The sequence below is a fragment of the Aristolochia californica genome, unplaced genomic scaffold (assembly GCF_029961685.1).
Source record: "Aristolochia californica isolate CCGP_79_NKW_82.1479 unplaced genomic scaffold, dmAriCali1.0.hap1 SCAF_6, whole genome shotgun sequence".
Taxonomy (NCBI): Eukaryota; Viridiplantae; Streptophyta; class Magnoliopsida; order Piperales; family Aristolochiaceae; genus Aristolochia; species Aristolochia californica.
The window spans coordinates 6,165,650-6,218,797 of NW_027182257.1; the positions used below are offsets into that span (position 1 = coordinate 6,165,650).

Sequence of the window (53,148 nt, forward strand, 5' to 3'; positions counted from 1 at the left end):
GATGATTTAGACTCATATGAACAGTCGAGAATAACGGCTTACCACCAATAGTCTCTAAGTTTTCAACGCAAAAAGAATAAACCAAAACAAAACAAGGCTTTTATGCCGAGAGACGGAAAGATCTTTGAACCAATTATTACATCACAGGAATGGTGCATACACCAAACAAGATAAAACGTTCAAACGGAATGAAATGACGACGAATAGACACCGGCCATGAAAATGTTCCTTCCCAGTGGGATCTAGTTTGCCGCAACGATCTTTGAAATGGTTTTCTTGTCGGTCTTAAACGCTTTTGCCAACACCTCAGCGTCTATTCCACTTCCAAAGAGATTAGTAGGCAAAGATATTGTCCCAGCACTCGCACCTCCGAACATGCCAATTGCTAACGCAGGGTTCTCACCGTCGGTGTTCAGCTGGTAATGAACAAGGCCCTTGGGGAAGATGAAGAGATCGGGAGCTCGAAGGGTTTGCACGAAGAGCTTGTTTGAGGAGTCGATGAGCCCGACTTCCAGAGTACCTTGCAACACCATTAAAAGCTCAGACGCTCTGGGATGACTGTGGGGAGGATTGATGCCAGCAGGAGGGTAGAGTAGAGTAGCCACTGAGACACCCTGCCCATCAAGAGCTGGGAACTCCTTTTTGGTTGCTTTGGTTATAAGGACTGTAGCTTTTCCCGTCAAATTAGCTTTCCTGAGATTTCTGAACCCGGTGAAAGTAAAGAAGCTCCTGGTTATATCGGCCGGGTTGAGCGAAGGAGGGACGAGGAAATCCGAGAGAATGTCAGGGTCACCGGCATGCACAACAACTGAGGTTGCCATGAACGTGGCTGCCAAAAGAAGCGGGCAGAGATTGCAGGTCCTCCTTTCCATTGTGTCTGTCAGTGAAGCTGGGGATGGAAGCAAAGAGAGTTGAGTAATAAACTCTTAATCCTGCTCAAACACCTGTGTATGCAGAATATATAGAAGAAACATTCCGGCTCATCATTTGGCCGGCCGGCTTTGACAAAACAAAATAAAAAATCGATAGAAATGCGATTTCATTGTCGCCTAATCGATTGCTACTAAGGAAGATCGTCTTTTTTTGTTATGGCGTATGCGATGAAATGCGATTTGTCTATCAATTTACAACTGTAAAGGAAGGTATACCTTGAGATTGTCATCGCCTCTGCTACGAACTGCGATTTTTCTTTTTCCTCGCGTCTCAACATAAGACTAAATCAAGGTCGTTTATTCATGAATTGTCATAATTTAGTCTCATACTCAGACACGGCTGAGAAACCCATGCATTAAAAATGAAAGTGCTTTACGTTGTCTAAGAAGGAATGCATATACGTTAGGGAAAACACACTTGGATTAGTTTTGTACAGTTTGATGTGGCTAAATAGTAGGGAATGTGAAAATCTAAGGCCATCCATAATTACAATTCACAAGAAGGAACTAAAGATATATCCTTTGCATTCATGACACATCCATGTAATAAATCTGAGATCGAATTGATCGGTAGAACCGAGTACAACATCCACTACAAGAAAATGGACTTTTGCCTACAAAATTTTCGCTTGAGGAAATCCAAAAATCACTTGGATAAATTCTCCCTGTGAAAAATTCACTAGCGTATTTCCACTGGTAGAATTTCTACCAACGAATTTGAAATTTGTTAGCATAGAGTTTAAACCTCTACCAGCAAATTTTAAAATTCCTTGTCGATTCTTTGCTAGCGAATTTGGAAATTTAGTGACATAGATGATTGGGTCAATTAAAACCTAAGATATAACAATAAATTGATTATTAAATAAAGATAATAATTAATTTTCTTTACTATGGTATTAACCATAGAAGATTTATACATATAATATTTACTATTGTTGTCTATAACATACTTTATGAGTAATGTATTTATAAATGATATTAAATTAAAAAAAATCATTATTATCAATTAAATTTTAATTTCATTTCAACTAAATTTATTCAAAAAACTAGTAGTTAATATTGTTTACCATAGATATTAGTTAATTGAACTTAATGGCAGTTAACAAAGTTTATTCTAAAACAAGTGTTAACTAAATAAAGTTTAGTAAATTCATATTAATAGAATAAATTATTCAATTCAATAATGTAAATGATAATTATTTTTTAAATTATATTTTAATTTTAAAATTTTAATTTATACATATTATTTCATTTCAATTTCAATAAATTTATACATTTTCCAAGTTACATAATTTTTAACTTGGTAATAAATTTTATAATTCTACCACCAATTAATTATGTTTACTTTAGAGATCAAATTTGGTAATTTTTCTTGTAATTATGTTGATATAAAATCAATGTATGTGTATCTTATTTATTAATTTACTTTTCTCATTTTTATTTTTATTTTATATACAACAAATTAAAATTTTATCAAAATTCTTACAATATAAATATAAGTGAATTAATTTACTATATCAAATATATATTTAATCTATTTATATAAAAAAATTTGATGTAAGAAAGCAAAGATAAAAATGTTATAAATTTATTTTAAACTAGCAGTGCCTTTCCCAATTAATTTAATTTTTTTTTGAAAAATAGAACTTTCCCAATAAAATTTTAAATGTACCAAAAAATTGTTTTAGTAAGCATAAACCTTTTCACTTTTCCTAGCAAATTTAAATTCACCAGAAAAAGTGTTTTCAACAAATGGAAAATTATTTGAGGAATTTTAAAATTCATTGGCAGAAATTCATCTTTGCTACGCAATTTATAATTCGATGGAAAAGGTTTGATTTTCCCAGGGAATTATGAAATTTTCTAAGAGAAGCATTTTCACCAACAAATTGAAATCCACAGGTAGAAATATTTGTTTACAAAAAATCATTTTTCTTATAATGTGGACCTAGTCCCTCTCCAAATTGGTTAAAGCCCAATTGATTAGGTCGAATTAGTGTATTCAATTAGTGATTTGGCTAACTTGACTCGGTTAGTAGGGACATAGAAAGAAGTGAGGGGTGACCTAGCTCTTTCAGAACTTATGAGAAAGGAGCAGGAGGGACAAGCCTAGCTCTTGGGTATAAGGTTATGTCAATTGACTTTTGCATAGGAGAGTCTCACCCTTAACCCTGATTGGGAATGTTGTGTAAAAATTATGAAGAAGTACTTGGGCTTTGAAAATACTTGGTTTTTAAATAAAATCTTGTGTGTGTCTGTGTGTGTATCTTTGTGTGCTCAGAATGTTACTTCACTCTCAAGGAGCCCTTGCTCTAGTTCAATTACAACACCTGCCCAAACACCTTGAAAATCATGGCTAGCAACTTTAAGTATAGGCACTTAAACCACGAAAGGGATTTAAAAAAATACAACTAGTCAAACTAATATGATTGACCTAAGAACAAGGATTACTTGATTTACAATCAAGCTTATAGATGCCTCTTAATAAGTAGATATCAAATTGAAGAGCAATAATATAGTTATACCAAGTTTCTAGGTGAAACGATCAAATAATTAGCATCACTAGAATAGATATCAAAGTAAATTCACATAATGCTAAATATATAGAAGTTTTGAATTTGGACAAGAATAGTTCAAATAGTAAGGATAATCAAAACTTTTGTCATTTTGAAAAGTATTTAGTAGATGTAAAAATAAATACAGGAATATTTAGCTCTTTGAGACTAAATCTTAACTTGGAGACTCCATTGTAAGATTTCAAAATCCAAGCACTTAGAAACAATGACAAGGGAGCTTTGAAAAATCTGTTTATGGAGTTGTTGTTTAGGCTAGAATAGACTTGCTATTTATGGGACAAAATCTTAGTTAAAAATAAACTAATTGTCACGAAATATTAAGCATATTTTTGGCTCTTGTAAAAAATTAGTGAAAATAATCCAAAAACTAAAAAAAATATTTATTAAATCTTAATTGTGTTTTTTATTATTTTGGTAGGTCACTTTCACAAATTGAAGAACTACAACCAAAGTCGTGGCCTCTAAAAAGTCTTTGATTTCCAAATATGTAGTTTGGAGTCTAATCCTTTGTCGGGGTTTGAATCCTTTCTGCTCCAACGACTCTTTTAGGGTTGAATATTTTGTCTGACTCGAATCCTTTATTTTTTGCTTCCTATAGGAGACTCTTTTTTTGTAGGGTTCGAATCCTCCATGTTCTTTATCTTCAACTTGGGTAGAATCCTCTTGATATAACTGATTCCTATATTTTTCTCTTTCTTATAAGGGTTGACTCAAATAATTCTAAACTTGTTGTTTCTCGTGTTCGACACCTTATTCCTTGTTGCTTGTTGTATGGGGTCGACTCCTTCCCTATTCAACATGGATCCAATTTGAATTTTTTCTTCTTTGGACATGATTCTTTGCTTCTATGTTTGAATGGATGCACATATACTCAAACTCCATGTGCATGTGCTCGACTATTTTTCTTTTGTAGAAATATCTGTAATGATTTTTTCAAATTATTTTTTCATCCCTTGCATTAGTGGTCGACTCTTATAGTGTGTGGTCGACTCCTTTTGCTTCTTGAAGTGGCAATTATTGAAATTTTGAATTTGATTGGTTTCTTCATGCATATGTGCTTGACTCATATAATATTGAGTCGACTCATTTTGTTAAGTTGTGGACCCTAATCAACGCTTTATGCTGAGTCTGTACGTAGATCGACCTTTGTGGTAAAATCGTCGTGGGGGCTTGGAAGGTTGGAGGGTAGCCCCCAAAAGGTCCACAGTATATTGATTGTTGTTTCATTAAGGGCACTTAGGGGATTTCATACTTGTAATCCGATTGCACTAGTTTTTTCTTTATATTTGGGGGCGCCGTTGTTAGGGTTTTATCACCCGAAGTAAGATCATCATTTGTAGTTGAGAGAGGTTAGAGAAAAAAACTACATGTAAGTGTGTGCGATTTTCTCTTGTAAACTATTTCATCTTCATAGTGGATTACTGCAGCAGAGGAAGACAGGACATAGTCTCACCTTGATGTGAACATGTATAAATCTTGTTATTTTTTCGTGTTTGTTTTTCCTTCTTATGCGATTATTATTATTGCTCTCGTTAGTTTAGAATTAGGGCATCTAATTCCTAACACCTTTTTCAAATTTAGCTGAGAAATTGTTAAAAGACGTCCACAAGTGTGAGGGTGGCATGGCTAGTAAATAAGGAGAACTTCCATAGAGATGGTATAAAAGTGTAATTGTGCAAGTTGGTGTATGTCCTCTTATGGTTTTTTCTTTTTGAAGTGTTGAAGAGAAGATATGGAAGGCTCTTACAAGACTCTATGGATTTATCTCATGGAGAAAAAAAGTGACAACATATTGGGAGAAAACAAGAGGAAGAAAGTGGTTATGGACTTATTGTCCTAACCTTTCCACTGAAGCTCAATTTATAGATTAATGAAACTATAATATTATAATTATGCCCCTGGAACTTAACCTAATTACTTCAATGTCATCACTTATAGGAACTCTTTATTTACCATCCTACCATCATTGTATGGGCCTGTGGGCCTTATCCTTGGTATGTGGACCTTCCTTGCTCTTTCATATCTTCTCTTCAACATGAAACATGTAGCCCTAAGGGCATTGTAGTCATTATAAACACCTTCCCACAAGTATAAATACAACCTTAAGGCATGTGGTAAAGCATTCAACCCTCTTCTTCTTTGCTCAAATTTGTTTTTATAGCTCTCTTTTTCTCCTCTTTCACTCCCTTGGTTTCTTCTCTTTTCTCTCCCAAGAGCTTGAGTTCCTCTCTTCTCTCCTTCACTTGAGGTCTTTTGTATTTGTGTTAGCCCTAGAAATCAACACAATATCAGAGCTAGCAAGTTTAGTCAAGCTATGCACCGATTCGGGTTCACAATGTCCTATGTGGACCATTCCATATTTGTCTAATGTTGGAAGATGGGCCTAAACCTACAAATATTCCATATTTGTCCAAGAGCTTGAGTTCCTCTCTTTCTCTCCTTCCCTTTTTCTCCATGTGCTAAATTCATGGAATCCTGAAAATCAACATTGTATCAGAACATTGATTTTTAGGACTCAGCTATGATTTCTTTTTAGAATTCTAATATTTTTTTATATTTTAATTTTTACCAGCTTCTCTATTATTCATCCCAAATTAGCTATTGTACTTCCTTTAAAGTTAGTACTTTGACTAAAGAAACGTCTTTGCTACTCCATGTTCTTTCTCTCTTCTACATTTTCTATTTCACCTTCCGTCTGCCCCCTTAATAGAGTTGTCGAGATGAAGCACTCGATCTCTTTTTGTTTCTTAACCGCAAAGACCTTGGCGCCAAAGGCCTTGACAAATTTGACAGCAACGTGGCCAACGCCACCAAGACCTACATGAAGGCCAAACTCGGAGGGGCCAAAGTATTTGAGCGGGTTGTACACAATTATACTGGTGGAGAGAAGCAGTGTGGTAGCTTCTAGGGGCACATCTTTGGGAACTTGAACGACGAAGTGCTCGTTGACTGTACACGCATTACAATCCAAGCTACCTATATCAAATATTGTATCACCAATTCAAGCAAGGATAGCCAAATAATATCCCTTAACCTAGAATGTACAAATATTATAGTCCAAGTTACGTATATCAAGGGGGGGGTTAGTCCACAATGAACTTGAAAATAAGTGAACAATTCAATTCATCTTAAATGAATTGATTCAACTTCAACTCATTCTTGGGTGTTAGTGTAGACAAGTTCAAATGCACCGGAAAACAAATTCCAGTGTTAGTGTCCCCAAAGGAAAAATATGATATAAACAAGAGAATGAGTAACCTTTTATAATATACTTAAATAGAACATATACCTGAACATATACCTAAACAGATAATTAACCAAAATAAACATGGTTACTATACTTATAAGTGATTTAACGTGTTGTATTAAAATATATTAATATCCTAATTAATAAAAAACTATATTATATTTACTCATGATTATAGTTTATTATAAATTAAAACAATAATTACATGTGACTAAAAAAATATTAAAAATTAATAAAAAAGTAAAAAATAACATAAGAAAATATAATAAATAAATAAATTATTTTTTAATAACATAAGATATATTTTAACATTAAAACTCTCTATTTTAATAAAAATAAAAAATACATAATAAATAAATAAATAAATATATTAATTTATCAATAACATAATATATATTTTTACGTATTATTAATTAATAATATATTGACACAAAATGTAAAACCAGTGGTTTAATTAATTATATAAATTGGATAATTAAACCAATTAATGATTACAATTTATTATAAATTAATATATTAATTAAGTGTGACTAGAATAAATTATTTAAAATAAATAAAAAAGTTAAAAATAACATAAGCGAATATAATAAATAAATAAATTATTTGGTAATAACATAAGATATATTTTAACATTAAAAATCACTATTTTAATACAATATAAAAAAATACATAATAAATAAATAAATATATTAATTTATCAATAACATAATATATATATTTTTACGTATTATTAATTAATAATTTATTAACACAAAATCTAAATCTAGTGATTTAATTAAGTATACTAATTGATAATTAAACTAATTAATGATTAAAGTTTATTATAAATTAATATACTAATTACGTGTGCCTAGAATAAATTTTTAAAAAGTGAAAAAAAGTAAAAAATAACAAGTCGTCGTCGTCGTCGAGTCTTGCCACATTCCTCTTTCGGATTTCCCAGGCGGCTTCGAGACCTTCAAAATTGCGACGAAATTATGTTATGACTGAAGATTGACCTCACAACAACCAATGTCGCTTCGTTGCTCTTCGTCGATGAGGTTCCTGTCCCAATCCATTATCCGAAGCATCATAGACTCGGTAAGAACCCTAAAATCCTGCGAAGCGCTGATGTCGATGGCAGAAACCTTACGCATTGCACAACGGGAGAGACATGGAGAGGAGATGCGTAGAACAGAAGAAGAAGATGGGCCGAAAAAACTCGAGCAATGACGAGAAAAAGCAGAGAGCGAAAATGAGAGAAAGAATAGAGAGCGAAGACGAGAGGAAGAAGATGGGGTGAAAAAATCATTGGGAGACGAAGGCCGAGTGAGAGGGAGAGGAGAAAGGGAAATGATGAGAATTTTTTCCTTTCGGGGGGGGAGGGAAAAGCAACGCATCTTGTGCTTCAAGTGGTTGATTCGGAAAATTAGACTGAATCCAAATTCCTCGATTTTTGCCTGAGAGAATGAATTGACGTGATTCACTTGAAGTGTAATTTATTCTATATTAACCCCTTAATCTAATGAACTAAATAATGCGAAAATAACTCATCTCACCTCATTTTGGACTAACCCCCTCCCCCCCCAAAATATTGTATCACCAATCAAATAAAGGATAACCAATCACTATCCCATAACCTAGAATGTACAAACATTACAATCCAAGTTACCTATATCAAATATCGTATCACCAATCAGAGAAAGGATGGCCAATTACTATCCCATAACCTAGAATGTACAAGCATTACAATCCAAGTTACCTATATCAAATATCGTATCATCAATAAGAGAGGATAGCCAATCACTATCCCATAACCTAATTACACAAAAACCAAAGTTCATCTTGTTAAGCTTCACTAAGGGGGGGGTTAGTCCACAATGAATTTGAAAAACTTGAAGGTGGGGTTGCCCTGAAGTTCAATTCCTCCATCAATGACAACCACGCCAAATATCAATCAACCCAATATGGAATATAGTTTAATTGTTCCATCTTGTGTTGAAAATATTAATTAAGATATTTAATAACTTATTTCTCCACCACTTTCTTATATTATCTCGTGATAATTTAAAAGGATATATTTATGCTTTATCTTACACTTTGTCACAAGTGTCAAAACTCTCTCTCTCTCTCTCTCTCTCTCTCTCTCTCTCTATTTTCCATGAGATAGCATGGCTGGTTATCTCTATATTCAACATATTCAACCTCCAAATAAATGATCAACACCACACTAAGTAGGTAGCTGTGCCGTTGAGGCGACATTCATGTCCTAGAAATTGTGGCAATGGTGCGAGGAATTAACAACGAGAGAGCTCCCCAGTATGGTGTTACAAGAGGTTATAGTCCCGGTTGCAATGTACAAGACCACTTCTAGTATACAAACCCACTAGTTGCTATGTACACAGGGCCCTCTCGTGTGTCAAATTCTTGTAGATAATTAAAGTAATAAGTTAAAATTTATCTATAAATACTTTAAAATAAATAATAAAATAATTTATTTAAAAATAATAAAAACTAATGATAAAACAAAAAGAAAAGGAATGAGACAGAAGAAAGGAGGAAGGAGGGAGATAGAATAAAGGAAAAGATGGAATAAAAAGTGAATTTCGCTCTAATTTTGTGCGTGCATTGACACAAATATTATTTTATTATTTAAACCAGTAAAATTTGATTATGCTGAGATAACATTAGCCGAATTATCCAGCAGCTTCTAACAAATTGAAGTGCTTTTACTCTGCCAGCGTTGCAATCGACTGCTCACTAGCCGTAAGCGCCTAAACGGGAATTTCCTCTCGCTTCGAGAGTAGAAGAAAGGAAGGTTTGGTCTTACGAGGTCTTTCTCGTTTCTTCCTGCTCCTTCAAAACAGGTAGGGTTTTTCTTCGCGTTTTTACGGCCTTCTTAGGTCTTGTCTTCTTCATTTGAATCTCTGGCATACTAAGTTGCAGCATGATCTTGATTCCCAAGTCTATTTTACAGAGCTGTTGTACAACGGCATTCCGTGATAGTTGCTTCTTGTGCTAGTCACTTTTTTCGTTAGACTGTTTTGACGGTTCAGCCAAAATTTTGAGGCAACATGTACGGAGGTGGTGAGTACAGTGTACATTTTCTTAAATCTCGTTTAACTTTTTCTTTCTACCCCTGGAAATTGAAGCACAGACTGCAGCAATACGAATATCCATGTCATTTTCTCACTTAAGATCTCGTTATCTGTTGTTTCCTTTTTACCATGACATGAGCTGTATTTTGTTTCCATACAGATGAAGTATCCGCTATAGTACTTGACTTGGGCTCTCACACATGCAAAGCTGGCTATGCTGGTGAAGATGCTCCGAAGGCTGTGTTTCCGTCTGTAAGTGTGCTTAAAGTTAAAATTTCATATGAACTTGCGTAACCACCCTAGTGTGTTTGTGAAGTTTTTATTGCAAAGTTAGGGCTGTCCAAGTGGGGCGTGTGCTTAGTTATAATGGGCTTGATAAATTTTTTTTCTCTCTATTTAATCCAAAGTTCTCTGCCTTTGAAGGTCGTTGGATCAATTGAGCAAGCTGGAGCTGTGGATAATGAACGAGATTCAGAAGCTGCAATAGATGGTAAAAGCGGCAATAGACCATTTGAAGCCGAGAAAACAAAGACAAAGCGCAAACTTTATGTGGGATCTCAAGCTCTAGGCTACCGTCGAGACCATATGGAGGTGAGCGGGTGGAGCTACTTGCCTAAATATGTGCAAGCTCTTTGCCCATTCTTTTTTCATCTCTAATGTCAGGTTTTCTCCTTGATAATTCATTTAGGTGTTGTCGCCCATAAGGGATGGAGTTGTTTTGGACTGGGACATAGTTGATAATATATGGGATCATGCTTTCAGGTTTACATTGTTCTTAGTTGACATTGATTTCTTTATTTTGAGCTTGCTATTTGTTTTTCTTCTTGTAGCTGTTCCAAACTTGATTGATTTGTGAGTGACATGATGTAATATCTTCTGTCAGGGAACGATTGTTAATTGACCCTAAAGAGCATCCAATGCTACTTGCTGAGCCATCATCTAATATACCACAGCAAAGAGAAAAGTGATCCGCATTTCCTCTTCCTTTAGTCAGATTATGATTTCTTCAGTTTTGAGATATCTGTGTCTGAGTTTTGTATTTAATCGTTCTCTATCTGACTCTCCCTCTCTCTCTCTCTTTCTCTTGCTCTCTATCTATCATAGCAGTTTGTTTCTTGAAGGTTGGTATAGTTGTTTTTTTTTAAATATGGCGAAATGTAACTTGGACATGTAAAATTTGGCAGGGCAGCTGAGTTAATGTTTGAAAAATACCAAGTTCCTGCTTTATTCCTAGCCAAAAATGCTGTATGTTTTCTATTGACTTTTAGTTTCATATTGACTTTTGCAGCTTTCGGCATGTCTGATATTCCTATACCTGTTTTTCTTTTTTTGTTTGGCATAATCGCTGTTTACTCATTCTCAGGTTCTCACATCTTTTGCTTCTGGCCGTGCTACTTCTTTGGTTGTCGACAGGTCTGACTACATTCTCTTCTAAGTGTCTGATTGGACATGTTATTTTTTCTTTTACTTTGGGTTGATGCCCTTTAGTAATCAACACACCCTGTTTAAAATGTAAGCTGAGTTGAAAGTAGAAGTTTTGTAGTTTGGAAATACTTTCTCAGGAAACTGTGCCCCTCTTGTGAAGGTTTTTGACTTTTGTCCCCCTCTTTATAAGAGTTTCTTTTCCACCTAATAAGAGAGAAAGTCTTTTCACCATTAAATAAAGATGGTTCACACTTTCTGCCTTCTGTTAGAAATATTTTGGTGCTCATTTAGTAACTGATGCACCCTGGATAAAATGTAAACTGATTTGATAGCTGAACTTCCAGATTACCACTCCCAAATTTTTGTTAAGGCACCTATAGCTTATTTAACTTGTCATCTTTTATTTTGATCCGGGTTACCTTTTACCCAAACTTTCTTCTTTATATGAAAACTCTAACAGCATATAGTCTGTTACAAGTATTAATAAATAATATTTCCATTGCACAGTGGTGGTGGGTCTACTACAGTTGCCGCTGTACATGACGGATATGTCCTTCAAAAGGTATTGTCTGGCTTAATGTGGATAGCTTAGCATATCTATTTGATGCAAGAAAATACTGATCGATGAGTCATTGGAAAGTTATAGTAGAAGCATCTGTTTGGTACACAAGTAATTGAGCTAGAGGACTGAAAATTGTGATTAAATCATTAGAAACTAAGAGAAAATAAAAGTATTTAAGAATCTTATTTGTTTATAAGAAGTTAGTGATTAGAAAAATATTATCAAATATGTTGTACATCTGAAATGTGGAGTTAAAAGGAACACCTGCCTGGTATACTGTGGTGGTCCTGGATGGGAACAATAGCACTTGTTGTGAAGTGACTGCAGTAATCCCCTTTTTCCTGCTTTTGTGGGAAACAACATGCCTACTAAGTGTCTAGGGTTCTCTCTATTTCTTCAGGCTGTGGCAACATCTCCGATAGGAGGTGAATTTCTCACGGATTGCTTGATGAAAAGCTTGGAAAGCAAGGGCATCACCGTAAGCAGTTTTTATTTTAGAGCAATGTTGGTTAACAATAAAATGATTGAGTTTAGTGGATATTGCAAACTCTACTTATACTCGCCTTGTTGTTGCTTTATCGCATTTTTACATGTGACTGGATATTGTACTCTTCTCATCTTTCTCTCTGTCTCTCTTTCTCTTTAATTTAAGAGTTTCTCTTCTTCCCATATTGCTATCCCTGTTTCTACCTCTTCTTCCCCTGCTCTGAGCTCCTTTATTGAGATGTTTTAATGAAAACAATAAGAGCTCTATAAAATGGAGTTCAATACTAGAATAATATTTTCTATTTTCAACTTTTAGGAAACTTGAGTCCAATTAAGTTCAGCAAACAAATGAATGTACTTTCTTTTAAGTTATTCTAGTTCTACAGATAAAACCAAGATATTCTTTCAAAAGAAAGGAGACACGCCCGGGAGAATTTCAGGTGCCCCCCTGCTCTCATAAATTAGTGACATATAAATTTTGTTCTTGTAACTTTTTCAGTTTCTTTTACTCTATTATTGTATTCTGAAATTGATATTTCAATGTATAAAGTTAATGCTTTAATCATTTTGTGTTCATTCATGGATTTTTTCATGTTAGAAGACTCTTTTTTTATTTGTAATTTTCTTTTTATGGAATGAAGATGGTGGTGAATGATTTCTAATAAAAATAGGGCAGCTGGAGACCTTCTTGGGAGCTCTCTTTATTTCATTTTTCGGCTTGTTTATTCGTGCAGTTCACACTGCACATATCTCTCATGTTGTAACTTCACTGATGTTGCCCCCCATTGACATGACTCTATGCACATGAGTACACATCCTTATAACAATTGACTCAATGGTCTACTTGGTCCTCTGGAACCCCTAAATACTGTTTTCTCTCAATGGGGTTGTTTCATTTACTTGAGTACAATAGAAGTTCATGTTATATTCATCCTAAGAATGATTTTGCTTATATCACCCTGAACTGAACTCGACATATATGCTGTGATTAAGTTGAACACTGTGGAGCTTTAAGTTATATCGAAGCACGGTATTTCTGGGAGCAGCGGGAGCTTTTCTGTTTTTTTATTTTGTTCCTTTTTGGCACCCAGCGAACTTGTTATTTTGCTTCTTTGTTTCTTGAGGTAGATCCTTGATAACCTAGTATTAACCTCTTTGGAGAAATTATGATTGGATTAAAAAAATATACAATATTTTATCAGAGGAAGTGACTTGGTGATACCTGACTTTAGGACCATGCCACACACAGTAAGAATGTCATTTTCACACTTTAGAATGAAGTGAATGTTAAATCCTGCTTGGAACATTGTAATTTAGTAGTCTTAGATGAGGTCTAACAAAGATGTCTACGAGCTGGCTTTCAAAATTGTCTTTTCTTTGGATGTGTTCACTTGGGCATTCATGAAAAAAGCTGTCAAAAATGACAATTAAGTTGCCACAATGGATTAGTGTTCAGACGATTTTTAACCAAATAAGCTCTGTGTTTATCTCCCAATTCCTAATTTTCAATTTGGCAAGGTGTATGTCCACCTTGAACCCTTGCAAGCTGTTCCATTCTGAAGTTGAGTTGACTGATCACATTTCTCCTCCTTTACACTATTGCTCATAAGATCTGGGGCTATGTTCTCTTCAAATGTTTGTTGGATCTTTATTTTCCAGCTACCTTGCATGTATCCTATGCTAAAACCATTTATACTCTTTTCCCTAATCTGGTTAGCACTATGTGCTGAGTATGTCTCACTATGGTTAGTTGGCAATTAAAGTCTGAAAGAAATCAACTCATATCTAAAAGGTCCTCAATTATGGTGTTTTTGGAAAGATGCTACATTCTTCCATTGCTTGGGTGGGTTTGATGAATAACATTAATGAATTCTTGGTTGCTTTTATTCACAAAGATCAGAGGTCTATAGCTGGTCTTTCTTCTCTCAGACATGCTGTGTGTGTCCTTGGAGCCTACTTCCACCTGCTTCAATTAAATTAAACTTCTGAGGGTGTTGTCTTACTTGCTTTCTCTGGTCCACTTGGAATTAGGGACTCTAATGAGGCTGAACACTGCTCTCTTTCTTGGTTTTCAAGGACAGTTTCTTGGGCTAGCTTATTGTTGAAGGTGATTCTACTGTAGTGGTGCAAGAGTCACCGACCCGCTTGGAGAGCTGGCCATATTTGTATATGAGATTCTCAATATCTTGGTTGTGTATTAAGATCCAAAATATCTTTCTTGGTCTTTTGGCTAGGATCAAGTGTTCATAAAGGATCTACAATTGTTCTACAAATTGTTGGCTGGAATTTACTCCCTCTCAGCTTTTTTTTTTTTTTTGGTGAAGATGTATTTCTATTAACAAGAGAAAATTACAAGGGGGGAGGGAGCAAATCCCTTACAACAAGAGATTGCAGGGAAACTCCCTCCTTGGCAAGCACATCTGCTACCGAATTTGCAGATCTTGGAATGTGAGACCAAATACATGAAAAGGATGATACAATTTCCAAAATCTCTTGGAATATGTCCCAGTGCCTCCATGGGGGGGGGGGGGGGGGGGGGGTGGTATTGCGCTGGCACCAACCAATCACAACCTTGGAGTCCCCTTCAATGTGAATAGGCCCACTGCATTTGTCTCTGAACACCCGTAGCCCATTAAGAAGGCCATGTAACTCTACCGACGTAGAGTCAGATATGCCTAAAGGCCCAGCAAAGGAAAAACATTGATTTCCAGATGAATCCGAAATCACGCCCCCAAAACCAGCGATCCCTGGATTGCCGAGAGAAAAGCCATCAAAATTCAATTTTAGGTAACCATTCTCCGGGGGAGTCCATTCCTTCATAATTGAAACCTTGGTCCAATGTGCATCCTCGCCAAATTGCTCCAGTTGTCTCGAATGGCGGTACCCTTGAAAGAAGAAAAAGGCTTTTTAGTCAATAGCCAGGTGGATATTTGCCCTGTCACTCTACCAACTACTCTAGCCTCAGACTCGCTTTTAGAATCAAACCGCCTTCTATTCTGTTCGTTCCAAAGCCCCCATGGAACGAAACTAGCACAGGCTGAGCACAGGCTTAGAATCAATTTGCCGAGACTAGTAAGGGGATATCCAACGATCGACTTGCAGAAACTTATCAGATCGGCAACAATACAGAATTGAATCTCCAACTTGCATAAAACAGAGGTCCACACATTCCATGAGAAATGACACTGGAGAAGAGTATGACTGGCGGATTCACCTTCATTGTGGCAGAAAGGACATAGTGGATCTATAGATGGGCCATCCCTTCATTGTTAAAATATTTACATGGGGTATTTTCATCATTTCCTATAGTCATATGTTTCTCATAAAGATGCAGTAAACTATGCTTCTTATTAGAAATCTATGTTTCAATTTTTATTCAATTCTGGTTTGTATTTATGTAGTTATGAGAGATCTTGTAATGAGGGACAGAACTATCTTTTTGTATTATATTTGAAAAGTAACAAACTTAGGAGGATTAAAGAGGAAGAAAGAGAGAAAATTGAGAGGAAGAGAGTAGGTGAAGAGGCTGCAGTGTGCTGCATTGGAATTAGGCTCAAAATTCGAGCCTGACCCCCTTTAACATTTCTGTTAGGAAACAATGTGAAGGGTACTTTGGTTATTTCACATAGTGTACACCTCCTGGATATAGTCCTATCTTGTTCAGCATGCTTGAGTGTTTATATAGTTGTAATTTTGTGGCGTAGGAGTTTTTAGGGATTAAGTGTATGAGCAACTTAATTGAGGTAATTTGGGTGGAACTAGAATCCTTACTATTTGAGCTCTCAAACGATTTAAGAGCAGTAACATGTTTGCTGGTATCTGCCATTTAATCCATCAATACACCCCGAATGAACTCAAGAGGATGCTCCAAGTTCAAGGTATCAATAACCTAAATCCACCCAAAAAGGTTATGTGGGTTCTGTGCTACGAAATTAGGGTACTATCATCACACCCAAATCACACTTCAGTGAACAATGGCACACACACTCTTCAATCTAGCGATTAAGCTTGAGAAAATGCAATTCAAACAACACCAGGCTTGATGATGCAGGCAAAAGAGGGATGATGCAGGCACTGGGTAGGTACACAGGTACGAATGAAGCTAGGGTATTTAGTTAGGAACCCTTTAAGGGCAGCAAATCGTAATAACTGCTCAATTAGCTGTAGAAGCCATCAACCAAATGATTATGGCAGGAAGAAAAGAAGGAAAAATCTGACCTTTACCCTACTAGTTCAGAAATTGTTTGAAGAGCCTTCAAAAGGGTTGATCAACATGGAAACAGAAGTCAAGATTTGTGGAAAACTGCCCATGAATGTCTTTTCCTGCTCTGATACCATGAAAAGTATTGATCAACATGGAAACGAAAGTTAAGATTTGTGGAGAAATTGCCCAAGAATGTTTTCTCTTTCTCTGATACCATGAAAAGTAACAAACTTGGGATGATTAAAAAGGAAGAAGAAAATTGAGAGGAAGAGAGTTGGAGAAGTGGCAGCCATGTGCTGCATTAGTATTAGGCTCATAATTCGAGCCTGACCCCCTTTAACATTTCATTGAAGTGGATTTACAGTAAAAATAATGCCCCTAAACCCTAAACCCTAATACACATCAGAATTCAATGAGACTTGAAACATAAATGCATGATAAGTAGTCTAACTTTTTGAAGTTGATATGTAGTAACTTGCTGGAAACATATGACATTCATATGAGAGGATGAAATGACCAAAATACCCCTGTGCCACTATTCTAACAATATTTTAGTTAAGTGATTTTATAAGAAGGAAAGGGCTCGATTTCTGAGCCCTGAATGTGCACAACTTTCCTAGCTGTTTTCCTTCTCTCTTGTCTCTTTCTTTTCTCTCTTACATCTTCTCCTATTTAAATCTTACAATTATACATGGCATTAGAGCGGTAAGACGTCGAATTTGGGAGGTTCTTCTACAAGTTTCTTGGTTCTCTCCACGAGTTTTTGATTCCTACAGAAGGTTTTCCAAATAGTTCTTCTACTGGTTGGATAAAGGTCATATCTTACCCTATCTTTTTCTGCCATAACCATTTGGTTGATGACTCTTGTTACTAATTAAGTAGTTTACTATGTTTTTATTGATCCTAGAGTGTTACCTAATGGTTTTATGCTAAATGCATACTTGCACCTATACTGTGCCTACGCCACCTATTCTTTGCCTGCATTAGCCTACTTGCTGGTGTTTGTGATTGAATTTGTGTTGATTTCTAGTGGCATTGGAGATTGTGGTTGTTTTTGCTTGGTGTTATTATTGTGTTTGTGCCCTAATTGAGAAGTGTGGCCACTTGATATGTGCAGGTTGGAGTTTGTATTTATTGCTATTTTGGATTTAGTATATTATTTTATTAATAGTTGTGGTATACTTACAAGCTGTTAGAGGATTAAATGTTGGACTTGACCAAAAATGTTACGCCAATAAGCCTTCTGAGAGTTTATAGATAGTAGGGATTCTCATTCTATTCAGGTTACTTCTTTGAAGTTGAATGAGTCGAATTATGTGAACTAGTAGTCCTGGATGGTCTTAGGTCTGAGTATGACACAATTCGGGCACAATTATTGGCTAATGATGATGTGACAGCTTGAACATGCATTGGCTAATGATGATGCAACAACTTGAAAAAGCATTTAATTGTGTCGTTCGGGCATAGTGTTGTTCGGGCATAAGGTGTAGTGGCTGGTAAAATGAGAAAGATATAGAAGTCGTTGATGCTATCTCTCCCAACCTCAATTCTTCTTTTAATAAATCTAAGGCTAGAGGTTGTGGGGGCAGTGGTAGAGAATCTTCTACTAAAGGACATGGACATAGTGATAGAGGGATAGAAAGTGTGTTCACTGTGGCAGAAAAAAAGAAGCTATTTTTCAGATACACATTGTGAGAAGTTTGGAAAGCCATCCAACAACTACGACATGAAGAGATAGTATTCCATGTGCTGGCTCACTAGAAGAAATTCAACAACTACTTCAGAGGTTGGTTCAATTGACTTCCACACCACTCATCACTACTTCCAAAGAATCGAATTCCTTCTCCTTTGTAAGTGCCAAAATGGCAAGACAAATATGCAAGAACTGAATGTATCTTGTTGTCCCTCTGGATAATTGATTCAAGATTATCCACACACATATTAGGTTTATCTGTTTATTTCAGTTTATCACTCCTTAGTCCTATCGTAATGTTACTTTAGTTGAGGGATCTACCTCCCTAGTTTAGGGGGAGGGTACCGTTCACACTACTCCTAGATGTCCTTGAACTCAGTTCTATTTGTTCCAAACGTTTTTGTAAAGCCTTTGTCTGTTCGTAATATTACTAAATCTCTTAATTGTTCTACTACTTTTTCTCCTGCTTGTTTTTTCAGGATCTATAGACGGAGAAGATGATTGGTTTAGGACATGAGAAAGGTGGGCTTTGGGTGATGTATCTATTCCGAAGTCAGTAGTTCTTACAACTAAAGATACTCCAATACTTATGGTACCTATGTTTGGGACATCCATCACCAGCAAAGCTTCGCCAATATTTTCCTTCTTTGCTAGTTGATCTTACCTTTGATTGTGAGTCGTGTCAACTTGGGATACATCGTTGAGCTAGTTTTCCAGCTAGTTCTAGTCATAGTTTTCGAGTCTTTGAATCAGTCCGCTCTGATGTATAGGGCCTGTTTGTTAGGAATTAGATGCCCTAATTCCAAACTAACGAGAGCAATAATAATAAACGCAGAAGTAGGGAAAAACAAGTACGGAAAAGGACAACAAGATTTATACAGGTTCACCTCAAGGTGAGACTACGTCTTGTCTTCCGTCGCTGTAGTAATCCACTATGAAGATGAAATACTTTACGAGAGAAAGCGCACACTTACATGTGTTTCTCTCTAATCTCTCGGGCTGCAAATCAAGATGCTCCTCGGATTAAGATGATTAAACCCTAATAGCGGCGCCTTTCAATTATAAAGAGAAAATTAGGGCAACCGCGATACAAGAGTAAAATTCCCAAACTGCCCTTAATGAAACAACAATCAATATATCGCGCTCAACTCAGCGTAGGGCGTTAATTAGGCTCCACAACTTAACATTGTTAAGGAATAGTCCCACATGGATTAGTGAGTACAATGATCTTGAGTTTATTAGTTGGGAAAGAGGTTTCCTAAGTTGGCTAGTCATTTTGGGATGGGCCTTGGACCCAACTTTATATGGTATCAGAGCAGGTACTCATATGTGGGCCTACACCTAAATTATCCACTTGTAGAGTCACAAAAGTGGGCCTACACTTAAATTATCCACTTGTAGAGTCACAAAAGAGGGCCTACACTTAAATTATCCACTTGTAGAGCCACAAAAGAAGGTTTACACCTAAATTATCTACTTGTTGAGCCACAAAAGAGGGCCTACACGTGAGGGGGAGTGTTAAGGAATAGTCCCACATGGATTAATTAGTACAAAGATCTTAAGTTTATTAGTTGGGAAAAAGGTTTCCTAAGTTGGCTTGTCATTTTGGGATGGGCCTTGGACCCAACTTTACAGGGCCTATGTCGAGTCTCTAGTTCTTTTGGTTTTAAGTATTTTTTTCTTTTATAAATGATTTTAGCTGAGTTACATGGGTATATCTCTTGAGGGAGAAGTCAGAGGTCTTTGATGTATTTCTAAAAAAATTCAATGCAATAAAAAAATCAATTTGGTGTCGATGTTCATCTTTTTCGTATAAAAGTGGACTTGAATTTCTAAATCACAGGTTTACTTTATTCTGTAATCTTCATGGTATAGCCATCAGATTTTGTGCATTTATACTCCCTAACAAATTGGGGTTGCTGAAAGAAAACACCAGACAGTTGCTTGAAGTAGGTCATACCTTGCTATCCAAATGAATGTTGCCAAACCCTTTTGGGGAGATGCAGTTTCAACTTCATGTTTAATAAATTGTATTCCATCATCTGCTTGCAAGGACAAGTTTCTATTCAGGTTCTAAAGCCACAATGTAAAATCTTTGATGTTCTTCCTTGTGTCTTAGGGTCTACTTGTTTTGTTCATTTGTTTAGTAACTTTACTGATAAATTATCTCCTTGTTTTGTTAAATGTGTTTTTTCGGATTTTTCATGTCATAAAAAAGGATAAAAATGTTATGATCCTATTAAGTGCAAGACATACATTTTTTGAGAATACTCTATATATTTTGTGTCATCTACTCAATATTAGCAAGTGTTTGATCCATTTATGAATAAACCTTTGCTTGTAGCTATTATGGGTGCTCCAAGAGCAAGTTCCTCTAAGCCGCTATATATGTATAGCTGGCAATGTCACAACTAAATACCGGCATCAAAAGCTTCACTCACTTATGAGATTCCGGTTCGTGAGCCCCCTCCTCCTTTGGACCAACCATCTTCCTCTTTACTTGCAGATCCAGTTCCCTCTTATTTAGATATGCCAATTAGTCTCCGGAGAAGTAAAAGGCCTTGTACTTCACGTCCCATATCTAAATATATGTCCTTAGATTCTTTGTCACTTTCCTACAAATCTTTTGTCTTGTTTATCTCTGTCTCCTCTACCTAGTTCAGTGCAGGATTCTATGGCTTCACGGTTTGGAAGCGAGCTATGGACGAGGAGATGGATGCTTCGTTTTCTAGGGGGACGTAGGGTCTTTGTGATCCTCCTTTAGGAGCAGCTGTTGTGGGCTGTCGTTGGGTGTACACCATTAAGTATAAGGCTGATGGGATTATTGAAAAAGAAGAGAGATTTAGGCTGACCACTCAAATTCTTGGTTCAAAAGTTCTTGATCAACAGAGAATCAAGCCTTCTTCATTGACACGTAATAGAAAGAGGCAAGACTTGCAGCTGGTACACATGAAGTTGATTTCTCAAGATCCCTTAACGGTTCCCCAACCCTAAATTGAAGTTCTGATACCATGCTGGCTAGTGGAAACCATGATTATGGTTGATTAGATTGGTGAAAAGGAAAAAGGGTGGTTGACCATGCTGCTATTCTTTTTAGCTAGTGGTGTTCGGGGGGGGGGGGGGGGGGGGGGGGGGGGCGGCTCTGTGGTCTGGTTCTGAATTTTCTGTTTTTTTTTTTACTTATTATTGTTTTCTTTTTCTCTTAATAAAATTTCTCGTTACAAAAAAGATCAGTCAGAAATTTCTCTTGATGTATTCGAGTTTCTTGTCTTTTGTTGTTTTATGAACTTCATAGACGGTAGATCTGGATTTCCCAAATACAACAGAAAGTTACAAAGTCTACTCTCGGGTACGTGGTTATTTCTAAATTTCTTTTATGCCTTGCTTTATGTTTCCTCACCCCTTATCACTGTGACTTTTAAATTCTCACATTTTAAAGAAAAAAATTATTTTCTTTTGTTAGAGGGTAATTGCCAGTGATATCAAGGAATGTGTTTGCCGGGCACCAGATGCTGCTTATGATGGTAGGATCTTTTCCTCATATTCGGTCTTCATACTTTATTTTTCTGTATTGCTGCCCTTATTTACTCTGTATATCCACTATATGTTTTTTCTTTATCCAATTCCTTTCCTGTTGTTTTGTGATTTTTTGTTAAATAGTGTCTCATGTAGAGTTCATGAGGTGGTCCTAATCGTGTTTGTTTCCTGTATCTTTTTTCTTAATAAAATTTAGCACTCACCAATAGAGAAGAAGAAATGTGAAGAAAGAGAATTGCAAGATCTGCAAAAGCAAAACAAGATACAAAATAAACAATAAGCAGAGTCCCTATGATGAAATCAATTCTCTGCTCTTTTTCTTGATGCCCACTCTTTTTGGCCAACTTACTACAATTTTATCAACTTTGATTTTGTACCTGGATCCAGCTTACATGTGACAGAAGTAAACCCTCTGGAGTATATTTTGAAAACTCCAATGGTGGTCATCTTTTAGAGGCTCTGGGCACTTTTTGTTTTTATTTTTGAAACTGGTGAGTAATTTATTTATAAAAAAACTGATTACAAGGAGAACGGCCCTTAGGCCCCTTGGGGCATAGAATTCTCCACTAAAATACAGGAATGAGTAACCCCAGACTTTGTTAATGCGTCAACCCAATGATTAGCAGACTGAGAAACATGCTGCCAAGTGATGACAACTTGTGATGATAAAATCAGAATCGCATCGTAAACGTGTCTGATGCGCTAAACTGGATTAGAAGACCAGGAAAGGCATGGGGTAACCACCATAAGAGAGTCAGTGTACTGCTGAACATATTACCGAATTTTTTTGAAGAGCAGCGTTAAACTCAGATTCTCGGAAAATACCCTTGCCCAAGTGGGCCTGAATATGCCAATTTCCTCTATTGGCATGATCACGTGTGATAGCAACATGCGCACTGATTGCCTCGAGATGACAAATAGCCAAAAGCCGACTTTCAGTCTTAATCTCGAGGCAAGTTCCCCAACCATGCTTCATCTCGAGGCCCCGAAGAAGCCCAACCGTGATAGCAACAACCAGCTCTCGTGGTTCGATACCTCGAGCACCGGGAATACCGGGAATCCTCTTGTTGACGGAGTCCTCTTCCTCTCAAGCTCTGTATCTTTCAGGGAATGGAATGCCCAACTGCTAGGAGATGCTCACAGTGGTTCCAACTTCCATCTTACTCCTGTTAAGCAAGACTCCTCCCATCTGAGAACAGAAAGGCTGTCGCCCCCTACCTCGCCTTCTCTCACACACATGGAGTCCGGACATCCTGATCACCCAGACTTAGAATCCACACCCGAAATCTCCCCTCCTCTACACCCAACATCCCCCCTTGTCCTAGCTACATATCAAAGAAGAAGACGTCGTCAGGAAAATGATATCCCTCAGGGTGAATCCAGTTTGGCCAATCTTCGATTCCCTGAGAGATATAACAGTACTCAACCTTCCCCTCCCCCAAATGACAGATCGACTCGTCTAGTGGAGGAACTCCAAGTTGAACGTCATAGATATGATGATGAGACATGGCAATAGATGATGAATTTGGCGCGCCTTATGGGAGTTGTCTATAGGGGTCAGTTGCCCAGAGACAGCATTGCGTTGGGAGTCCAGAAACGAGGTAACAAATGATTTTGTTATCTTGGAATGTTAGAGGTATTGGTGCTGTACAAAAGCGCGACATGATATCTAGCTTCCTTTCTCAATTTAAGCCCTCCATTGGTCACTCCAGAGGTATCTTTGTAGCCTGGGACTCAACGAATTTTGACTCTCTTAATGTTACTGAGGGTTGTTTCTCATTGGGTATCCAGCTATAGGATAACTCCTCCGACAGAATATGGTGTGTGGGTGGTGTCTATGGTCTGACTAGATATCGGGAGCGAAACCTCTCTTGGGAAGAGCTCAGTGAGCTTCACCAGACATGGAGTCACCCCTAGCTATTTGCCGGTGATTTTAATGCTATCCGATACTGTAACGAGAAGAAGCCTCCTCCAACCCGCATATCTACCTCAATGCGAGGCTTCTCGGACTTGATTGGCGGATTTGGGCTGGATGAGATATCTCTTTCTGGAAAGAACTACACCTGGTCTAACGGCCAGCATCAACCAATCCTCTCAAAATTGGATTGTTTTCTAGTTTGTCCTGACTGGTTGCAACTTTTCGGGAATGTTTCTAGAAGAGTTCTCAATAAGGTTGTGTTTGATCATTGGCCTATCATGCTGACCACCTCTTTTGAAAAATGGGGACCCTCTCCTTTCCGTTTTGAAAACTCATGGTTGGATGAGAAAATTTTTGAAGCTCTTATTGATGGATGGTGGACTGAGGGTCCAAGCTTTGGAAGAAGGGAGTGGGCCTTCCCTCTAAAGTTGCAATTCATAAAAGGAAAAATAAAGGAATGGGCTACAACGTTGTACCTCTTGGGTGCCAAGAAGGCTTCTCTCCCTTGTTAGATCACTGCCCTGGACCTGGTGGAGGAGCAAAGGTACTTAACTCCTGCTAAGTTCTCTTCCCGAGTTTCTCTAAATTCTAATCTCAATACCATCCTGCATCAAGAGAAGATCCGTTGGAAGCAAAGAGCCAGATTTAAATGGCTGAAGGAAGGCGATGCAAATACTAAATTTTTTCATGTCGTTGCATCGACAAAGCGAAGATCCAACCGAATTACCTCATTATGTGGTAACGTTGTGTCAGACTTTGATCACTAATGTGTTGATTAAGTTTTCACAGATTTATATTCGGAAGAGTGTTCAAATTGACCGAGGTTTCAACAAATCATTTTCTCTCGTCTCTCTCCAACAGCTGCCTCATTGTTAGAATCCCCCTTCTCTATTGGAGAAATTGAGCGTGCTATCTTAAGCATGGAAAGTGATAGGGCCCCAGGCCCTAATGGCTTCAATGGAGATTTTTTAAAAAGATTTTGGTCTCGACTCAAGGAGGATATTGATAGAAATTAGACGCCCTAATTCTAAATTAACGAGAGCAATAATAATAAACACAGAAGAAGGAGAAAACAAGCACGAAAAGCACAACAAGATTTATACAGGTTCGTCTCAAGGTGAGACCACATCTTGTCTTCTGCCGTTGCAATAATCCACTATGAAGTTGAAATAGTTTACAAGAAAAATCGCATACTTGTATGTGTTTTTCTCTAACCTCTCGGGCTGCAACGCGATATACTCCTCGGATTAAGATGATTAAACCCTAATAGCGGCGTCCCCCAATTTAAAGAGAAAGCTAGGGCAACAACATTGCAAGAGTAAAATTCCCAAATTGCCCTTAATGAAACAACAGTCAATATATCGTGGATCGGACGGGGGCTTCGCTCCTGCCCCTTCCAACCCCCACGACGACCTTACCGCGAAGGTCAATCCGCAACCAACTCACTGTAAGGCATTAATTAGGCTCCACAACTTAACATATATCATAGCAATGATCCATGGCTTCTTCAGGAATGACATCACCTTCCACAACATTGATTCCGAAGAAAAGCTAGTGTTGAGAAACCAAAAGACTTTTTCCCAATTAGTCTTGTTACGAGTGCCTACAAAATCATTGCTAGAATTTTTACTGATTGTTTAAAGGTTTTTCTTCGTATCGTCATCCACAGAGGGCAAAGCGCTTTCCTTAAGGGGAGAGAAATCTTAGATTCCACAATGGCAGCACATGAGCTTATTGATCACTTCCGCTATAACAAGGACCCAAGAATCGCCTAAAAGCTTGATTTGGAAAAAGCTTTCGTTAGGGTTAATTGGATCCTGCTTGATGAGATAATAGAAAAAATGGGTTTCGGCAAAAAATGGAGATTTTGGATAAGAAGTTGCGAGGTCTCGGCTTCTTACTCTCTCATCCTCAATGGCTCGGTTTGTGGGTATTTCCAAGGGACCAGGGGGATCAGACAGGGTGATCCGCTATCTCCGCTCTTATTCAACATGGTAACATAATTCCTCTCCTCTATGTTTTATTCGGCTTTTAATCTTGGATGGCTCCCCCCTACTAGTCCCCAACAAGCTTTTAATATCCCCATCCTTTAGTATGCGGATGATACCATCATATTTGGAATTGGTAATATAGAAGGAGCTAGAAGGATCAAAGCCGTTTTGGGCCTTTTTGAATTAGCCTCTTGGCAGAAAGTTAATTGGGGAAAACATCACTCATGGGATTCAACATCGGTCCTGAGCTCCTTGCGGAGATGGCAAATATATTTAGTTGTACAACAACTAGCCTCCCTACAACTTTCCTTGGCCTCTCCCTATTCAATGACCGCATAACCCAAAGTTTATGGAATCTGGTGCTTGAAAAGATTTGAGTCCCGGCTAGCAACTTGGAAGAGGCGTTTACTCAGCAAAGCTTGGAGGCTCATCCTCCTTAAGTCTTGCATTGCGGGCATCCCGAATTATGCGTTATCCTTTATGCCTTGCCCCTCTTCAGTATGTAAAATCATGGATAAGTTAAAAAGAAGGTTTCTTTGGAGGGGATCGAGCGATGCATTTAAATATCACCTGGTCAGATGGGATGAAGTTTGTCTGCCAAAGAGCTTGGGAGGTCTGGGGATTCGGAAATCAAAGGAAATGAACCAAGCTCTGCTCCTAAAATGGATATGGAAGTTCACCACAATTTCTTCCAATCTTTGGAAGGAAATGGTTCTTGTCAAGCTTGGTTGGAATTCTCCATGGTGGATCTTAGGTGGTAATTGGAGAGGCCTATCCTCAATCTGGAGATCACTATACTCACTTCTTCCAAAATTTTCCTCCGCCAATAGATTCTTTGTTAGAAATGGTAGATCCCTCAAATTTTGGGATGATTGGTGGGCGGGGCAGGAATCGTTACAGATCTCGTTTAGGAATCTATTCCTCCTCTCTACACAAAGGGAGATATCAGTAGCTGATGCTTTTGGGGGGGTGGTCTGAGCCTACATGCTAGAAGGGGTCTTTCTGACACTAGGCTTTGGAAGCAAGCCGCTTGATGGATTCTTTAAATTCTGTCAGAATTAGACCTTCAGAGGCAGAGAAGCTCATTTGGTGGCTTGACAAAAGTAGCACCTTTTCAGTATCATCTGCATACGGATACATTAATGGTTGGGATTCGACTCAAAGGGAGCATGAGATATACTTTGTATGGCGTTTCTGTGCATCGCCAAAGATAAAAATTCTTCATGTGAAGCGCTTGCCAAAGTAATATTCTCACGGCAGACGTGCTTTGAAGAAGGGGCCACCCATCTATCGACCTCCTCTGCCCGTTTTGCAACATAGAGGTTGAAACCACAAGTCACATATTGCTACAGTGCTCCTCGTGGAATGTCTGAACTTCCATTCTCTGCAAGTTGGGGCTGCAATTCTGTATGTCAGTTGATCTGATCTCCTGCAACAAGTCGCTCATAGGTTATCCCCTTCCTGGTCTTTGAAAAGTGATGATCTCCGCCTGTGCCAGTTTCATTCCGTGGGGGCTTTGGAATAAATGCAACCGAAGGCGTTTCGATGCAAAAAGTTAATCGGCGGTAAGAGTCGTGGATCGGGTGTCGGGCCAAATCTCCGCTTGGCTTCTGACTAAGAAGCTCTTTTCCTCCTTCGTGGGTACCTCTACCCGTGAAAACTGGAGCAATTCGGTGAAGATGCACATTGGGACCAAGGTCCAAGTCATGCGGGAATGGACTCCTTCTAAACTTGGTTACCTAAAGTTGAACTTTGATGACTCTTCTCTCGGTAATCTTGGGATTGCTGGTTTTGGGAGAGTTATTTCGGATCCATCCGGTATTCAGTGTTTCTCGTATGCCGGCCCATTAGGCATTTCTGATTCAACGTTGGCTGAGCTCTATGGCCTCCTCAATGGGCTTCGCGTTTTCAGAGACAACTATAGTGGTCCCCGTCACATTGAAGGGGACTCAAAGGTGGTCATTGATTGGTGTGAGTGTGCATCCCTTCCCTGTGGCGCCATTGGGACATCTTTCGGGAGATTCTAGAAATTGCCTCACTATTCTCTTGTATTTGGTCTCACATCCTAAGATCTGCAATTTCGACAGCAGATGTGCTTGCCAAGTAGAGAGCAACCTTGCAATCTTTGGTTGTTAGGGATTTGTTCCCTCTTCCATTGTAATTTTCTCTTGTTCATATAAATACATCTTTTTCAAAAAAAAAACATGATCACGTGTGACTCCTCTTAACCAAGCTGGACCTGGACTGCCCAAACAGCTCCCATCAAAATTTAATTTGAGAAAACCAACTAAATGCGGGTTCCAAGAAACCACTGGCACGGGAGATAAATTCGAAGAATGAAGAATATGACCCCAATTTCTATGAATAACTGATCTAGGATTGTGAAGTTGGGTCCAAGGCCCATCCCAAAATGACTAGCCAACTTTGGAAACCTCTTTCCCAACTAATAAACTCAAGATCTTTGTACTCGCTAATCCAGGTGGGACTATTTCTTAACATTCCCCCTCACGTGTAGACCTTCTTTTGTGGCTCTACAAGTAGATAATTTAGGTGTAGGCCCTCTTTTGTTGCTCTACAAGTAGATAAGTTTAGGTGTAAGTCCTCTTTTGTGACTCTACAAGTGGATAATTTTTAGGTGTAGGTCCTCTTTTGTGGCTCTACAACTGCATAATTTAGGTGTTGGCCCACTTATGAGTACTTGCTCTGATACCATGTGAAATTGGGTCCAAGGCCTATCCCAAAATGATTAAGAAACCTCTTTCCCAACTAATAAACTCAGTATCTTTATACTCACTAATCCATGTGGGACTATTCCTTAACAAGGATATTTTGGACGAAGCCGAAAGGCAGCAGTCCATGACAGGATCGAATTTGCAATATTTTCACCTCCAATTGAGTGGGGTGTACTGAAAAATGTCCAAGAAGTTTTTTCCTTTACATGCCAAAAAACGGCAGCAACAGACAGCTGCCACATCAGCCTACGCTCCTTGGAGAGGGGAGCTGTAGAAGCTTGAGCAGCTACCAAGTTAAGGAAACACTCAGGAATCCCTAAATGTCTTCATACAGAAGTCTAGATCTGCTAAAGGAACAATGTAACAATAAATGACTCACAGATTCCTCCACAGCCCCACAAAACCTACACAAATTGTTAATGATCACTTGACCTCTTTTCATCAACTCATCACTTGTATGAATCTTGCCATGAGCAGCAGACCACATAAAATGTAGAACTTTAGGAGGAGCTTTAAATTTCCATACTGAAGAGATCTTGGACAGCAATGGACAGAAGAAGGAAGTCAAACCATTTAAAGGGAAGCAACAGTGAAACTACCCGATGACTCACGGCTCCAAATAGGCAAATCTGTATCATAACCTTTAACGAAAATCAATTCCAGAGTATGCAGCAGCTGACCTAACTAATATTTCATCATTAAAAGAGCTCGGCAAAAATTAAGAGTCTACAGAGGGTACCAGAATTTTCTGTCATTGTATGGGAAACAGAAATACTTTTATCTCATGCAAGACCAAGTAGCCGAGGATGGGCAGAAGGGAGGGGTGTGATACCCAACCACAAATCCAACCAGAATTTAATTTGCCTTCCATGTTGCACATGTTAGCATATATTCCTCTGAAGACCTCTTGAAGACGGTTTATTCCTTTCCACAGATATGAATGGTGCTGTGAAAAAGAAGTAGAGGGCCAAGGAATCATTATATTTATATTTACTGGCAATCAAAGAGGTCATATCGGACATAAATCTCAAGAGGCTTTCAGATAATAAAGACTGCTTGATCACCTTCATACTTCCCCCAAATATTTCTATTCCTTGTACTTGTTTAGATATTATGTGAATTTTTATTGTTTTTGGGGCAGGTAATACAAAACCTGATGCCGGCCCTACATTAAATGGAGAGGGGAGGTTTCTCTGTTTGCCCACAATGCTGCCAACTCTGCTTGGTGCACGTGCCTTTAGATCTTTCCTCTCTAGTTAGGTCCATCTCTTTTCTGGGCTGCAACATGCACCTGGTGGCATGCCTTTGACAGCTCAGTTTCGTGTCTCTACGGTACATGACCATAAATCTATCAAGTACCTTCAACTTGTTCTCTACACTAGTAGGATTACTCACATATTCTTAGGATGTTCTCAATTACTGCATTTGCTTTGTCTTGCACATGAACAATGTTATGTTACTCCTAGTCTTGCTCTATGCCCAATTAAAAATAATGTTTTTCATGGTACTTTTCTGATGTGAATATGACTGTCCTTTACTGGTCGTCTGCTTCATTGAACCATCAGATGGAGGTCATCATGCTGATCACAATGATTTCTTCACAGAAACAAAAGTGTACTGTGTTCTGTGGAACTGTTATTTGCTTCCTGTTTTAACTGCCTCAATCTTTTCTAGTCATTTTTTCCTTTTGCAATTTTTTTAGGTTTTAGCGGTTGAGTTTTATCAATTGTTATCTACTGATAAGTGTTTCTTTGCATGATTCGATCAGCTTTCATTATTTACTCCATGTAAAAGATATTGACTGCTGGCTGAAGTGTTTGTTATCTTATTATTGTATCTAATCTCCTCAAAGGTGCTCAAATATCTTTTTCAGTTGTGGATTGGACTTGGGCTCAAGCCTCACCAGGGGTATAATATGTGTATATATGTATTTAACTTTTATTTTTATTTTTTGGGTCTTATGGAGGAAATGTCAATTTCCTCCACACACGAGCTGACTTGGTGGGGAGGTTTGCCTTACAATATGATATTTCCAATAGTAATAGTATCTGTTTGCTCTTTTGGTCTTATGGAGTCACTGAATTCTTGCATAAGGTTCTAGTCCTTCCTCACTGTTCACACTCTCTATCCTATAATCATCTCAAAGAAAAAAAACAACGACTAATGCCATGTATTTACAGATGCTGGATATGCAAACATTCCTATGACGCCATATGAACTGCCAGATGGACAGTAAGATGCTATCTGATTTTTGGTTTTCTAGTTTGAATTTATTAGGTGACACTGTTAATATTTCTTTCTAAAATATCTTTTTGTTGAACTTCATAAAGTTTACCTTTTAATTTATATGCAGGACAATAGAAATTGGGGCTGATAGGTTCAAAATTCCTGATATTCTGTTTAACCCATCCTTAGTCCAGGTGAGCAGACTCAAAGGCTCGAAGGTTTTGTTTCAAACAATGTTTGTGCCTGAGAATGTTCTGGCTTCGCCATCTAACACACTTGCACAGCAGTTTCACGTGCATACTTTGATATTCCTTAGTAGTTTTTTGTGTTTTAATTCTTTTCTCTGGTTTGAACTTATCTAACGTGATTCGTTTGAGCACAAAATGTTAGACAATTCCTGGAATAGAGAATGCTATTGACTCTTCTCTTCCTCTCCGTGGGCTTCCACAAATGGTAAAGTTATTATACTACTGCTTTGGCAAGGTTTCTTCATTAATGCATTGCTGATCCTATCTGGTCTTTGCATTTTTATTGACAGGTTATTGAGAGCATAAACAAGTGTGATGCAGATATTCGGAGGGAACTTTTCAGTAGTATATTGGTAGTATTTTTGAAGTTGTTGTATGGTCATATTGTTTTTTTTTTCATGGCTTATAATACAGCATTCAATTTGATATTAAGAATCATTTAAATGTGAGTTTGATGGCTGCATGTTTTCTTTAAAACAGCTTGCTGGTGGCACAGCGTCAATGCAGCAGTTAAAAGAGCGTCTTGAGAAAGACTTAATTGAGGTAAAACATTTAGAAAGGACATTAAAACTTTGTTTAACTGAATTAAAAAATTATACTGTGATTAACTTGAACACTGGAGTTTTAAATTAGAACTAAGTGTGCAATTGCTGGGATTAGTGGAGAGTTGACAGGTTTCTTTTTGTTTGATTTTTTTGGCACCCACTGAACTTGTTGTTTTGCTTCTTCAAGTAGGTCCACGATAACGTAGTTCTTAACCTGTTTGGAGAAATTATGAGCGGATTCGAAAAATATACCTGAGAGGAAAAATATATCAGGTGCATGTCAAATTTCTTATTTTCTCCTCAGTGACAAATAACTTTTTGTCTCATTTGAGGGAGATATACTACTATGATTCACAAAGTCATTGAGACAAACCATTCCAAATTCATCTCGAATATTGTCACTGGAAATGTAACCCAAAAGGCCATTTTTGTCATTTTATCTTTGGTTAATCGTGGTAAATCTAGTTCTCTCTCTCTCTTAGGATGTTAGTGTTGTATGTCTCTGTTATGTTTCTATTTTATCAGTTTTAATATTGTTTTTGTGCGTAGATATTAGTTTCAGTTAATAATTAAGTCTTCATTTATTTCCTAGGGAAGTCATTTCTCGTAGAAAGTAGATTTCTAGGTTTTATGGCTTTCAAGGAAATAGATATATTTTTGGAATTGTTTTAATTATAAACATGGGAGAAGGGTCTGTAAACATTAATCTATGCCATGACTTTTCCTTCTGCAAACTCCAACATAGTATTAGAGCGGGTTAAGGGTCATTGAGTTGACCTGTCAACTTGTGGAGAGGATGTAACCTTCCTTCACAAAAGGTTATGTTTTTCCTCTGCTTTTTTTTGTTTTTTTTGTTTTTGTCTTTTACATGATATGAGTCTCTCCGTGTTTGCCTCTCATCTGTCCATCGTTGTTTTCTATTCTTTTCGTTATTTCAATTGTCGCTGTGTATGTTGTTGCTTCCTATTATGTTTTGCTTCTGAAATGGTGTTGGCAGTTCCCTTCCTGCTTGTCACCTTGGTCTTCCTCTCTTCATTGGGCCTCTCAAGCAACTATGGACCCCTGTCATTGAAAAATTGGAACGCAGATTAGCGACCTTGCGGGGATGTCTTCTCTTATTGGCTGGGAGACTCACTCTTCTTCGGGCGGCTATTGACGATATCCCAACTTTTTTTTCCTTCGCTGTCCTATGGCTGTCTGCAATCAAATTGATCGTATCTGGAAGCGATTCCTGTGGATAGGGTCCAACGACGCCTTCAAGTACCACTTGGTTAGCCGGGCTGAGGTCTGTCACCCCAATAGCTCTGGTGGGCTCAGCCTTTTGGTTTACCAAAGAAACGAACATTGCCTGTCTTTTGAAGTAGTTCTGGCGGTTTAATCATGCTCCTAGTGCAATTTGGAGGCCGATGGTTGCCAAAAAGTTGCGTATGTCGGGAAGATGGCTGACCTGCGGGGGTGAACGACAACATCTCTCCCCCCTTTGGTGCTTCCTCTATCACTGCTCAACACTTTCTGTACTGGTGTAAGCTTCCTTGCTGGAAATGGGGAGACAATTAGTTTCTGGTTCGATTGCTGGTGCAACGAGAAGATGCTGGGTAGCTTCTTTGCTTCCTTGGTTTGCATTTGTCTTGCGCAACATGCGCCGGTTGCTGAATTCTGGTCCACTCCTGGTTGCTGGGAACTTCAGGCGTGGTTTATCTGACTCGGAGGTTGTGCAGGCTTTTCAACTTCTCTCTAACCTCCACAACATTGATATCTGACCCACCCAGGTAGACAAGATTCTATGGACGCCTGATGCCAATGGGGCTTTCTCGGTTTCTTCAACATATTTGCACACCACAGTGAGGCTTGACACTAATCCAACTCACGCCAGTGCCATTGCTTGGAAGATTTCTGCTCCTCCGAAAGTTCAATTTTTCCTTTGGTGCACCCTCCACAATCGCATCTTGATGATTGAAAACCTTAGACGATGTGGAAACACTCCTCCCTATCGTCTTTGCCCATTATGTTTTCCGATTGATGAGACTGTGCAACTTCTTATTCTGCATTGCCACTGCTCTTGAGGTGTTTGGTCCAGGATGATGCAACACAGTGGTCTTCAATTTTGTATGCCCGAGCATCTATCTGGAGTTTATCAGGCCTTCATGCACCCTCTCCTTCCCAAGCTGGGAAAAATCCTGGTCTCTGCTTGCCTGGGACATATTCCATGGATGCTGTGGCAAGAGAGAAACAACCACCGCTTCAATTTGAAATTCAGATCCATCGAGGAGATTGCAGAACTGACTGTTGGCCACATATCTTCCTGGCTTCACTTCTAGAAGGATTTCAGCAATCTTAGCAGCATCTCTCTGAGGACGAACTGGTGTTGCATCTCCCCACATGACTGGGAATCTTCGCCCTCCAGCTTGTATCCCTTGGACGCCTCCTCCCCATGGGTTTATCAATCTAAACTTTGATGGGAGCGCTAAGGGGAACCCTGGGCTGGCTGGGTTCAGAGGTGCTTTCTAGGATTCTTCAGGCACAATTCTGGTCTCTTATGTGGGTCATATGGGGAACTCCGACTCCACCGTTGCAGAACTCCTTGCTTCATACCATGGCCTTGCCGTATTTTGTGACTGTCTTCATGGCCCGTTCCTTGTTGAAAGAGTTTCCCATGTTGTTATTCAACGATGCTTGTCCTCAACAACTCTTGGCGGCACTAGCCTGTTTATCATCACATTTCTGACCTTGCCTCTAACATGACTTGTAGCTGGTTCCATGTTCCCTGTTCAGCTAACTACTTAGCTGATAGCCTTGCTAAGGGCAGGACCTCCCTCCAATATCTTGTTGTAACAGGAGGTCCCTTTTACTTTGTTGTTTTCTTGCTTGTCTTTGATAAATTATCACTTTTATAAAATAAAAAAAAAGGGCATTGGAGTCATGTTTTCATGAAAAAAATGGGAACTTGAAAATAGTTCCATGTAGTTACTTTCAGTTAGAAATTCTTCTTGCCGTGTTGTTGTTTCTTGCAACCACCCATTCCCCGGGGTTGGTAAGCAGCAGCCATTCTGCTGCCACGACCCCCTCGATTGGCAGCTCTCCCAACATATCTATCTTCCTGCAAAGGGTTGTTTGCTGGACATGTCTCCTGGAACTGCCGAGGAACAAAATTTCATGGAACAGAATCGTTGAATTGGGGACCTAGAATTACATCGAAATCACTTGTAATCGGGACTGAGAACCTTCCAAAACGTCCCCTTTCTCTATCTATTTCTCCTATTGCTCGTAGCCACCTTTGTGTCAGCATCTTAGGAGCTGCACACATCTCCAAATCTTGTAAAGTCTCACGTTTCTCTTCAAACAAACCACCAATTAACACCAGGTAGAAAATTCAACAACGTTGAAGAATTCATGAGAAACCGCTGCAGAATCAATGGGAGCATAAGTAGGACATAAGAATCAGTAGAAAAGTTTGTGATGTTTTTCGGATCTGGCTACCATGCTGATGTCGTATCCCAAAGCTACTTGCATGCCTGAATTTGCTACCAGACAGCCTGCAAAAGTACTAATGAAATCCAGAGTAGCAACATTGCTGATGATTCACCATGTGTGGCCTTGTTTTGAGAGTTTGATCCAAGTTCTATTGGATTCTTTGGTACAGAGTTGTCCAGGCAGCTTTTGTGACTCCGATTTTATCTTGTTTGGTATATTTTTATCCCACTTAATTTGTCCGAAGAAGAGATGTCAAGTCTGCATATTCTGCTTCTCCGGAAGCAGCCAGGAGTTTGATGGAATTCCTGATCAGTTTCCAGGAAATTTGTTCTCATGCTGTTGTGGCCTTAACAATGCTTAGAGAGAGGAATGGTGGAGAGTTGAGCATGCTAGTTGCAGTGGGTCCTGCCAAAACCAGAAGCTGCTGCTGGAAGCCATATTCAGCAGGTCCTCCACCGTTGGGATCCTCCCGAGTCCAAGAATAGTCAATGCTTCTTCTAGCCATGTCTAGCCACTTCCATTGTTTCTTTATAGAAGTGACTAGGAGCCACATAACCGGACTCCTGTAAAGATTGAAGCGACCACATTTTTTAAGAACAAGTTTGTATTTGCTTTTTCATGCTTATGGTTAGTGTGAGATAAATTTTATAACAATTTGGAGTTATATGCTCCAGCTTCAGGGGACTGTTGGAAGATATTAGTTTGAGTTAATTAGGTTTATTTTCTAGGAAAATTATTTCTTGTAGAAAGTAGATTCCTAGGTTGTATGTGTTTCAGGGACATAGATGTAATTTTGGAATTGTTTAATTATACATATGGGAGAAAGGTTTGTAAACCCTAATTTCTCCATTATCTTTTATTCTTACAAATTCCAACAATTTTTACGTTACAGAGGTGTAATTTAGTCAATTTCTTGTGAGTTCACTTATTTTATTCAAAAAGGGGTTAAGGGTCAAGCTTGTCTCCTAACTAGAAGCTGTCTCTTTCTGTGACTGCTCTTACTTGGCCATATCTCTTTTCTCTTGGTTTTCTTAATTTATTCCCTTTTTTATGTAAGTCCTACAGTTTCACACAATATCAGTGCTCTAACATAGTCGTAGTAAGATCTTATCCTATTTGTGACATTTTATGAATTTTCAAGAAAAGAAAGAGGTAACTTGGGAGAAGAGAGAGCTGAAAAAGAATCGCTTAATGTTAAATTTTGGAAGAGGATGATTAGGGTCCCCCCTTCTCTACTATTTAGGATTCCACATGGGCTCTGCATATCATCCTCAAATAGACGGTCAAACTGAGGTTGTCAACAAGTGTTTAACCACATACCTCTGCTGCTTGACCACCCCCGGAGATGGCCCAAACGGATCCCATGGGCTGAATTCTGGTATAACTCTATGTTCCACAAGGAAGTTGGTACGACCCCCTTCCAACCTTTCTACGGAAGGGACCCACCGTTGCTACTCTGGTACTCGGTATCTCCTTGGTAGATGAAGTGGACCGTCAACTGCAGGACCGTGATGCCATCCTAGAAGAGCTCAAGCCCGAATGAAGGCACAAGCTGACACAAATAGAAGGGACCTCTAATTTCAAATCGGTGATTCGGTCTACCTCAAGCTACAGCCTACCTTCTCCTATCTCTACCCTGCACACCTAATGAAAAACTCAGCCCTCGCTTCTATGGCCCCTTCAAAATTCTAGACAAGATAGGTGAAGTAGCCTACCGTCTTGACATCTCCTCCTACTCTCGCATCCACCCTGTCTTCCACATCAGCCAACTAAACCCACCAACCTGCTTCCAGCCAACCCCTCACTGTCTCACAGAGGACTTGGAACTTTCTGTCCAGCCAGCCAACATCCTCACCACATGGCAACTCCAAGATGGCTCCCTCGAAGGTGCGACTCAATTGCGGGTGGGGGGCGGGGGGGCATGTTGGACCCCCCATCCTACGTGTATACAGCAGAAAGGGTAAGGCAAAGAAAAGGAAGGACAGTCAGTTAGACAAAGGAGAAAGTGGCACCCATCCACCTGGCAGCAGCAAAACTGACCCTTAGAGGACAGTTAATTAGCAGAATAAGGAATAAAGGAGTCGGGCAGCAGGGGAGGGTGCAACGAAGGAAGAATAGGGTGACCAAGGGAGGTCTCCCTTTCTTTGACCTAAGTTCTAGATTTTTTTTTTTTTTTTTTTTGTGATGTTAGCTTTGAAAAAAGTGAGATAATTCTCGTCCTACTGTGTCATTCTAACCCTTGCTAGTACAGGTAGTCAAGGATGGTCAATATATTGCATATGTTCAAGGTCTCCTCATTCTGTAAGCCTCACAGAAGGTTGAGAATCTAATTAATTCAACCTTCATGAAGGAGAGAGGATGGTGGGCAGATATCTGGAGTATCAAAGTCAGCTGGAAAACCACATCAGGGACTCGGCAAGGGAGAGTTGCCAGTCTAAATGTTGAGCCAAAATGTGGTATGACGTCTCCTTCTACCATGCATAACGATTTCATGCTGGACACCATGGTTTAATATTGTGGATAGTCTTCCACAGACAGGAGGCATGGGTTGGATAGGATCTCGATAGAGCCAATCTCAAAAGTCCTTGGCTAATATGCTAAAAGTTATAGAGTTAGTGGAATGCGGAAAGCTAGGTCTTTAAGCTTATATTATGTTAGTTGGGCTAACTGATGCCCTTACCCCTGGTTTGTGCTCCACAGAATCATGCTAATCTGCCATATTTCCATGGTGATTTCCTAAGGGGGCACAATATGACCTTTCCACCTGGATAAGGTAACCCTTTTATAGTCAACATTGCAAGCAGATTGATTAAATGGAAAACTGGACAGGGTATTAAGTTTGATAGGAGTCGCTTGACAGGCTGGGCATGTGAGTTGTCTAGGCCCATCAAAGAGAGTTTGGTGGCTTTGAGAGGCAGGTAGCATGATCCTAACTACCCCATGGGATGGTTATGGCAAATGGTATTATCGTAACTATTGCATTGGTGGTTATAAGTGGTATGAACCTAACAATTACATGAAAGCGTTATGCCAAGTGTCACTAGACTGATCGTCTTAAACTTAGTTTGGCTAGGGGAGAGCCACTTGGCTAAGTAGTGGAGAACATTTTTTCCATGGTGTGGTGGACGTGGTTTTGGACATGGCAAGATAATCTCTATGACCTGGAAATTTTGTTAATCTTGAGCTTTATATACCTCATTGGACTTGATGTTGTGAAGGAATTCAGATCCTTGGGCAAAGAATGAATTAACTAGAGATTTTGTCTCATCATGTTGTTGGAATCATTTTTGCCATTCCTGTTCACATATAGCACGCTTGGGCATCTTTGGAGGTCAGCTGGCTGAGCTACATCATTATATCTTGGTCATAATAGATCAGTTTAAAAAATTGATGGTACCCATGACAGCTGCAACTTTAAGACAGTAAAACGAACATGAATTCTTCCTTAAATGGTCATTATAACTAAACTACATCAGAATGAAAGGACTAAAGTACCCGTCAAAATTGGAATGAAAGTACATTATGTATACTACGAATGATTACAGAGGACTCTGTTAGTGATCTGACCTTGTTTATAAACAACCGAAGTAACTAATTAATAAAGTTAATCAATCCCTCAAGTTTACTTTTATCAGAAATTCTGTACAGGTAGTGGGATGCAGAACCAAGTCCAGACCCATTAAACTAGAAAAGCAGAGAAGGATGGACGTGCCAGTAAACCTGAGACTACCTGATGATTTTATTGGCTGCTTTATCTAATGTTACCCGTTCATCTTGTTTACTAGTATGCTTCTAAGGACAACATTTTCAAATAGGTTAGAAATAAAAGGAACCATATAGAAGAATACAGAAGTGGGAATAGACGTTTTTTTTTTTTTTTTTTTTTTGATAATGGAAAATGGCTTCTAAATTTTTGGACAACTTGAGCACGAACACCACCTTGTGTCTTTTCAACGTTTGTCCTTGGTTGTGCAGGAGGCTCCTCAAGCTGCTCGAGTCAAGGTACTGGCAAGTGGGAATGCAACTGAAAGACGATTCAGGTAGGATCCTTGTGTACTAATACATCTTCTCATATAGTGTCACATACACCTGCATTCCCTTCTGTAATCCTGCCTATGTATTTTGTTGAGTCAATGGTTATTGTTACACTTATACAATAGGTCACAAAGAGTTGCAGGATAAAACTTGGTTCACAAGTTGCACCGATGAAATTATTCTGAGGGTGAATATACCTTGGCATAGAGATAGTTAGCCCTTTAAAAAAGTGGTATAATGATGAGAAAATCCCGAAACAACAATACATTAATGTATAAACTAAATTTTCATGCATATTTACTGCCCTGTTTTAGTCTGCTGACAATTGTATGCTGTCAGTGTTTGGATAGGAGGGAGTATTCTGGCTTCACTCGGTTCCTTTCAGCAGATGTGGTTCTCCAAAGCAGAGTAAGTTCAAAGAAGCCCTCACGTTCATTTTATCATAAATTTTTAGTTTCCAATGTGCATTGGTGTGTCACTTTTCATGCCATGGTACCCCAGACGTCAATTGCTAAACTGGAAGGTCTTCAATTCCTTTTCCTATCCGTATGTGTTGGTGTCTCTTTTCATGCCATGGTACCCCACCCTTCATTTTCTGAATTGGAAGGCCTTCAATTCCTTTTCCTCTCTATTATGTATTCTTTTCTAGTTTCTCAGATAAGATAATCTTGTGATTGGAACAAATGCAGTTGAGTGTTTGTCCTTTTCCTGACTAAATCTGTCCTCAAAAGCTCAGTTGCATGTGTTCTTTTCACTGGATCAGTTCACCTTTTATTGTGTCATTGTTGACTCAAGATGACAATTCCAAATAAAAAAGGCTTAAGGGATTTGTGCAGAAGTTTTTTCTTGCTTTAGGCTTTAAACAGAAACTGAGTTACAAAACCCCATCCATATGTGATCTAAAAATAACTCTTGGATACGGCAATTCTTTATATTTCTAAGAAGCTCTTAGTTCACATTCTAATGACACTTAAAACAAACGGATTAATTTGAATATTGAGGAGGTTACAATGGGACTAGTTCCTCCTAAATTGGCTATCGTCTTTCTAACTAATAAGCATAGGAGTTTTTCAACCTAACTATTGTGTAACTGTTCTCCACACACATGACTCTGACTTTCTACTAGTCTGAGATGTGGAATGCATTTACAACTATAGACTGCTAGATAAAAAAGTTACAGTGGGGCTGGTTCCTCCTAAAATGGCTATCAGGAGGTCTTTCTAACTAATTTGCATAGGATTTTTTTAACCTGAACTATTGTGTAACTGTTTTCCCATACACAACGATTGACACTTCTATGCAACTATTCTGAGATGTGGAGCTCATGCACAACTATTGACTGGTGGATTTTTTTAATCTCCAACAACAGACATAGTCCCTTTATTAGTAATATTTGTGTTGAATATAGTGTTACTTGATGTGTGCAAAAAGTGGCATGAATGGAAAACTGGGAATATGGAGGAAGACCTTGGAATCTCAAAAGTTCTAAATTTAGTTAAGCGGGAATGTGTGATTTATAGACTAGATTAATTAAGCGGGAATCCCTAGTTTTTTATTGCGTAATGAATCACACATTTCTGTTATGCAGACCATGATAAGCCTCCTAAGTTATCATGTTCGAGGAAGCCATAGTTCGGAACAATTTTCAAAATGCCTGAAACTTGGCTACCTGAACATTTTTACCACCATTTAGAGACCTCAATTAACTTAAGGGTATGTTCGAAACCCCTAGAAAGAAAAGAAAAGAAAAGAAAAGAAGAATTTGACCATTATTATTTCCAAAAATGGTTAGTGAAAATGAAATAATGATCAAATTCTCCTTTTCACCAACTATTTTTTAGAATAATAACGGTCAAATTCTTATTATTTTTTCTTTTCTATGGGGTTCTAAACAGACCCTAAGAGTCTCGAACTGACAATTTATCTGAACTAAAACTGCTCATCTGAACGCTTCAGTGGCAAATTATATATGAAATACTGAGCAGTGTTCCCTTCTCTTGTTTGTCCTTCAATCTTTCCACTGGAGTTGACTTGTCTCAGCTGCTCATGAAAAATCATTGTTTTCTTTCTATTGGTTTTTACCTTGACAATCACAGGTTCGAGGAGCATGGGGCTTCGTATATTCAAAGAAAATGCCCTTGAAGCGGCCTGAGTCCTTATTCTGAAGGCCAGTATTTACTGTATCATCTCTTCATCCTGTAGAAGGCTCAATCAAAGTCCGTAAAATTCTCTAAGGTTATGCATGCCTTTCCAAGATGATTGTAAGTCAATATTAGCGTCTAACCACTGGACCTTTTTGCATTTCAATTACTGAGGCACTTCTGACCTTATGAGCAACCTTATGTAGCTTTTCGGTTTCTTTAGGATATTTATACAGTAATTTCTGGAGGATAGGTTGGTCTTATCTCATTGAATGCAAAAGACTGTTTATGACTGTCCAGTGATATTGTAATCTGAGTGCGTATGTGCCTTCGCCGGTATGGTGCGGCCGTGAAATCACAAGAAGGTACCTTTTTATTTTGTGGGTAACAAAATCACCAGAGCTACTGAATGTTTTGTTAGAATTTTGAACTATTCGGTGTTCATAATAGAAACATAAAAGACCCTTAATGAAATTTCAATTTTTACAATTGCTCAAATCCATTTACCAGTAAGATTATCGTTTAGCTACTGCCCATGTAATGTTTCTTTATATTAAGTAAATTTATCAAAGTAATGTGTAGGGGTGGTATCGAGTTGAGCCAAGTTTGAACCTGTATATGTTGGAGTTTGATTTGATTTGAATATTTCAAACTCGAGCTCAACCTTGACCCTAAAATAGAAATCGAGTTTGAGCCTAAATTTTTTAACCGGGTTTGAGTTTGAATTTAAGTCGGGTTCAAGTTCTAACCTAAATTTAAAACTATAAAATAAAAAAAAATAAAAAAAATAAAGAGAATATTTTGATGAACTTAGTACCATTGAACTGTAAGTTATCACACAGGAGTCCAAGATTTTGTAATGGTATATATTAATGTATAATAACCAGTTTAATATATTTAAACGAAAGAACAAATATTTCAATTAATAGTATTTATTTTATTAGTATATAACAACATTGGATGTTGAGGGATCCAAAAGAGTTAAATGATTGATCATCTTTGAGGTTTGATGTAAATAAGAGTAGTTATGTACCAATTAAAGAGGGAATTGACGAGAGTAATTAGAGTAAAGGGTATTTTTGTAAAAAAATCTATGTTGACGAGTGGGCTCACGAATTAATAAGTCGAGCTTTGAAAATCTTGAGTTTGGCTTGTTATAATTAATGAACTTTGTTTTAAGTTTGAACTCGAGCCGAGTTCAAGTAAAAACTAAATTGAGCCGAGCTCGAATGGTTTACTTGTTGGTTTGGTTAGCCGAGTTCAAATAAAAACTAAACTGAGCCGAGCTCGAATGGTTTACTTGTTGGTTTGGTTTGGTGCCACCCCTAGACTGATATGAATTGTGGGTTGACCTAGATATAGAAGGGTGGGGGATTGGTTTTTCAGATCATACTCACCCTAGTATCCAATGAGTTACTCTAACGAAGTCTTATCTTTAGCAATTGGGATACACATTTGGGTCAGATTTTTTGTGGGTCCAAAGTAGTTGTATAAACAATATATAAATGGAACAAAATAAATTATTTTATATTGGGTATATTAATATATGGTGCTATCTCTATATACCCTTCATTTAAATATTTATTGAATAATAGAACAGGTAATCAGGGTAAATAAATTGGAAAAAATAAAAAAAAATAACATAAACATTTATAAAACTATTGAAATAATAAAAAATACATTATCATAAGCAAAAAAAATGTTATTCTAGTGTAAAATAATTTTTTAAAAGAATATTATAAAAAATACACTTGGATCATGTTTTTATCTTTGGTTATTCACTCAAATAAAACCTTTACCCAATTTTGTTATATTAAATAAATAATAAAAAATGAGTAAAGGGAGTGAAATTGACACCTCTAGGCAAATATCCAACTTTTCAATGGAGTGGTACTGAATTCAAATTTAGTGGAGCATGGACTTATCCTGTGTTTTTAACACGAGCAAAACCCACCCACCGGGTCACCCACCCACCGGGTTGCATGGAAGAGGCCGAGTCCAGTTTCGCATGATTTGGAGTTGAACCGAAATTACAAAATAAAAAAAAAAAAAAAAAAAGGAAACGGCTCAAAAGGGGTAGGGAGTCGGTCTCCTTTTGATGAAAGAAAAAGCGCCCCGAGCGCCATCCCACCGCCTCCCCCAAGGCGGCAGTCAGCGACCGCTGGCGCCTGGGCCTCGCTGGAGAGGGTGCGCAGCTTAAGCCGCGTGCGCCACCGATAATCCTATCACCAGCGGCGGCTCCCCTAATTTTCATTCACTCCGATAAAGACAAAACCTAAACTAAAAAAAAATATGCACCACCATCCCCCTTCACTCCTCCTCCCCTTCCCCCTCCCCCTGCCCCTCCCCCTTTCTAACTCTGACCTACGCCGCTCTTCCCTCCTTTCATGGCCTCCCCTTCCCCTTCCCTTTCCCCTTCCCTTTCCCCTTCCCCCTCTTCTCCCCAATCTCCTTTCCCCCAACAGCAAGATGAAGAGCAGCGACAGCAGGAGGATGAAGATCTCCAGCCGGAGAAGCAGCAGCAACAGCAGGAGCCGCAAGATAGGAAAGACGATGGGCTGGAGGATGATGAGGAGGATGACGATGAAGACCGGGAGAAGCCACAGGAGGAACAACGACTGCAGCAGCCGTCACAGCGACTGCAGCAACCTCCTCCCCCGCCTCCCCCTTCCTCCTCCCGCCGTCTCCCCCCTCCCTGTTGGACCCACGACGAGACCGTAGCTCTCATTGATGCCTACCGCGAGAAGTGGTACTCCCTCCGCCGCGGCAACCTCAAGGCCTCTCACTGGCAGGAGGTCGCCGATTCCGTCGCCCGCCGTTGCAACTTCTCCCCTCCTTCCAAGACCGCCGTCCAGTGTCGTCATAAGATCGAGAAGCTCCGCAAGCGATACCGAACCGAGCGCCAGCGGGTTCTCGCCGGCGCCCCGCTTCCGGCCTGGCTCTATTTCCGTAAGATGGACGCCATGGAGACCGGTGGTTCCGGCGGTGCCGTTGGTCCTGGCGCTGGCAATGCGCTTGCCGTCACCGTTGCTCGCCCTCCGCCCCCTGTTCCCGCCAAAAATAGGATCCACTCTTCCCGCTCCTATTCCGACGATGTCAACCTCAGTGCGCCTTCCTCCTCCGAGGAAGATGATAAACCCAATACCCGCAGTCTCCACCGTCTCATGTCCAACGGAGTCGGCGTCCGTTTTCGGATGCCCAAGGTTAACAGAAGCCCTATTCCGGCTAACAGTCCATTTAAACCTAAATCTAACTCTAATCCCATGATGCTCCGGAGGCACACCTTGCCCAAAAAGCGGAAAAGTAATCCAATGGCTGAGATGGTTTCCTCCATTAGACTTCTTGGGGAAGGGTTTATGAGAGTGGAGCAGATGAAAATGGAGATGGCCAGGGAGATTGAAAGGATGAGGATGGACATGGAGATGAAGCGGATGGAGATGATTCTTGAGTCTCAGCAACGTATAGTCGATAGTTTTACCAGAGAGTTTGGCGGGAGAAAGAGAGCAAAGAGGATGCCTTCACCTGGAAATTAGACTCCTAGAAAGGTTCTGTAAAGTTTGTTTCTTTTTCCTTTTTTCTGGCTTAGGGATCCTAATGTAAGAGGTGGTGAAGTAAGCTGATGCTTGCTTTGTCTCCTTTGCATTTTTTTTTTAATTCTTTTTTGCTTATTTGGAATTTAGCTTTCCTCTACTGACTGGATTGGATGTGCAGAACTCTTTTTTGTAATGAATCATGAATATACCTGATGGAATGCTAAGTAGAGCAAATGTGGCTTGTAACTGTCCTATTTCAATTCTTTAGGTTTTAGGCGATTTGGTGAGCTCTGAGGTAGTAGATCCCATTTGAACGCCTCTGAAGGTTGCAATTTTGGAAGTTACCAGGAAGGTTTTCTCTGTCTTGTTATGTTTCTCTATCCTTGCTCTCTCCTGTTGTAACCTAGTTGTTGTGGAATTTTTGTGTCCTGCAATTTTTCTTAGCAGCCTACATTAACAGAGAAAGTTCTACTTTATGAAACTAAAATGAACCTGGGGGATGGTGCCTGACTTTGCTGTGCTATTCCAAAATTTACATCCAACCTTCAAAGATATCAGGTGAAGTAGTTGCATCCGTAGGTTCTGTGGGATCCTTTTATACCTTTTTGGTGATTTCAAATTTTAAATCATTGATGTCTTTTAAAATGTGCTTCTGCATTATGCCATATGTATACTGCATGAATTCTTGATCTGAGATCAGTTGAAGCAGATAGTGCCTGTTATTATTCTTATTAAGGACATTTGCTAGCCTAAGATTAACTTTCATTGGCTGAGTTATCAGCTCTGTTGATGGCATGCCAACCATATGGATGAACCAATGAGTCCACAAAGATGACTCTAGGACTGCATCCTTGTTAGGTTTCCACACTTAAAATGATCAAAGATTGGCTGTTCAATGTTGCACTTGAACAGACTTTATCTATTGTGGTACTGCTTTTCCTGGGAATGGCTCCCTAAAAGAAAAGTTTTGATAAAATTCCAGGAAAATTGAAACAGTTACTTTTATATTCATTTTTATATTGAGGATCATAAATAGGCTTAAGAACATGGATGGAAGCTTCAACATAGTAATAGACCAAAACCATTAGTTTCCTCGCTTTTAAACGGCACATCCCAAGATCTATGAAATTGCTTGGAAGGCAATTATCTTTGCTAAATTACATGAAGCACTGGAAGTTCAGCTCATGGTTGGGAATTGATGAATTCCTTTTTTAGCCTCTTTAGTCAAGAGTATGGGATTGGTGAGGTTCTTCTGCACTCATCTTTGATGGCATTGGACTAAGGAGATTCTATCACTATCAGTAGGGAAAAAATGATATGCATAGGATGGTCAAGAAAGGCTTGAAGAGGGTTAACTTACTCATGAAATTAGCTGAGGATAATGCTAAATGGAAGATGATTCATGTAGCTGAGCCTAGCATTATTGAGATGAAGCTGTGATGATGATGAGGATGCCCAGATTGATGTGTTACCTCAACTACAATAACCCATCGAACATAGGTGATTTGGGTCATATTCCAATTAAGGTACTTTGCTCATCATGCTTCAGACTTTTAGTTTCATGTATTATTGTGGTATTAGTCGTTATAAACATATTTTTGTAAGTTAGTATAAACTGATTTGGTACTATGGAGTGCCTTAACCTGCTAGAATGAGTTTTATACAAATTAAGTTGTTTGTGTTTCAAGAATTAAACTTCAATCCATGGATATTCTCAAGTAGTTGTAGTCAGCTATATTCTATATTCACGTCCTGCTTTATTTGTTGTCCTTCCCTGTTTCTGAGACGGAAGCCCACTTGGCATCTTCTATCTGGGGGACACACTGACCAACATGCACATTTTTATGAAGTTTAAAGGTATAAGGTATAATAGTCAAGAAATGTGACAAGAAGGTTATATATGATGCACCTGTGCCTTTATTTCTCTTCTTGGACTATTTTAATTATATTTCAAAACGGTTCAATGGTAAATTATTGAAGAATTAGACAAAATTTATGCTTTCTCTTTTGATACTCGTTAGTAGAGCCTTATCTCAACTGTTTTGGGATTGTCTAAAATTAATGTGTTTTGCCCGCCACCCACCCACCCCACCCCCAATTTGTTCTTGATGACTCTGAGATTGAACAGACCTGAGAGAAAGTTGATTTGGTTTGGATGTTATTTGGAGGAGTTGCTCTCCATGGTTTTTTTCAATTTTGATACAACGTCAGAGCTTTTTCTTGGCTGTCTGAAGCAAGAACAAATTAGAGCATCTTTCTTGCATTCCTGCTATCAGTTATAATGCTTTATTGGCTCGTAATTCTGTAAACTAGACAGTTCTTCCTGTTTAGTTACATTTACCAAGCCACTGCATTTTGTGTAAGCTTGCCCAAGACAATAGTTACCAGACAGGGAGAGACATAGGTAATTGTACTCATTATTTACATGGGGCACCGGCTACATTGTTTTTTACTAATCTATGAACATGGGAAGCTATTTCCGGTGATCTTTATGTGGTTTGAACTTGGCTTAAGAACCTTTTTCACTGTTCTTCTGCCATTCTCCCTTCTTATTACAAAGTAAGGTCACAGGGTGATCCCACCTAGCTTGAGATCATAAAAGCAGACTGCAGATGATCTTGGTCATTTTCTTGTCATGAGAAATTCCAGTTGTTTTACTCTGATTATGAATTGAGCAGTAGTCAGTAGAAGATGAAATAGCTGCAGCATCATTTACAAAACACATTTCTTGTAAGCATCCAAGAGGGAAGGCTGAGGTAGAACTTCACATTATGAAGGGAACTGTAATATCTCAATGTCTAGTATTTCCATGCTTTGTTCATCAAGTTTATGTAGACGAGATGGTGAATAAAGGGGGTGACTGCTTGCATGGATGTCTGGTAAAGCGCTATACAATACTCAGAAAAGTTTGTGGATTCTTGTCCAAATATTAACAAGACAGATTTACTCAAAATCAATCTGGCTTCTAGTTCAGAGTAGGCCGTAATTTACCCCATAGCAACATTACCCAAATTGATTGTGCAGTGAACTGGACACTCGGAAAGAAATAGTAATAACTGGCTTGCATTTCCTAAATGTGGAACAGATCCTGGACATTGCCTAATGCAAAAAATGGTGAGCCACAGCACTTGTAGTGGTTTCTGAAAGCGAAAGATTTCAAAATCTTGTGTGTCAATGTCAGCAGTGAAGCAATTAACTCTAACAAGTATGCCAGATTTTCTACCCATCCGATTGATTCTGGTTGCACCGTGTACTTCAGATTTCTTTGACATACAGAGAGCCATTAACGGAATTACTCTGATTTACACAAACCTTAAGCACATTCTCTCTCTGGCACACACCTCTTAGTATCAAACACCACTCAATACCATTTCATTGTCTTTCTTAGTTGTTCTCTTTTGCAGCTTTTGTTTCTCTCTGAGATTGGAGGATCAAAATTTCAAAAGGTGAAATTTTTGAACATTTTATTGTCTCCCAAATCAGACCTTTTGCAAATCTCCAGCGAGAGAATTATATATCATACAGAGTCTCTCTGCGCATTGGAGAAACTCAAGAAAAAGATTGGATATCTTGATTGCAATTTTTTTTTTTCCAGATGAGTTTGCGGTATCATCTTCAACTATGTTTAATTTCCTCATCGTGATCGAAACTTCTCCCTTCTGGCTGATTCTCAAATGATAAACAACCATCTTCTCATCCTCTTTAGGGATTGAACTGGGTGGGTCGGAGTTGGGGTAGATTTATCAAAATTTGACTACCCCATCACCTTTACTCCAAAATCTGTTTTATCCTTAAAACTTGTAATGAGATTAGATTTCTTAACCACTCTAATTGTTAGTGTTCTCACCCCTACTCTCTCTACTGATTAGAGATCCCCTTTGATTTCGATGTTAACCTCATAATCTCCATGAAAAGTAACTAGTATGGTAAAACCAACAAAAATATGTTAATTTTCCTATTTTTTGAGTCTTAATTTTAATTTTTTAAAATTGTCCTTATGTAAGATCACAAGAGTGAGAATGTTTGAAGACCATCTATTTACTAGTAAATGGGTAAATAAATAAAAATTAATGAAAATATATAGAATTCTAAAGAATTACAAAAAAATACATACAAAAATACATATAAACAGTAAAAAATCACATAGCAACATATATAACAAGATTTCCTACATAGGTTATATAAAAATTATAGTAATACCCTTGCATAATTGGTAATGGGTATGTAATAGGTATTATCGGATTCCATTCTGTTTAATAAATGGTAAAACGGTAAGCAGGACTTAAAAAAGGTTATATATGTTACCATCCCACACTAAAGCAGCTTCACTTATGCTTATTGGAAATTTTTTTTTTTTGAAGGCCAATATTTCTATATATTGATATATCACCTAAATTTCTCAGCCACTATAGGGATGCCTATGCCTCTTGTGCCACGTGATTAGCCACCAAATGTGCTAGGCATGGATTCATCGTTAGGAAGTTTTGCCCATTGCCTATGCCATTATTACCTGTGCCATCTATGGATCATCTTGAGGTAAGTGTTTCTCCTCAGTCTCTTGATGTGTTTTTCAAATGTCTTTTTCTACTTCACATCTTATTTCAAATTTTCTCTCCACTCATTAGTTACCCTTTAGTTGTTGAAACTTCTATTCCACTTTCCCAGACCTATTAGGAGATGTGCAACATCTTAGGGGTAGAACTATTATGGAAGAGGCGATGGCGGTCATGTATGAGATTAACACATGACAGTTGACCATTTTGTTGTCTAATGAGAAACCCATAGGTTGTAGAAGGTTTTCCATATTGAAACATAACCCTAATGGTAGTGTGTTTGACTTAAAGGAAGGCTGGTTGCTAAAAGGTATACTTAGATTTATACTCTTGATTATGAGAAAACCTTCCTCTCCCATTGTCAAACTTAATTCACACACAAATTCCGATTTCTATTGATTTTAATTACTAGTAGTGCCTTCATAAACTTGATGTTAAAAAACTATTTATTAATGGTGACCTTCATGAGTAAGTGTATTAGTCGCAACCATATGATTTTGTGGTTGAATGGGAGCAAATATGTAAACAAAACAAGTTTATATATAGTCTTAAGCAAATCTCCTCGGGCTTAGTTTAAAATTTTGATATTGTGATTCTTTAGTTTGGTCTTAAAGATATGACTATTTTGTTTTTTAGTATATTAATGAGGGTGTGATTCTCATGACAATATATGTTAATGATATTATTCTGACAAGTTGTTATAAAGATGAGATTCAACAGGTAAAAAAAGGTTTATGCACACATTTCCAAACTAAAAATATGAATTGTTGAAACATTTTCTTGGTATTCAGGTGTTATAGTATTGGCACGACATAGTTTTGTCCAAAAGGAAATATGTGATAGATTTGTTGCATGCGACTGGCAAAGTTTCGTTTGGATCTGAATGTGAACTTGTCTGCTAGTTCTGATAATGATGTTGACATTGGGAGGTTTTAGAGTGATTGGTATATTGATTTATCTCAAAGTGATTAGACCTGATATTTCTTTTCCTGTTAGTGTTGTTAGCTAATTAATGTATGTAATAGCCTCAATTCTCTCACTAGCAAGTTTTAAAAAGGATTTTCTGATACTTGTATAAGTCTCTCAGACAATGGTGGTGTTGAGAGATTGTGATGTAATTTGGTCATCAAGTCTTATGTTATGTTATTTGTCTCCCTAAATGGTCAAGGGGCACTCTTGTGATTTTATCAAGCTTATTATTATAAATTAAGATGAAAAGAGCAAACCCTAATTAGAAAAACCTAATAAGGACAACTCTTTCATCAATAGTATAGAAGAATTTGTGGCAAACAATGTGTTTAATCTTGAAACTGCTATAAACTTTATTCAAGCAGTGATAGTCTCCAAAAACTTTATGACACTAGAAGAAATAAGGCTTCTGCCAGTGAATTTCATACTTTGCTTGGAGAGACGTTTACCAACGATTGATGAAATTCGCTGGGATGGGGTTTTGCTAACATATGTCAAATTTGCGGGGCTATGGCTTTACTAGTGATCTTTAACATTCACTAGGAGACTCTTTTGCTTGTAAAATTGGCAAAAGGCAAAATTATTTTAATAAATTATTTTTAAGAAATGTATAATTTCATTCTCTGCTTGTGATTTTTAAGAAATAAATTCATTAGCAGATATGTACCTCTATCAACGAATTTCAAATTTCTAAGGTAGGTAATAAATCATTTTTTTTAATTTATGTTTCTCTATCTAATAAATGAATTGATTAAAATAATTAAAAATAAAAGAAACAATATATAATAAAAATATGTATAATAAAATCACATTTTTTTTACAAATTATACAAAAAAAATTTAAAGTATAAAAATTTATAAATTATACAAAAATAATAAAAACTATACACCATCAAAATGTGGATTTGAGGTTGGCTGACTTTGAGTTTGCATATGTTGAAAGAACCATTGCATATGCATCTCTAAGTTTTTCATCTCACACTCTTACTCCTCAACACGACATTCTTGCACCTGTTGAATTTATGAAAAAGAGAAAAACTTCACTAACTTATCAAAAAAAAAAAAATTAGAGAATATCATGAACCATGAATATCATGTTCCCTTTTTTGGATTGTTACATCTTAATACTCTTAATTTTCAGAACAGTAAATAACATGAGATGTCATTGTAAACATATCAATCACGATAGAAACTGAACAAACCTATGACATATACATGAAACTTAATATCATTGTAAGCATATCAATCACTATAGAAACTTAACAAACCTATGACACATACATCTTATTAATGTCAAGCGCTCTAACATCTTATTGCTACATCTAAAAAAATTGCCAAAAAGGTTAACAAATAAATCATAAAAACTATCAACAGAGCAAATTGTACATGTATGGCAAACTATGAATTCCAATTCCACTCAAACTGAACATCATTGTGTGGACTATTTCCAGCTCAACTGGATGTGTGCTCAAAAGCTCATAGCTTGATATCTGTTTTTTTTAACTAAAGCTGGTTTTATCATTAAATTACAAACAAGAAATCCATTTTTGGGTTTTGAACTTGTAACTCAATTCAAGAGGTTACCATGCCAAACCGTCCTAATCTGAAGAACCTAACATAGTACATATTCCACTATCCAACTATCTGTAATCCATATCCAGAATATGATATTTCATATGTATTCATATCCTCGCCAGTAACATTGTTAATTGGATATAACATTAAAAAATATTTTGTTAGATTATCAGTTTCTGATAGGCTAGATATTAAGATGTTGATTACCATTCAACCCTAAAAAGATATGTTACAAAATAAATCTATTACCAGACCTCATTCTCCAACCAGACAGTGGAGTGCTCTACCATGTCAACCAAATTAAGAGTACCATCATTAATGGCATTGAAAAGTTTGACACTTTCCTCGGTAACTTGCAGGAAGATAATAACATTTTAGAGGGTTAAAGACTAAAAAAATATGCTTGATAAATAAAATAATTTAGAAAGATGTGCTCACAATTGAGAGTGCATATTGGATCACATTATTAGATACAACTGCTCACTCTGGCTACAAAAATGTAAGAAGTTAGAACAACATAATAATTGCAGTCAGGTTAGACCAATAAAAGAATGATTCATGGTGTATTGGTTTTGCTAAGAATTTGACAAAGAACTCTCCACCTCTGTTTGTTATGAAAGCTAAAATAATTACTTACTACCTTGCAAGAGAGAAAATTGAAAAGCAGTTGTTACAAAGCAGGTAACTGCTCTAGCAACTCAGTGGTGTTGAGTAGGGGTGGAATCGAACCGAGCCGGTTCGCGAGCGGCTCGAGCTCGACACGGTTGTAACTTAGTTTGATTCGATTTATCTAGATAAGGCTCATTTGAGTTAACGAGTTGAGCTCGACCGAACCATGGTTCGGTTCAAAAGCACGCAAGCCAACTCGTTAACAAGCTCGAGAGTCGGGAGCGGGAGTGGGAGCGAGAGCGAGAGTTGGGGGGGGGGGGGGGGGGGGGGGGGGGAATTCTTCCTCCCCTCGTCACCGTTGAGCCCCTTCTGTCCGCTGCTGTGGCCGCCTCTGTCGTCGTCGATAGCTGCTTACCGGCTGCTATACCCCCTTCCCTTTGATTTCTTCCTCCCCTCGTCTTCCTTCGCCTTTGTTTTCGTCGCTGCCGCCACTAGAACCCCTTGGGCCCTTCCCTTCGCGTTGTCTCGGTGAAAAAACTAGAGATACCTAAGTTAAAAGGGAGAAATATTCGCACGTGTGACTTTCGCACATGCGAGATCATAAACAAATGAAAAAATACTCTTTCTTAAACTCCGACTGTCCCCTCCTCATGGCTCTTGAAGAAATTTAAAAGACATTTTAGTAGAAATACGTTTCTAGGGAATATTAGTGGGTTTTTCAAGAAATGTTGAAAAGAAATTTTTAGTAGAAATACTTTTCTAGACTATTAGATCCTCATTTTTTTGTAAACATTTTGCTAATTGGAAATTCTTATTAAAAAATCATATAATTTTCTAAGTAAGATTTTCTTACCAAGATGGGCT

At 38.2% G+C, this 53,148-nt stretch overlaps 3 protein-coding genes across 4 annotated transcripts; 2 read left to right on the forward strand and 1 right to left on the reverse strand.

The window, feature by feature from the left end:
• Window positions 1-242: 242 nt before the first annotated feature.
• LOC137935213 (germin-like protein 9-3) lies at window positions 243-872 on the reverse strand. The gene has a single exon (XM_068779906.1). The coding sequence runs from the start codon at window positions 870-872 to the stop codon at window positions 243-245; it is 630 nt and encodes a 209-aa protein (XP_068636007.1).
• An 8,622-nt stretch (window positions 873-9,494) lies between these two features.
• LOC137967124 (actin-related protein 4-like) lies at window positions 9,495-41,422 on the forward strand. 2 transcript variants are annotated; one of them, XM_068813572.1, is made up of 21 exons: window positions 9,495-9,601; window positions 9,712-9,821; window positions 9,993-10,084; window positions 10,256-10,423; window positions 10,521-10,594; window positions 10,716-10,796; window positions 11,017-11,077; window positions 11,196-11,245; window positions 11,765-11,819; window positions 12,220-12,297; window positions 12,692-12,745; window positions 21,498-21,551; window positions 21,666-21,726; window positions 30,561-30,612; window positions 30,734-30,800; window positions 30,997-31,059; window positions 31,145-31,207; window positions 31,335-31,397; window positions 38,846-38,910; window positions 39,245-39,313; window positions 41,002-41,422. In XM_068813572.1, exons 2-21 carry the CDS (start codon window positions 9,809-9,811, stop codon window positions 41,045-41,047), a joined length of 1,329 nt encoding a protein of 442 aa, XP_068669673.1. In that variant the 5' UTR covers window positions 9,495-9,601; window positions 9,712-9,808; the 3' UTR covers window positions 41,048-41,422. The 2 variants fall into 2 exon arrangements, with proteins under 2 accessions (XP_068669673.1, XP_068669674.1); XM_068813573.1 differs by lacking the exon at window positions 12,692-12,745.
• A 1,821-nt stretch (window positions 41,423-43,243) lies between these two features.
• On the forward strand, window positions 43,244-44,813 carry LOC137934997 (trihelix transcription factor ENAP1-like). The gene has a single exon (XM_068779612.1). It carries the CDS (start codon window positions 43,434-43,436, stop codon window positions 44,577-44,579), a length of 1,146 nt encoding a protein of 381 aa, XP_068635713.1. The 5' UTR covers window positions 43,244-43,433; the 3' UTR covers window positions 44,580-44,813.
• The last annotated feature ends 8,335 nt before the right edge of the window (window positions 44,814-53,148 follow it).

Bases quoted from the DNA above. Each gene is read 5' to 3' on its own strand.
- LOC137935213 (XM_068779906.1), bottom strand. From the start codon at position 872: ATGGAAAGGAGGACCTGCAATCTCTGCCCGCTTCTTTTGGCAGCCACG.
- LOC137967124 (XM_068813572.1), top strand. The intron at 21,552-21,665 runs GTACGTGGTTAT...TTCTTTTGTTAG, and splicing joins GTTACAAAGTCTACTCTCGG to AGGGTAATTGCCAGTGATAT. The intron at 31,398-38,845 runs GTAAAACATTTA...TTGGTTGTGCAG, and splicing joins TTGAGAAAGACTTAATTGAG to GAGGCTCCTCAAGCTGCTCG.
- LOC137934997 (XM_068779612.1), top strand. From the start codon at position 43,434: ATGGCCTCCCCTTCCCCTTCCCTTTCCCCTTCCCTTTCCCCTTCCCCC.